Here is a 72,089-nt window from a genome sequence, read left to right on the forward strand (position 1 = left end):
TATGAGCTCTCTAGTGGGTAATATGGTACTATGAGCTCTCTAGTGGGGTAATATGGTACTATAAGCTCTCTAGTGGGGTAATATGGTACTATGAACTCTCTAGTGGGTAATATGGTACTATACGCTCTCTAGTGGGTAATATGGTACGATGAGCTCTCTAGTGGGTAATATGGTACTATGAGCTCTCTAGTGGGGTAATATGGTACTATAAGCTCTCTAGTGGGGTAATATGGTACTATGAACTCTCTAGTGGGTAATATGGTACTATACGCTCTCTAGTGGGTAATATGGTACGATGAGCTCTCTAGTGGGTAATATGGTACTATGAGCTCTCTAGTGGGGTAATATGGTACTATGAGCTCTCTAGTGGGGTAATATGGTACTATAAGCTCTCTAGTGGGGTAATATGGTACTATGAACTCTCTAGTGGGGTAATATGGTACTATAAGCTCTCTAGTGGGGTAATATGGTACTATGAACTCTCTAGTGGGTAATATGGTACTATACGCTCTCTAGTGGGTAATATGGTACGATGAGCTCTCTAGTGGGTAATATGGTACTATACGCTCTCTAGTGGGTAATATGGTACTATGAGCTCTCTAGTGGGTAATATGGTACTATGAGCTCTCTAGTGGGTAATATGGTACTATGAGCTCTCTAGTGGGTAATATGGTACTATGAGCTCTCTAGTGGGGTAATATGGTACTATAAGCTCTCTAGTGGGGTAATATGGTACTATGAACTCTCTAGTGGGGTAATATGGTACTATGAGCTCTCTATTGGGGTAATATGGTACTATAAGCTCTCTAGTGGGGTAATATGGTACTATGAACTCTCTAGTGGGTAATATGGTACTATGAGCTCTCTAGTGGGGTAATATGGTACTATGAACTCTCTAGTGGGTAATATGGTACTATACGCTCTCTAGTGGGTAATATGGTACTATGAGTTCTCTAGTGGGTAATATGGTACTATACGCTCTCTAGTGGGTAATATGGTACTATGAGCTCTCTAGTGGGTAATATGGTACTATGAGCTCTCTAGTGGGGTAATATGGTACTATAAGCTCTCTAGTGGGGTAATATGGTACTATGAACTCTCTAGTGGGTAATATGGTACTATACGCTCTCTAGTGGGTAATATGGTACGATGAGCTCTCTAGTGGGTAATATGGTACTATGAGCTCTCTAGTGGGGTAATATGGTACTATGAGCTCTCTAGTGGGGTAATATGGTACTATAAGCTCTCTAGTGGGGTAATATGGTACTATGAACTCTCTAGTGGGTAATATGGTACTATACGCTCTCTAGTGGGTAATATGGTACGATGAGCTCTCTAGTGGGTAATATGGTACTATGAGCTCTCTAGTGGGGTAATATGGTACTATGAGCTCTCTATTGGGGTAATATGGTACTATAAGCTCTCTAGTGGGGTAATATGGTACTATGAACTCTCTAGTGGGTAATATGGTACTATGAGCTCTCTAGTGGGGTAATATGGTACTATGAACTCTCTAGTGGGTAATATGGTACTATACGCTCTCTAGTGGGTAATATGGTACTATGAGCTATCTAGTGGGTAATATGGTACTATGAGTTCTCTAGTGGGTAATATGGTACTATACGCTCTCTAGTGGGTAATATGGTAGTATGAGCTCTCTAGTGGGTAATATGGTACTATGAGCTCTCTAGTGGGGTAATATGGTACTATAAGCTCTCTAGTGGGGTAATATGGTACTATGAACTCTCTAGTGGGTAATATGGTACTATACGCTCTCTAGTGGGTAATATGGTACGATGAGCTCTCTAGTGGGTAATATGGTACTATGAGCTCTCTAGTGGGGTAATATGGTACTATAAGCTCTCTAGTGGGGTAATATGGTACTATGAACTCTCTAGTGGGTAATATGGTACTATACGCTCTCTAGTGGGTAATATGGTACGATGAGCTCTCTAGTGGGTAATATGGTACTATGAGCTCTCTAGTGGGGTAATATGGTACTATGAGCTCTCTACTGGGGTAATATGGTACTATAAGCTCTCTAGTGGGGTAATATGGTACTATGAACTCTCTAGTGGGGTAATATGGTACTATAAGCTCTCTAGTGGGGTAATATGGTACTATGAACTCTCTAGTGGGTAATATGGTACTATACGCTCTCTAGTGGGTAATATGGTACGATGAGCTCTCTAGTGGGTAATATGGTACTATACGCTCTCTAGTGGGTAATATGGTACTATGAGCTCTCTAGTGGGTAATATGGTACTATGAGCTCTCTAGTGGGTAATATGGTACTATGAGCTCTCTAGTGGGTAATATGGTACTATGAGCTCTCTAGTGGGGTAATATGGTACTATAAGCTCTCTAGTGGGGTAATATGGTACTATGAAGTCTCTAGTGGGTAATATGGTACTATACGCTCTCTAGTGGGTAATATGGTACGATGAGCTCTCTAGTGGGTAATATGGTACTATGAGCTCTCTAGTGGGGTAATATGGTACTATGAGCTCTCTATTGGGGTAATATGGTACTATAAGCTCTCTAGTGGGGTAATATGGTACTATGAACTCTTTAGTGGGTAATATGGTACTATGAGCTCTCTAGTGGGGTAATATGGTACTATGAACTCTCTAGTGGGTAATATGGTACTATACGCTCTCTAGTGGGTAATATGGTACTATGAGTTCTCTAGTGGGTAATATGGTACTATACGCTCTCTAGTGGGTAATATGGTACTATGAGCTCTCTAGTGGGTAATATGGTACTATGAGCTCTCTAGTGGGGTAATATGGTACTATAAGCTCTCTAGTGGGGTAATATGGTACTATGAACTCTCTAGTGGGTAATATGGTACTATACGCTCTCTAGTGGGTAATATGGTACGATGAGCTCTCTAGTGGGTAATATGGTACTATGAGCTCTCTAGTGGGGTAATATGGTACTATGAGCTCTCTAGTGGGGTAATATGGTACTATAAGCTCTCTAGTGGGGTAATATGGTACTATGAAGTCTCTAGTGGGGTAATATGGTACTATGAGCTCTCTAGTGGGGTAATATGGTACTATGAACTCTGTAGTGGGGTAATATGGTACTATGAACTCTCTAGTGGGGTAATATGGTACTATGAGCTCTCTACTGCGGTAATATGGTACTATGAGTTCTCTAGTGGGTCATATGGTACTATACGCTCTCTAGTGGGTAATATGGTACTATACGCTCTCTAGTGGGTAATATGGTACGATGAGCTCTCTAGTGGGTAATATGGTACTATGAGCTCTCTAGTGGGTAATATGGTACGATGAGCTCTCTAGTGGGTAATATGGTACTATGAGTTCTCTAGTGGGTAATATGGTACTATACGCTCTCTAGTGGGTAATATGGTACTCTGAGCTCTCTAGTGGGTAATATGGTACTATGAGCTCTCTAGTGGGTAATATGGTACTATGAGCTCTGTAGTGGGGTAATATGGTACTATGAACTCTCTAGTGGGTAATATGGTACTATACGCTCTCTAGTGGGTAATATGGTACGATGAGCTCTCTAGTGGGTAATATGGTACTATGAGCTCTCTAGTGGGGTAATATGGTACTATGAGCTCTCTAGTGGGGTAATATGGTACTATAAGCTCTCTAGTGGGGTAATATGGTACTATGAACTCTGTAGTGGGGTAATATGGTACTATGAACTCTCTAGTGGGGTAATATGGTACTATGAGCTCTCTACTGCGGTAATATGGTACTATGAGCTCTCTAGTGCAGTAATATGGTACTATACACTCTCTAGTGGGTAATATGGTACTATACGCTCTCTAGTGGGTAATATGGTACGATGAGCTCTCTAGTGAGGTAATATGGTACTATGAACTCTCTAGTGGGGTAATATGGTACTATGAACTCTGTAGTGGGGTAATATGGTACTATGAACTCTCTAGTGGGGTAATATGGTACTATGAACTCTCTAGTGGGGTAATATGGTACGATGAACTCTCTAGTGGGGTGATATGGTACGATGAGCTCTCTAGTGGGGTAATATGGTACTATGAGCTCTCTAGTGGGGTAATATGGTACGATGAGCTCTCTAGTGGGTAATATGGTACTATGAGCTCTCTAGTGGGGTAATATGGTACTATGAGCTCTCTAGTGGGTAATATGGTACTATGAGCTCTCTAGTGGGGTAATATGGTACTATGAGCTCTCTAGTGGGGTAATATGGTACTATGAACTCTGTAGCGGGGTAATATGGTACTATGAACTCTCTAGTGGGGTAATATGGTACTATGAGCTCTTTACTGCGGTAATATGGTACTATGAGCTCTCTAGTGCAGTAATATGGTACTTTGAGCTCTCTAGTGGGTAATATGGTACTGTGAGTTCTCTAGTGGGGTAATATGGTACTATGAGCTCTCTACTGCGGTAATATGGTACTATGATCTCTCTAGTGCGTAATATGGTACTTTGAGCTCTCTAGTGGGGAATATGGTACTGTGAGTTCTCTAGTGGGGTAATATGGTACTATGAGCTCTCTACTGCGGTAATATGGTACTATGAGCTCTCTAGTGCAGTAATATGGTACTATACGCTCTCTAGTGGGTAATATGGTACTATGCGCTCTCTAGTGGGTAATATGGTACTATACGCTCTCTAGTGGGTAATATGGTACGATGAACTCTCTAGTGGGGTAATATGGTACTATACGCTCTTTAGTGGGTAATATGGTACGATGAGCTCTCTAGTGGGTAATATGGTACTATGAGCTCTCTAGTGGGGTAATATGGTACTATGAACTCTCTAGTGGGGTAATATGGTACTATGAACTCTCTAGTGGGGTAATATGGTACTATGAGCTCTCTAGTGGGGTAATATGGTACTATAAGCTCTCTAGTGGGGTAATATGGTACTATGAGCTCTCTAGTGGGTAATATGGTACTATGAACTCTCTAGTGGGGTAATATGGTACTATGAACTCTCTAGTGGGGTAATATGGTACTATGAACTCTCTACTGCGGTAATATGGTACTATGAGCTCTCTAGTGGGGTACTATGGTACTATGAACTGCAGTGGGGTAATATGGTACTATGAACTCTCTAGTGGGGTAATATGGTACTATGAGCTCTCTACTGCGGTAATATGGTACTATGAGCTCTCTAGTGCAGTAATATGGTACTTTGAGCTCTGTAGTGGGTAATATGGTACTGTGAGTTCTCTAGTGGGGTAATATGGTACTATGAGCTCTCTACTGCGGTAATATGGTACTATGAGCTCTCTAGTGCAGTAATCTGGTACTATGAGCTCTCTAGTGGGGTAATATGGTACTATGAACTCTCTAGTGAGGTAATATGGTACTATGAGCTCTTTAAGATATGATGGTGCATCATCAGTTAAGGCTTTGTAGGTAAGGAGAGGGACTTTAAACTTGGTTCTCGATCTTACAGGAAGCCAGTGGAGAGCAGCTAATACAGGAGTAATGTGATCTCTTCTCCTAGCCCTTGTTAGTACACGAGCTGCAGCATTCTGGATCAATTGGAGAGACCGAAGGGACAGCCGGATAATACGGAGTCACAGTAATCCAGTCTTGAAGTAACAAATGCGTGAATCAACTTTTCTGCATTGCTCTGAGACAAAATATGCCAGATTTTTTAAACTAACGAGAACTAGGAAGAGAGATCACATTACTCCTGTACTAGCTGCTCTCCACTGGCTTCCTGTAAGATCAAGAATCACATTTCAAATTATTCTCCTGTTTCAGGTTAGGGTTAGGACTGGTTCAGGTTTATAGTTAGGACTGGTTCAGGTCTATAGTTTGGACTGGTTCAGATTTATAGTTAGGACTGGCTCAGGTTTATAGTTAGGACTGTTTCAGGTTTATAGTTATGGCTGGCTCAGGTTTACCTGGTCCAGCCCCTAGATATGCTGCTATAGGCCTAGACTGCTGGGGGACATCTTAGGATACACTGAGCTCCTCTCTCCTTTTCTCTCTTTCCTTCTGTATGTATTCATGTCTCTTCAATGCACATTACCTGTCTCCTGCCTCCTACCTCCTTGTCTCCTACCTCCTTGTTTCCCACTTCCTGCCTCCTGTCTCCTGCCTCCTACCTCATTGTTTCCTACCTCCTGCCATGGCCCTGCTAATGCCCCTCCTCTCTACCTCCTTGTATCCTACCTTCTGTCTCCTACCTCCTGTCTCCTGTCATGGCCCTGCTGATGCCACTCCTCTCTGCCTCCTACCTCCTGCCTCTTACCTCCTGTCTCCTGCCATGGTCCTGCTGATGCCCCTCCTCTCTACCTCCTTCTGCTTCATGGATTGTGTCCATGCGTATACTACTCATCACACGAATAATTTCTGCCATATTCATGTAATGTGCTGTAACGCTGTTACGTTATTCATTCTGGTCACATGACATCTATTGCTTCTGTCCATCCAGGGAGAGGGATCCTCCTCTTTTGCTCTCCTGAAGGTTTTTCCTGTTTTCCCTGTGAAAGGGTTTTTGCTATCTTTATTTGGGGAGTTGTTCCTGATCCGATGTGAGGTCCTGTGACAGGATGTTATGTTACAGATTGAAAAACAAGATAAGAAAATCCTTTATTAGTCCCGCAGTGGGAACATTGCAGGATTACAGCAGCAGTGCACACAAGAGACACATAGTAAAAAATCAAGTAATATAAATAAACAGTAAAGAAGAAGAATACACTAGCAATTTTAAATTAAATATACAGACAGAATAAAATAGTATATAAAGTACTTAAATGCAGTGATTACAGTAAAACCCTCTGAGGGGAGTTTGTTATTTGTGAGCTATACAAAATAAACTGACTTGAATTGAAGGAGACGTTTATATACATTAGCCTCTTGCAGATACACACCTTTTTAAGCTTGACATGAACATAAACTCCTGTTTTTTCCTCAATGTATGTTTCCTGCAGACGTCCAGCAGCTGTTGGTGGTGGTTAAAGAAGAGGTTCCCCCTGAGCAGCAGGACTGGAGCTCTAGTCTGGACCAGGAGGACCCAGAGCCCCCACACATTAAAGAAGAACAGGAGGACCTAGATCCCCCACACATTAAAGAAGAACAGGAGGAACTCTGGACCATTCAGGAGGAACCAGTCCGGAACTCGGATCCTTCTGAGTCCTCAGAGTTTAAGACCGAAGTCAGTGGTGAAGATCGGACGGAGAACAGAGAACCTCAGTCGGGTTTAAAGTCCCTGAAGATCTTTGAAGTCCCTGTTGATGATCTGAGAAGTAAAACTGGCAGGAAAACATACAGCTGCTCTGAATGTGGCAAAGTATTTGGCCGCAGCCCACATTTGAAGATCCACTTGAGAACTCACACAGGAGAGAAACTGTTCAGCTGCTCGATCTGCGGTAAAGGTTTTACTCAAAAAGTGAATCTGACGTATCACATGTCTGTCCACACAGGAGAGAAACGCTTCAGCTGTCTTTTCTGTGAAGAAAGGTTCACCTGGTACACTCAGCTCAAGAGTCATCAGTGTGCCGCCGCGTCCGCTCAGAGACACACTGATGACACCGGAGACAAATCATTCAGCTGCTCCCAGTGTGGAAAGATATTCAGCCGCAAGGACAATCTGAACATACACAGGAGGATTCACACAGGAGAGAGACCGTTTGGCTGCTCCGTTTGTGGTAAAAGCTTTAAACACAGAGGACATCTGACACAACACATGTCCGTTCACACCAAGGAGAACCGGTTCAGCTGCAGAGTGTGTGACCAAAGATTCACCTGGCTTTATCAGCTCAAGAGACACAAGTGTGGCGGTGAATCTTCTCGGCGTCACAAACCCTGGACCAGTCAGGACCCAGAGCCCACACACATTGAAGAGGAACAGGAGGAACAAGACCCACCACACATTAAAGAGGAACAGGAGGAACTCTGGACCAGTCAGGAGGGAGAGCAGCTTCAAGGGCTGGAGGAGGCTGGTATCAAGTTCTCATTCACTCCTGTGAAGAGTGAAGATGATGAAGAGGAAGCTCAGTCCTCACAGCTTCATCAAAGACAAACTGAACACATGGAAACAGAAGCTGATGGAGAGGACTGTGGAGGACCAGAACCAGACAGGAACTCAGATCCCGATGAGTCTGGAGAGTTTGAATTTAAGGATGAATTCAGTGACGTTGACAGGACAAAGACCAGAGAACATCAGTCATGTTTAAACTCTGATGCAGGGCGTAACAGCGGCAAGAAAGCGTTCAGCTGCTCTGACTGCGGGAAAGTATTTGGCCGAAAGGAACATCTGCAGACTCACGTGAGAATTCACACCGGAGAGAGACCGTTCAGCTGCTCTGACTGTGGTAAAACATTTGGCTGTAAGAGGTCGCTGCTGGGTCACATGACGAGTCACACTGGAGAGAAACCATTCAGCTGCTCTCAGTGCGGGAAAAGATTCGGCCGGATGGTAAATCTGAAGACTCACGAGAGACTTCACACAGGAGAGAGACCGTTCAGCTGCCCGTTTTGTGCCAAAGGTTTTACACAGAAGGTCCACATGACTCAGCACACAGCCGTCCACACGGGAGAGAAACAGTTCAGCTGCAGCATCTGTGACAAAAAGTTCACGTGGCTTTCGGGTTTCAGACGACACAAGTGTTGCAGCGAGCACTCTGAGCTCGATGAGCGCCAAACAGAAGAGAACCCGCAGGTGGAACCGGGAGAGAAACCATTTCGCTGCCGTCAGTGTGGTAACAGATTTAATCACAAGCACAACTTGAAGGCTCACATGAGAATTCACACAGGAGAGAAACCGTTTAGTTGCTCTGTTTGCGCTAAAGGCTTCACTGCGAGTGGAGCTCTGAAGAAACACCTGAGGACGCATTCTGGAGAGAAACCCTTCAGCTGCTCCCATTGTGGCATCAGATTCACACAAGGAGGGAATCTGAAGCGGCACATGGCACAGCACACGGGGGAGACCCGAGAGAAACCCTTCAGCTGCTCCGTTTGTACTAAAACCTTCACGCAGGTCTCAAACATGAAGCGACACATGGCACAACACGTGGCGACTGAAACCGGAGGGGAAGCTGAGAGCGGTACAGAACTGACTCAGGACCAGCAGAAGGAAACCTCAAGTTCATATTGTCACTGACTACAAACAAGTGGAAGTAGAAAAGATATGTAGCACATTAGATTGCAAATATTGATATAGATCTTATCTCATTGTACATTAACAATAACAGGCCTCTATTTTCATTCATCGTTTGGTCTGTAAAATGTTCCGTCTTCGAGTCAGAAACACAAGATTCAGTTTAAGAATATTTTGTGAAGCCGAGTATTTGAACATCTCATCAATTATTAAAATAGTTGCTGTTTATTTGATTAATTTATTGATGAATTGTTGCAGCTCTAATTTCATGTTTCTATATGAAGACTTTTAGCATTCAGTTTGAGCTCTCCTGCCACAGCTGCTCGTCTCCTGGAGGTGTTGCACTACGGCAGGAGAAGACCAGCAGAGATCCATATTTCAGCAAATTCTCACATTTGATAAAAAAAAAAAATGTATTTTGCACAATATCTCACTGCATGTTTCAATAAATCTTCTTACTGAGAAGCCGTCACACACAGACGAGAGCAGCTGACCAACGACCGACATGAACAAGGGTTTGGAGCAGGAAAGGCTGATGGCCGATTAATCGTCCGTCCATATTCATTATGTAATATTTAGTAAAGACAATACGTAATTACCGTCTCAGGCATGGTCTGCTAGTAATGTTACTGTTAATATCAACTAGTAATGTTACTACTAACTAGTAATGTTGAGGACTTTCTTACCACGGTGAACAGGACTCACAAGCAGACCCTGAGGCACGGGAGTCAGGTGTAAAAAACAAAGTGTTTAATCCGCCCGGGGAGGCAGAGGTATCAAAATCGACGGGCAAACTCACGAGAGAACAAAAAAGGGTAAAACCACTGATCTGCTCACAAAGCATTTAGAGACAAACTGGCACAGAACCCGGGGTTGACACAGACCAAATACACAGGGGAACGAAGCACAGGTGGAAACAATGAGGGCGGGGCTTACAATCACACAGGAGGGCGGAGTCTGGAACGAGAGACAAGGTGACTGACAGACACAACAGAAACAGAAGTGGCCGTCTCTCAATAAGCGTTCTTCTCTGTACTCGTGTTCTCGTGAAACGTCGGGTTAGGGTTAAGTACGTACAAAAGTCCGTGAAAATGCCCGGATGTGACTTGATCCACCCATTTTACCCAGGATGCATCAGAGCAGACTTGAGCGTACTTGAGAGAACCAATATCCCAGAATGCATTTCGGACCAGCAAACGGAGAACAATGACGGATGAGAAAACTCATAACTGAAAGTTGACATTCTCTGAATACTACCGTTGTTGAGTCACACAATGTAACTTTAGGATGTTTTCAGGCGAGAAGTTAGTTGTTTAAGCATCAACTCTGTGGTCGCTTTCTCAAGAATCGGCCGACTTAAAAAGATACGCTGACGGGTTGAGGTCCTGCTCGCGGACCGTGAGCCCCGCAGCACCGGGCCGTCAGCGCTCTGCTGCCCGCCGAGAGCAGCCTGATCTCGGCTGGACTTTTTGAAATGATCCGCTGGTAGCAGTAGATCACAAACATACTTAGGCCCTAAACCATTCAGTGCTTTATAAACCAGCAGCAGGATTTTAAAGTCAATTCTTTGTTTGACAGGGAGCCAGTGCAAAGACCTCAGAACTGGAGTGATGTGATCCACTTTCCTGGTCTTAGTGAGGACTCCAGCTGCAGCGTTCTGAATCAGCTGCAGCTTTCTGATTGACTTTTTACAGAGGCCTGTGAACACACCGTTACAGTAGTCAAGTCTCCTGAAGATAAATGACCTGTGAACACACCGTTACAGTAGTCAAGTCTACTGAAGATAAATGACCTGTGAACACACCGTTACAGTAGTCAAGTCTACTGAAGATAAATGACCTGTGAACACACCGTTACAGTAGTCAAGTCTACTGAAGATAAATGACCTGTGAACACACCGTTACAGTAGTCTAGTCTACTGAAGATAAATGACCTGTGAACACACCGTTACAGTAGTCAAGTCTACTGAAGATAAATGACCTGTGAACACACCGTTACAGTAGTCAAGTCTGCTGAAGATAAATGACCTGTGAACACACCGTTACAGTAGTCAAGTCTACTGAAGATAAATGACCTGTGAACACACCGTTACAGTAGTCAAGTCTCCTGAAGATAAATGACCTGTGAACACACCGTTACAGTAGTCAAGTCTACTGAAGATAAATGACCTGTGAACACACCGTTACAGTAGTCCAGTCTACTGAAGATAAATGACCTGTGAACACACCGTTACAGTAGTCAAGTCTACTGAAGATAAATGACCTGTGAACACACCGTTACAGTAGTCTAGTCTACTGAAGATAAATGACCTGTGAACACACCGTTACAGTAGTCTAGTCTACTGAAGATAAATGACCTGTGAACACACCGTTACAGTAGTCAAGTCTACTGAAGATAAAGTCATGGACAAGTTTCTCTAAATCCTGTTGAGACATAAGTCCTCTAACCCTTGATATATTCTTCAGGTGATAGGAGGCTGATTTTGTAATTGTCTTGATATGGCTGTTCAGGTTGAGGTCTGAATCCATAACTACACCTAGATTTCTGGCTTGGTTTGAGGTTTTTAACATCAGTGATTGAAGCTGAGCGCTGACTTTCAATCGTTCGTCCTTGGGACCAAAAACAATTACTTCTGTTTTATCTTGACTTAATTGAAGCAGCACTGAGATCCAGTAATACTAAGACTGAGATTCTGCCACTGTCTGTGTTTAAGTGATGTCGTTGAAAACCTTAACAAGAGCAGTTTCAGTTCTGTAGTGCTGACGAAAGCCGGACTGGAAGACATCAAAACAGTTATTTTCGGCCAAGAAGTTGTTCAGCTGTTGAAAAACCGCTTTTTCCATTATTTTACTTAAGAATGGGAGGTTTGATATTGGTCTATAGTTTTTCAATATTTCGGGGTCTAAACTAGCCTTCTTTAGAAGTGATTTAATAACTGCAGTTTTTAGGGCTTGTGGGAAGACACCTGAGAGAAGGGATGTGTTTACAGTTTGTAAAAGATCAGCGGTCATGCAGTGTGAAATATTTTTGAAAAAGTGTGTTGGTAGAATATCCAAGCAGCAGGAGGATGTGTTCAGATGTTGTATAACGTCTTCTAGGCTTCTTTGGTTAATTGAGTGAAATTGTGTCATGATATTTGAATGGATGCTATTTAAAGATGGGGACAACACATATCCTGTGGTTGGTGTGGAGCCACCGACTGCTTGTCTAATTCTCTGAATTTTATCAGCAAAATAGGAGTCAAATTGATTGCATGCCCAGGTGGATTGGAGCGTAGCCGTTACCGACACCGGAGGGTTTGTTAGCCTGTCCACGGTAGCAAATAAGGCGCGTGTATTGTTTTTGCAAGCAGAAAAGCGTCTGCACAGCAAGAGAGCAGGAAGCTTAGGTCCTGCTTTCTGCATAAGGGTTTTTGCAGTTATGCAAGGTACGCCAATATTGTAAATATAAAGTATACTCGGTATATGTATACATTAATAATGCTCTCTCCTGTTCTACTACAACACAACGTCCATAGACCCTGAAGATGTCAATGCAATTTGACATCTTTTTTGTATTGTAATTGTGTAGTTTGTATGTTTTAATTTACTGATCAACAAAAAGGTCTCAATTTATTTTGCGACGCTGTCTGAAGCAACTTCTCAGCATTTCCTGTTTCTCTCCAAGTGACCCCCGAAAGGGAGCGCAGCCGGTCTGACGCCTGGGAGAAGGGGCGGGGCCTCAGTTATGATCCAGATTATAAACCTGCTGAGTGTGTGTGTCTGACTGTGTGTGTCTGACTGTGTGCATGTGTGTGAAGCTTCAAACAACCGACAGACAAACTGTAAGAAACTGTTCTTTCTGTATTATTATATGATATATGTCTTCTTGTTCTGTAAACATTACATATTGTTATCTTTGCGTTTTAATCTAAATGGATTATGTGTTTATTATTTGTTCCTTCAGTCATTTGATTGTTGATCATTTTGATTGATTATTATTCTGCAATTAACTGATTTTATGTAGTTAAGCAACTAAAAATATAAAAAATCTTTTGCTCATAGTTTACACCTTTCAAAATACATTTGTGTTGATTTACAAACAAACAACCAACAGATTTATCCAGAAAACTATCAGAGCCCAGAAATATGTAAGGTTCTATTCATTAATTTTACAGTTTTGTTTTATTTTGACTTCCTGTAGGTTTGTTATTTTCAAAAGCTTCTCAGGAAAAATAATAAATCCCTCACTGGAATTTAAATATTTTTTTTATTTAAACAGATTGAGTCTAAAATATCCACCATCAGCTGCAGCTCAGATCTGGGATCAGCTGGTGTTATTCCTGGAGTCCATTAGGAGACAGCTTTACAAAGACAGTGTAACCATCCACAAGTGAGGTCACTGCGCCATGAATAGTTCCAGCACGTTACTCATCATCAACCTATAACCACGCCCACCCAGTCACAGTGTCCATCAGTAGACCTGGACATAACTTCAGAGAGCGAGGTCTTTAAAGACTATATTTACAGTTTTTACAACAGCAAACTGTCTGATGGGATGGACTACCAACAGGGTAAAGAACCAGAACTAAGTTCTTATAGAAGCTGCTGTCTGAAGGGATGATAAAAGGTCCATTATGTGTGATTTACAGGAAGTCCAGCCCCTCTGGGTCGTATTATGATGGTAGAGGGGTCAAGATGCCTTGCTCACCGTCTGACCACGGTATAGACCCCCGTGCTAGGTCGCCACGTGGCTGCCGTGGTAACGAGGAGGAGGATCTGCGTGACTGGAGGCGAACAATCAGAGATGGGCGGGGCCGCTGGCATTCACAGGTGAGTTTGACACGGCAGGTATTTCATTAATTGAATGCATTGGTTATCATTTGATCCTCGTCTGGTTCAGGACCATCCGTTGGACCGGGTTCAGGACAAGCGGCGGCGGGGGGAGGAAGAGTTTCTGGCTCGTTACCGTAGTGACCCCAACCTGGAACGCTACCTGGTGAAGCCACAGCCGAGCGAAGAGGCCATGAGGATGTCGGCTCGGGTCGGCAGGGTCCGCCACCAACGGCGCCACAGCGACGTCTCCTTGGAAACTAGCGAGCCCAATCACCTGGCCCTGAGACCTCCAGGTAGAGACCCCCCCTACCTTGAGACCTCCAGCTAGACACACCCCCTACCTTGAGACCTCCAGCTAGAGACCCCCCCCCCCCCCAACTTGAGACCTCCAGCTAGAGACCCCCCCCCCCCCCAACTTGAGACCTCCAGGTAGACCCCGCCCCGCCGGTCTGTCAGCCAGAGGTCAGTTCGTCTGACTTGTGCTTTTCCACTTAGCCCTCCGTCAGAATCGGCTTCAGGGATTGGTTGGATCTGGAAGTCAGAGGTCGATCTCTGTAGACCGGGCTGTCAATCACAGCAGCCCCACTTCCCCCCGCTGTAGCCCGTTACCTCGGCAACAACTGGACCCAAGCTCTGCCCTCAAGAGGAAGAAAGCCAATGAGAGTGCAGCACAGACTGGGCAGGGCTTCAGCAGTTCAGAGGAGGAACTGGTGACCACGCCGGACTACACCAGCTGTGAGGAGCCCGACAGTGAGTGCTTGCATGTTTAGTGCTAGCTAAATTAGGCTAGGTGGATACATGCTACAGCTATTTTACAGATTCAATTTGACAGCAGACAAGAAAGACAGTCAGTATGAACACTTTTACAGCTCTCTTCATGGTTACGTCATAGTGTCAGCTGGAGAACATGAAGAAAGCTCTCAGAAGCTACACATCCAAATATAAATATAAATATATTATGTATTGTATTTACAGAGTTACAGCACATTACATGAATATGACATATAATGAGTAGTGTACGCATGGACTGCATCCAGATAACCGCGATCCATGAAGCAGAAGGAGGTAGAGCGGAGGGGCATTAGCAGGGCCATGGCAGTAGGTAGGAGGCAGGAGGCAGGGAGCAGGAGGTAGAGGGTAGGAGGCAGGAGACAGGGGGCAGGAGACAGGAGGCTGAAGGTAGGAGGCAGGAGGCAGGGCCCAGGAGGCAGGACCGGCTCCAGACAGCCACGATCCATGGAATCTTGAGGAGAGGAAGCACAGAGGCTCCCGGGAAGAAGTAGAGTTATAATGTGCATTGAAGAGACATGAATTCATCCAGAAGGAGAGAGAGAAGAAGAGAGAGGAGAGAGATTAGAGGAGAGAGGAGCTCAGTGTGTCCTAAGATGTCCCCCAGCAGTCTAGGTCTATAGCAGCATATCTAGGGGCTGGACCAGGTAAACCTGAGCTAAAGAGTGCTAAAAAGAAACCTGGGGTTGTTCTTGTTTTCTCTATTAGTGATGAGTTATAGACTCCTCTGGCATTACTCCTTTGCTTAATGATCCTCTTTTATAGAGGGGCTATCGAGTCCAGTGTCACTCTCAATGAGCCAGTAGCACCATCGACAAGATGATCAATCTGAGACGGACTAAAGTTAGTACAGAAGTCCTCTGTTATATTGAGACAGACTAAAGTTAGTACAGGAGTCCTCTGTTATATTGAGACAGACTAAAGTTAGTACAGTCCTCTGTTATATTGTTATACTAGTTGGTCCGCACCGACTATGTTAGGTGGGATGGCTAACGTAGCTAACGTAGCTAACGTAGCAAACGTCTAAGCTTCGATGGTGCGGAGCCGTGCATCTAACCCACTGAGACCTGCCTCCAACCTAGCAAATAAACTACACTTATTACATGTACCGTTATCTTTAAAGAAGGGGAATAGCTATACATGTGACACGCTGAGCAAGAGAGAGCAGGAGAGGTAGAGAAGGAAGACATTGCTAGCTGCTAAGCTAGCAATGTCTAGTAATGTAGCTAGTAAAGTAGCTAACATTAGCAGAACAAACAATGTGAAAATAAGATTTAAGCGATGGATTTAAGCGATGAATCGCTAAAAGAAGTGTTTAAATGTGAAGGATGTACAGCAGGTGATCAGCTGCTTGTACTAAAGAATATCACACAATTAGCTGGAGCTGAGACAGGTACGTATCAGATAACAGACGCAGTGTGGCAATCGGAAGTGAGGCAATACGCTTACAGCTGATGGTGCGTCTCCAAGCAGGCTTTGGCCTCTGCATGGCGTCAACATGTTCTGTGCAGCACCACAGGGACGTTGTATTCGCTCTCTAGTAATAATTAGCTCAGCAAGATAATCCTCTTAGAGCTGAGCTCTGGGTTTCCTGCACGTCTTCTTCAGCTGCCCAACAGGTTGCAGCTAGTTACAATTGCTAAACATGTTGCATATGCAGTTACAGTTGCTGCACATGTTAAAGTTGCTGGACATATTACAGTTACAGTTGCTGCACATGTTACAGTTGTTGGACATATTACAGTTACAGTTGCTGGACATGTTACAGTTGTTGGACATATTACAGTTACAGTTGCTGGACATGTTACAGTTGTTGGACATATTACAGTTACAGTTGCTGGACATGTTACAGTTGTTGGACATATTACAGTTACAGTTGCTGGGCATGTTACATTTGATGGGCATGTTACAGTTACAGTTGCTGAACATGTTACAGTTGCTGGACATGTTGGAGTTACAGTTGCTGGACATGTTGCAGTTACAGTTGCTGGACATGTTGGAGTTACAGTTGCTGGACATGTTGCAGTTGCTGGACATGTTGGAGTTACAGTTGCTGGACATGTTGGAGTTACAGTTGCTGGACATGTTGGAGTTACAGTTGCTGGACATGTTGCAGTTGCTGGACATGTTGCAGTTGCTGGACATGTTGGAGTTACAGTTGCTGGACATGTTGGAGTTACAGTTGCTGGACATGTTGCAGTTGCTGGACATGTTGGAGTTACAGTTGCTGAACATGTTGGAGTTACAGTTGCTGAACATGTTACAGTTGCTGAACTTGTTACATTTGATGGGCATGTTACAGTTACAGTTGCTGAACATGTTACAGTTGCTGGACATGTTGGAGTTACAGTTGCTGGACATGTTGCAGTTGCTGCATGTCGTCTATCAGGACATGAGGCATCATGTTAACAAGTTAATCTGCTGCCTTGCTGTCATTGGGCCAGAAGTCACCTGGTCAGAGATAATGAGCTCTGATTGGCTCAGATGGTTCTTTGCGCCTCCTCTCAGGTTGGGAGGTGACGAAGCAGCTCAGAGTTTTTGTTGCTGCCCTTAAGACACCCGGAGAGTAACAAGACCAGGAGGATATTCATCTCACCATCAGACCTGATCGGCCCAGGCCTGAAGAACCATGGAGGATCCTGGAGATCCTGTCTGATAATATGATCCAGACTTGAACTGAACACCACCGCCTCTATTGCTGTTCAATTGGATTAAAAGAAGAGAGTGTGGATTACCAAGCTTGCCTCAGGAGTCACTGTGAAAACAGAGACTGCTGGAAGCACACACCTATTGACCAACCAGATAACAATATGTCTGCACACCCGACGGACAACATCACAGCAACTGCAGGATCTTCCGTTGATTAGGAGGTCTGGAGATTTCATGATGATCTTCTGGATTTCTGTGGCTCAGATCTGGTAGTTATGCAGAAGGAGAGGGGCGGGATCAGCACTGCAATGTTGCCAACAACTAACCAACATCCACCAGCATCTAGCTTACTGTTTGACCAACCAGATCACTTTCAGATTGCCAACTACAGGCCAAGTCACAGTTCAAGCTAACAGACTAACAGCAGGCTAATAACAGGTTAACAACAAGCTAACAACCGGGTAAGAGCAGGGTAATATATCTGCAGTGAATGGGAAGCTAATAACAGGATAATAACATGTTAATAACAGGATAATAACAAGCTAACAACAGGGTAATATATCTGCAGTGAATGGGAAGCTAATAACAGGATAATAACATGTTAATAACAGGATTATAACAAGCTAACAACAGGGTAAGAGCAGGGTGATATATCTGCAGTAAATGGGAAGCTAATAACAGGATAATAACATGTTAATAACAGGATAATAACAAGCTAACAACAGGGTAATATATCTGCAGTGAATGGGAAGCTAATAACAGGATAATAACATGTTAATAACAGGATAATAACAAGCTAACAACAGGGTAAGAGCAGGGTGATATATCTGCAGTAAATGGGAAGCTAATAACAGGATAATAACATGTTAATAACAGGGTAAGAGCAGGGTAGTATATCTGCTGTGAATGGGAAGCAAGTCATAACCGGATCATAACAGGATAATAACAAGCTAACAACAGGGTAATATATCTGCAGTGAATGGAAAGCTAGCTGAGCACTATGCTAACAATAAAGGATAGACAGCAGAATGGGATCAACATTTAGTTATCAGTAAATGTCATTACACACAGGTATGAACCTGCAGCCAGAGCTCAGGACATAAACACCTACTGACACTGTGAGGAGGAGCTCCTCTTGATCCTCTTGATCTTAATAGTGCTCAGACAGACCTGTAAGTAGGCTACTGCAGTGTGTGTGTGTGCGTGCGTGTGTGTGTGTGTGTGTGTGTCTAAAGCTGCTCTGCACAGTGGAGTTGTGTGTGTAAAGACGGATTACAGACGACATGTTGAGTCCGTAGAAGCAGAATAAGAGCAGAAGGAACATTCAGATCAAAGCAGCAGGACGTCAGAGCGGCGCCATTTTTGTTTGTGCTGTTGCCGTAGCGACCGTTGTGTTAACTTCTCTAAAAGTCCTCTCTGGACTAAAAACCAGCAGCGGAGAGCATATGATGTCCAAAGAATATCGTGATCTTAGATCAACCCCACTAAAGGTTCAGGACCCAGCTAAAGGTCTCTTCATTCTCCTCATTCTCCTCATTCTCCTCATTCTCTTCATTCTCCTCATTCTCTTCATTCTCTTCATTCTCCTCATTCTCTTCATTCTCCTCATTCTCTTAATTCTCTTCATTCTCTTAATTCTCCTCATTCTCCTCATTCTCTTAATTCTCTTCATTCTCTTCATTCTCTTCATTCTCCTCATTCTCTTAATTCTCTTAATTCTCTTAATTCTCCTCATTCTCCTCATTCTCTTAATTCTCCTCATTCTCTTAATTCTCTTAATTCTCTTCATTCTCTTAATTCTCCTCATTCTCTTAATTCTCTTAATTCTCTTCATTCTCTTCATTCTCTTCATTCTCTTAATTCTCCTCATTCTCCTCATTCTCCTCATTCTCTTAATTCTCTTAATTCTCTTCATTCTCTTAATTCTCCTCATTCTCTTCATTCTCCTCATTCTCTTAATTCTCCTCATTCTCTTCATTCTCCTCATTCTCCTCATTCTCTTCATTCTCCTCATTCTCTTAATTCTCTTAATTCTCTTCATTCTCTTAATTCTCTTAATTCTCTTCATTCTCTTAATTCTCCTCATTCTCTTCATTCTCCTCATTCTCTTAATTCTCTTCATTCTCCTCATTCTCTTCATTCTCTTAATTCTCCTCATTCTCTTCATTCTCCTCATTCTCTTCATTCTCCTCATTCTCCTCATTCTCTTCATTCTCCTCATTCTCTTAATTCTCTTAATTCTCTTCATTCTCTTAATTCTCTTAATTCTCTTCATTCTCTTAATTCTCCTCATTCTCTTCATTCTCCTCATTCTCTTAATTCTCTTCATTCTCCTCATTCTCTTCATTCTCTTAATTCTCTTCATTCTCTTCATTCTCTTCATTCTCTTCATTCTCTTCATTCTCCTCATTCTCTTAATTCTCTTAATTCTCTTCATTCTCTTCATTCTCTTCATTCTCTTAATTCTCCTCATTCTCCTCATTCTCCTCATTCTCTTAATTCTCCTCATTCTCTTAATTCTCCTCATTCTCTTCATTCTCCTCATTCTCCTCATTCTCTTCATTCTCTTCATTCTCTTCATTCTCCTCATTCTCTTCATTCTCCTCATTCTCTTCATTCTCTTCATTCTCTTCATTCTCTTTATTCTTCTCATTTTCTTTATTCTCTTCATTCTCCTCATTCTACTCATTCTAGTTGCCCGGCGGGAATGTGTGTGTTTGGCAACCGTTGCCGTCTGTCGTTGCCGTTGATGTAATCTACTGGAATAATCTTTGGGTGTGAACGCAGCATGAGGGCGGAACCAGCTGTGTTTTAAATGTTTTCTAAATAAACAATTCCATGAAATAATCGACCAGAATCATGATTGTCCTTCACTGACCTCTGCTCTTTCCTGCTGGATGGTTGCTAGGAGACATGGACGGGCAATGGTGGGATCAGCCTGCGCCTCTAGTGGTAGGACGTGGTATTTATTGTTTAGTGTTTATTATCCCTTATTTATTATTCAATGTTTATTATTTATTATTCAATGTTTATTATTTAATGTTTATTATCTCTTATTGATTTATTATTTAACGCTGTTGCTAAGTGACCCCTTGTATTTATTGTTCATCAGCAACCGTTCACATGGCAACCGTCCAAAGATGGAGAGCGTCTGATTGGTCGAATTCTCCTGAACAAGAGGATGAAGGACGGGACGCTTCATGCTGACGTTGCATCGCTGCTGGGACTCAAGGTTCTTCTTCTTCTTCTTCTTCTTCTTCTTCTTCTTCTTCTTCTTCTTCTTCTTCTTCTTCTTCTTCTTCTTCATGTCCTCTCATGTTTCAGGTGGTTGGTGGTAAGATGACGTCTTCTGGTCGTCTCTGTGCGTTCATCACGAAGGTGAAGAGAGGAAGTCTAGCGGATACAGTGGGACACCTGAGACCAGGTACACACACACACACACACACACACACACACACACACACACACACACACACACACACACACAGGAGGAGGGGGGGTTTAAAGGAGGAGGAGTTTTAAAGGAGGAGGAGTGTTAGAGGAGGACGAGTATTAGAGAATATGATCTGTTGGTTTTGTCTCTTCCCAGGTGATCAGGTTCTGGAGTGGAATGGTCGGCTTCTCCAGGGAGCCACATTTAATGAGGTTTACAATATTATCCTGGACTCCAAACCAGAGCCGCAGGTGGAGCTGCTGGTGTCCCGACCAACCAGGTAGTCAGAGGTCACGGGGTCAACGGTCCATGTCTCTGCAGTTCCTCTGCGATACCAGCCTAAGAGTGGTCCTGCATTATATTCACTCTGTACACATGACATCCTCTGACCTTTGACCTCATATCAGAACAGGGAAGGACAGTGACCAGAAGGACAATAGATGTCATGTGACCAGACGGACAATAGATGTCATGTGACTAGAAGTACAACATAACTAGTGATAATGATCTGGCTCCTCCTTGATCCCAGTAACCCAGTATCCCAGTAGCCCATTATCCCGGTAACCCAGTAATCCAGTAACCCAGTAACCCAGTATCCCAGTAACCCAGTAACCCAGTATCCCACTAACCCAGTAACCCAGTATCCCAGTAACCCAGTAACCCACTAACCCAGTAACCCAGTATCCCACTAACCCAGTAACCCAGTATTCCACTAACCCAGTATCCCAGTAACCCCAGAATCAGAATCAGAAACCGTTTATTGCCAGGAATGTTTACACAAACAAGGATTTTTGCTAGGCGGAAGGTGCATACAATAGACAAGACAAACAACAACCAACAGTCAACGACAACAACAGTGCAATGCTATTAAATCAATGATGGATGGACTGTGAGGTCTTGGTCCTGATGGACTGTGAGGTCTTGGTCCTGATGGACTGTGAGGTCTTGGTCCTGATGGACTGTGAGGTCTTGGTCCTGATGGAGTGTGAGGTCTTGGTCCTGATGGAGCGTGAGGTCTTGGTCCTGATGGACTGTGAGGTCTTGGTCCTGATGGAGCGTGAGGTCTTGGTCCTGATGGACTGTGAGGTCTTGGTCCTGATGGAGCATGAGGTCTTGGTCCTGATGGAGCGTGAGGTCTTGGTCCTGATGGACTGTGAGGTCTTGGTCCTGATGGAGTGTGAGGTCTTGGTCCTGATGGAATGTGAGGTCTTGGTCTTGATGGAGTGTGAGGTCTTGGTCCTGATGGAGCGTGAGGTCTTGGTCCTGATGGACTGTGAGGTCTTGGTCCTGATGGAGCGTGAGGTCTTGGTCCTGATGGAGCGTGAGGTCTTGGTCCTGATGGAGTGTGAGGTCTTGGTCCTGATGGACTGTGAGGTCTTGGTCCTGATGGAGCGTGAGGTCTTGGTCCTGATGGAGCGTGAGGTCTTGGTCATGATGGAGTGTGAGGTCTTGGTCATGATGGAGTGTGAGGTCTTGGTCCTGATGGACTGTGAGGTATTGGTCCTGATAGACTGTGAGGTCTTGGTCCTGATGGAGCGTGAGGTCTTGGTCCTGATGGACTGTGAGGTCTTGGTCCTGATGGACTGTGAGGTCTTGGTCCTGATGGAGCGTGAGGTCTTGGTCCTGATGGAGCGTGAGGTCTTGGTCATGATGGAGTGTGAGGTCTTGGTCCTGATGGACTGTGAGGTCTTGGTCCTGATGGACTGTGAGGTCTTGGTCCTAATGGAGCGTGAGGTCTTGGTCCTGATGGAGTGTGAGGTCTTGGTCCTGATGGACTGTGAGGTCTTGGTCCTGATGGAGTGTGAGGTCTTGGTCCTGATGGAATGTGAGGTCTTGGTCCTGATGGAGTGTGAGGTCTTGGTCCTGATGGAATGTGAGGTCTTGGTCCTGATGGAGCGTGAGGTCTTGGTCCTGATGGACTGTGAGGTCTTGGCTACGATCTTTCTAGCTCGCTTCAGAGTCCTGGAAGCGAACAAGTCCTGGAGGGAAGGCAGATTGCAGCCAATCACCCTGTAAGCCAGTATCCCAGTAACCCAGTATCCCAGTAACCCAGTAACCCTGTATCCCAGTAACCCAGTATCCCAGTAACCCACTAACCCAGTATCTCGGTAACCCCAGTAGCCCAGTATCCCAGTAACCCCAGTAGCCCAGTAACCCCAGTAACCCACTAACCCAGTATCCCAGTAACCCCAGTAGCCCAGTAACCCAATAACCCACTAACCCAGTATCCCAGTAACCCCCGTAGCCCAGTAACCCACTAACCCACTAACCCAGTATCCCAGTAACCCCAGTAGCCCAGTAACCCAGTAACCCAGTATTCCATAGTGAAACCCTAACCAGTGACTGGTGGTCCTCCTAAGTTCTTCAATGAAGATGAACTAAATCACACAACGCCAACATACTTGTATTGTTTTACATGGTCAAGATAATTCTACATCTTATATCATGTCATGTGTATGGAGCTGTGTGTTTGTTCCATTTAAATGGAATGTCATTATCCATGTGGGATTTGATCCACAGAGAACCTGAAATCCTGTTCTGTTTTTAATCGATTATTGTTTGTGTTTCTATTTTTTTCAGAGATACTTCCAGAGTGGAGGAAACCTCCCATGTCCAGTTGGACTCCAGTGAGTTTATTACTCAACATGATCACTACAAAACCACCACAAAAAGACACAAAACCACTACAAAGAGACACAAAACCACCACAAAGAGACATAAAACCACCAAAGCCACCACAAAGAGACACAAAACCACCACAAAGAGACACACAACCACCACAAAGAGACTCAAAACCACCACAAAGAGACATAAAACCACTCCAAAGATACACAAAACCACTACAAAGAGACACAAAACCACCACAAAAAGACACACAACCACCACAAAGAGACTCAAAACCACCACAAAGAGACATAAAACCACTCCAAAGAGACACAAAACCACTACAAAGAGACACAAAACCACCACAAAAAGACACACAACCACCACAAAGAGACACACAACCACCACAAAGAGACTCAAAACCACCACAAAGAGACATAAAACCACTCCAAAGATACATCAAACCACTCCAGAGACATATAACCACTACAAAGAGACACAACTACTACAAAGAGACACACCACTACAAAGAGACAGGAAACCACTACAAAGAAACAGGAAACCACTAGAAAGAGACACAACCACTACAAAGAAACACAACCACTACAAATAAACAGGAAACCACTACAAAGAGACACAACCACTACAAAGAGACAGGAAACCACTACGAAGAGACACAATCACTACAAAGAGACACAACCACTACGAAGAGACACAACCACTACAAAGAGACACAACCACTCCAAAGAGACACAACCACTATAAAGAGACAGGAAACCACTACAAAGAGACACAACCACTACAAAGAAACAGGAAACCACTACGAAGAGACAAAATCACTACAAAGAGACACAACCACTAAAAAGAGACACAACCACTACGAAGAGACACAACCACTACAAAGAGACACAACCACTACGAAGAAACAGGAAACCACTACAAAGAGACACAACCACTACAAAGAGACAGGAAACCACTACAAAGAAACAGGAAACCACTACGAAGAGACACAACCACTACAAAGAAACAGGAAACCACTACGAAGAGACACAATCACTACAAAGAGACACAACCACTAAAAAGAGACACAACCACTACGAAGAGACACAACCACTACAAAGAGACACAACCACTACGAAGAAACAGGAAACCACTACAAAGAGACACAACCACTACAAAGAAACACAACCACTACAAATAAACAGGAAACCACTACAAAGAGACACAACCACTACAAAGAGACAGGAAACCACTACGAAGAGACACAATCACTACAAAGAGACACAACCACTACGAAGAGACACAACCACTACAAAGAGACACAACCACTCCAAAGAGACACAACCACTATAAAGAGACAGGAAACCACTACAAAGAGACACAACCACTACAAAGAAACAGGAAACCACAACGAAGAGACACAATCACTACAAAGAGACACAACCACTAAAAAGAGACACAACCACTACGAAGAGACACAACCACTACAAAGAGACACAACCACTACGAAGAAACAGGAAACCACTACAAAGAGACACAACCACTACAAAGAGACAGGAAACCACTACAAAGAAACAGGAAACCACTACGAAGAGACACAACCACTACAAAGAAACAGGAAACCACTACGAAGAGACACAATCACTACAAAGAGACACAACCACTAAAAAGAGACACAACCACTACGAAGAGACACAACCACTACAAAGAGACACAACCACTACGAAGAAACAGGAAACCACTACAAAGAGACACAACCACTACAAAGAGACAGGAAACCACTACAAAGAGACACAACCACTACAAAGAAACAGAAAACCACTACAAAGAGACACAACCACTACAAAGAGACAGGAAACCACTACAAAGAGACACAACCACTACAAAGAGACACAATCACTACAAAGAGACACAACCACTACAAAGAGACACAACCACTACAAAGAGACAGGAAACCACTACGAAGAGACACAATCACTACAAAGAGACACAACCACTCCAAAGAGACACAACCACTACGAAGAGACACAATCACTACAAAGAGACACAACCACTCCAAAGAGACACAACCACTACGAAGAGACACAATCACTACAAAGAGACACAACCACTACAAAGAGACACAACCACTCCAAAGAGACACAACCACTATAAAGAGACAGGAAACCACTACAAAGAGACACAACCACTACAAAGAAACAGGAAACCACTACGAAGAGACACAACCACTACAAAGAAACAGGAAACCACTACGAAGAGACACAATCACTACAAAGAGACACAACCACTAAAAAGAGACACAACCACTACGAAGAGACACAATCACTACAAAGAGACACAACCACTACAAAGAGACAGGAAAGCACTACAAAGAGACACAACCACTACAAAGAAACAGGAAACCACTACGAAGAGACACAATCACTACAAAGAGACACAACCACTACGAAGAGACACAATCACTACAAAGAGACACAACCACTACAAAGAGACACAACCACTACAAAGAGACAGGAAACCACTACAAAGAGACACAACCACTACAAAGAAACAGGAAACCACTACGAAGAGACACAATCACTACAAAGAGACACAACCACTCCAAAGAGACACAACCACTATAAAGAGACAGGAAACCACTATGAAGAGACACAATCACTACAAAGAGACACAACCACTATAAAGAAACAGGAAACCACTACGAAGAGACACAACCACTACAAAGAAACAGGAAACCACTACGAAGAGACACAATCACTATAAAGAGACACAACCACTAAAAAGAGACACAACCACTACGAAGAGACACAACCACTACAAAGAGACAGGAAACCACTACAAAGAGACACAACCACTACAAAGAAACAGGAAACCACTACGAAGAGACACAACCACTACAAAGAGACACAATCACTACAAAGAGACAGGAAACCACTACAAAGAGACACAACCACTACAAATAGACAGGGAACCACTACGAAGAGACACAACCACTACAAAGAGACACAACCACTACAAAGAGACACAACCACTACAAAGAAACAGGAAACCACTACAAAGAGACACAACCACTACAAAGAGACAGAAAAAGACTAAAAATATATATGTAATAATGTAATATGTAATAGTGCACAAAACACAAGATATTAAAAAGGTTTAAATAAGAATACATGGTATCTTCTCAATGTTCTGTGTTCAGGTTCCAGTTCCTTCGACTCTCAGAAAGTTGGTCCGTCCATCTCCGTCATGTCTCCCGTGAGCCCCAGCGTTCTTGCCGGGCAGGTGTCTGTATGTTTACCCAGCATGAACTGCAACACCACACGGCACAGCCCACAGCCAATCAGCTCTCAGTTAACAGATGTTTCCTTTTAATGTGTGTATGTTTCAGGGTGGTATCAGGCGTCCTCTGGTTCCTAGAATTCAGGTAACTGTAGATTTAGAGTCAGACATCACTCAAACGTGTTATAGTGTTAAACAGTCAGCAGTAACCAGTAGTCTCGAAGCCAGTAACCAGTCCAGTAACCAGTAGTCTCGAGCCAGTAACCAGTCCAGTAACCAGTAGTCTTCGGCCAGTGACCAGTAGCCGCTAATCATTACATTTCATTTAGCTGACGCTTTTATCCAAATAAACTTACAATAAGTGCATTCAACCATGAGTACAAACTCAGAACAACAAGAAGGTACAATTTCTTCAAGAAAAAACAAACTTCAAAGTGCTTTCAGTAAGTGCCCTTTAAGTGCTGCTATTTTATTTATGTTTTAATTCAAGGTATAGTCAGAAAAGATGTGTTTTTAGTTTGCGGCGGAAGATGTAAAGACTTTCTGCTGTCCTGGTGTCAATGAGGAGCTAATTATACCATTGAGGAGCTAGTTCTACCATTGAGGAGCTCATTCCACCATTGAGGACCTCATTCCACCATTGAGGACCTCATTCCACCATTGAGGAGCTAGTTCTACCATTGAGGAGCTCATTCTACCATTGAGGAGCTCATTCTATCATTGAGGACCTCATTCTACCATTGAGGAGCTCATTCTATCATTGAGGAGCTCATTCCACCATTGAGGACCTCATTCTACCATTGAGGAGCTCATTCTATCATTGAGGAGCTCATTCCACCATTGAGGACCTCATTCTACCATTGAGGAGCTCATTCTATCATTGAGGAGCTCATTCCACCATTGAGGAGCTCATTCTATCATTGAGGAGCTCATTCCACCATTGAGGACCTCATTCTACCATTGAGGAGCTCATTCTATCATTGAGGAGCTCATTCCACCATTGAGGAGCTCATTCTATCATTGAGGAGCTCATTCCACCATTGAGGACCTCATTCTACCATTGAGGAGCTCATTACACCATTGAGGAGCTCATTACACCATTGAGGCGCTCATTCTACCATTGAGGAGCTCATTCCACCATTGAGGAGCTCATTCCACCATTGAGGAGCTCATTGTTTAGCTCGCACTGATGGAGCTACGAGCCGATTGGAAGATCAGTGAAAATTGATACAAAATACAAATTATCCTCGGAGGGTGTAACGTATGCAGAGATCCTGACCCAGGAAGAGGAGAGGGGGGGGTCACTCCGTCAACTTGTTCAGGACAGGGGAAGAAGATTTACATTTCGAAAGAACTGGAGTCTTTAGTTGTTTAGTTCCAGCTTACCAAATGTGCTTTTATTTCAGTTTTATACTTTTTTTTTTTTTTTCCTCTATAAATCACCAACATGTTCAATTCAGTGTCACACACAAAAGGTTAGCAGTGATTAGGGATCTTCTACATGTGTAGTCCCCATGTCAAGCTTGACCCTTTGTATGTAAAGGAAACTTGTAAATCAAGTTTTTATCCTCTTTCGGTAAAGGCGCTTGTCAGTCAAGCCTTACTTTTTTCAATCTCCTAAGAAAACTGGCAGATTTCCTGTCTAGACTCCAAGAGCCGAGGAAAATCTGAAGTCTTCTGATGTCAGAAGTGTCATCCAGTCTTTAAAGTTGGGAGTCTTGTCTCAATGTGATTTTTATCCTCTTTTGGTAAAGAAGTTTATTAAGTCCAGTTCTCCAAAGAACTGGTGGATTCCTTATCCAGACACAGATATCTGGGGAAGTCCGCAGTCTCCAGTCAGGAGAGCTGTTAAATACACACAGAAGCAGTCTGTTCCTCCTCTTCTTCATGTGTCAGGATGACATCATGCATCATACAGCCATACAGACTACAGGAAGTTTGTTACCGTATAGGTGATTATAGAAAAGCATATCCTCTTACACAGAATCGGTTACATAATACCCCTTCTAGTATTTTATGCAGGTTATGTTGTACACAAGTATACGTTTCGACTTTTCATTCACCCTACGATCATGCAACAAGGGCTTTGCAATCTGTACACATACAACATCCCTGTCCCAGGACCTCACATCGGATCAGAAAACAACTTTCACAGGGAAAAAGGAAGAAACCTTCAGGAGAGCAACAGAGCAGGATCCCTCTCCCCGGATGGACAGAAGCAATAGATGTCATGTGACCAGAATGAATAGCGTAGCAGAGTTACAGCACATTACATGAATATGACAGAAATTAATCATATAATGAGTAATAAACGCATGGACCACAATCCAGATAATCACGATCCATGAAGCAAAAGGAGGTAGAGAGGAGAGGCATCAGCAGGGCCACCATGGCAGGAGGTAGGAGGCAGGACCGGCTCCAGACACAGCCACAATCCATGGAAACTTGAGGCGAGGAAGCACAGAGGCTCCCGGGAAGAAGTAGAGTTAATAATGTTACAGGTTAAAGACCAGTCGAGCTAACGGCCAGGGCGAACATGGAGTTGTTGAAGGTAATGGTGAGGTCGTGGGTGGGAGAGCCTTTCCCTGGAAGGAAAAGTAGTTCAGTCTTGTCAGGGTTAATTTTCAGGTGGTGTGCGGATATCCACTGAGAGATGTCAGTCAGACAGGCAGAGATCCCTGCTGCTACCTGTGTTTCCGATTGGGGAAACAAGAGGATCAGTTGGGTGTCATCAGCATAGCTATGGTAGGAAAGGCCATGCGAGCGAATGACAGAGCCGAGAGAGTTGGTGTACAGAGAGAAGAGGAGGGGACTCAGGTCAGAGCCCTGAGGGACTACAGTTGTGACCCCAGTAGCTGTGTTGATTTGAAACCTGTGTATTCCAGGTGAAGCTGTGGTACGATAAAGTGGGCAATCAACTGATGGTCACAGTTCTCGGAGCCAAAGCACTTCCTGTCACAGACGACGGCCGACCCAGGAATCCCTACGTGAAGATCTACTTCCTTCCTGACAGAAGGTAGAACTAGAACCCATCAGTGGTCCAGGTCATCGGTCCCAAACCTTTTTTGTGCCACGGACCGGTTTCGTCGAAGACAATATTTTCACGGACCGGCCTTCACGGTATGGCCGATAAATATGACGTAATAAATATGACGTAATAAAATGATACGACCGGCATAAAGACCATAATAAAGTGCATAAAAATACAACTCACCATTACGCTGAATTAGTGGGAGCCCTGAGCTGAGCTTGTTTCTCTGCTACGAGCCGGTGTGATGAGAGACACCCGACAACCGACCTGTGTTCTTTATGTCCAGTCTACTCTGTAACTTAAACCTTTATGTCCAGTCTACTTCTTAACTTAAACCTTTAGTCCAGTCTACTCTGTAACTTAAACCTTTATGTCCAGTCTACTCCTTAACTTAAACCTTTAGTCCAGTCTACTCCTTAACTTAAACCTTTAGTCCAGTCTACTCTGTAACTTAAACCTTTATGTCCAGTCTACTCCTTAACTTAAACCTTTAGTCCAGTCTACTCTGTAACTTAAACCTTTAGTCCAGTATACTCTGTAACTTAAACCTTCTAGTCCAGTCTACTCCTTAACTTAAACCTTCTAGTCCAGTCTACTCCTTAACTTAAACCTTTAGTCCAGTCTACTCTGTAACTTTAACCTTTATGTCCAGTCTACTCCTTAACTTAAACCTTTAGTCCAGTCTACTCCGTAACTTAAACCTTTAGTCCAGTCTACTCCGTAATTTAAACCTTTAGTCCAGTCTACTCTGTAACTTAAACCTTTATGTCCAGTCTACTCCTTAACTTAAACCTTTAGTCCAGTCTACTCTGTAACTTAAACCTTTAGTCCAGTCTACTCCTTAACTTAAACCTTTCATCCAGTCTACTCTGTAACTTAAACCTTTATGTCCAGTCTACTCCTTACCTTAAACCTTTAGTCCAGTCTACTCTGTAACTTAAACCATTAGTCCAGTCTACTCCGTAACTTAAATCTTTATGTCCAGTCTACTCCATAACTTAAACCTTTATATCCAGTCTACTCCTTAATTTTAACCTTTAGTCCAGTCTATATTTCTTAACTTAAACCTTGAGTCCAGTCTACTCCGTAACTTAAACCTTGAGTCCAGTCTACTCCGTAACTTAAACCTTTAGTCCAGTCTATTCCTTAATTTAAACCTTTAGTCCAGTCTACTCCGTAACTTAAACCTTTAGTCCAGTCTACTCCTTAATTTTAACCTTTAGTCCAGTCTATATTTCTTAATTTAAACCTTTAGTCCAGTCTACTCCGTAACTTAAACCTTTAGTCCAGTCTACTCCTTAACTTAAACCTTGAGTCCAGTCTACTCCGTAACTTAAACCTTGAGTCCAGTCTACTCCGTAGCTTAAACCTTTAGTCCAGTCTATTCCTTAATTTAAACCTTTAGTCCAGTCTACTCCGTAACTTAAACCTTTAGTCCAGTCTGTTCCTTAATTTAAACCTTTAGTCCAGTCTACTCCTTAACTCAAACCTTTAGCCCAGTCTACTCCGTAACTTAAACCTTTATGTCCAGTCTATTCCTTCATTTAAACCTTTAGTCCAGTCTACTCCTTAACTTAAACCTTTAGCCCAGTCTACTCCGTAACTTAAACCTTTATGTCCAGTCTACTCCGTAACTTAAACCTTTAGTCCAGTCTACTCCTTAACTTAAACCTTTAGCCCAGTCTACTCCGTAACTTAAACCTTTATGTCCAGTCTACTCCGTAACTTAAACCCACTTCACAAAGACAGGATGTTGGAAATGGAAGCAGGGTTTCAGAGCTTTTTTGGCAATCTCAGGATATTCTGCCTTGATTTTAATCCAGAACACCGAGTTGAAACAGACTTAAGTTTCGTTTTTGGGGTAACGTATCACGTAAGGTTCCATCTGCGTCTGGGGTTACGCACAGATGGATGTATATCATTTTTCAAAATAAAACATTTTTCCGATCATGATTTTATTTTATTTTTTTCCTTCATTATTTCTCTGCGGCCCAATACCAAGGGACCCACAGACCGGTCCTGGGCCACGGCCTGGTGGTTGGGGACCGCTAGTCTAGGTGACGATTAGAACATTCTTCAATACTAAATGACTAATTATATTTAAAATACATAATACATCCACACAACCTTTTGAAAGGTAAAAGGTAGAAGTGTACTTGTAGAGATCTTTGCTAGTCTTTCGGCCAATCAAAGCTTTTTGACACCCATTCATGGACTGATGGGAGGGGCTACCACGGTCATGTGATCAATAAGTCGTGTGCTGGTGGTTCTGATGAGTCTCTTCTGCAGCGTGATCATGTGATCCTGTGGTCATGTGATCCTGTGATCATGTGGTCATGTGATCCTGTGGTTATGTGATACTGTGATCATGTGGTCGTGTGATCCCGTGATCATGTCATCATGTGGTGTCATCATGATTGATATGCTGAACATCGCTGACTTTGTTCAGGACATTAAAAGGTAGATATTGGTCCAGATCTCCTGATCCTTGTGGTTCTGTGGTAGAACCTGCAGAACCTCCTGCTTGGTTCTCTGTAACCAGTGAGGACCGTCTGCTCTCCTTGCAGTAATAAGAGCAAGCGCAGAACAAAGACGGTGAAGAAGTCGGTGGAACCTCGGTGGAACCAGACCTTCATGTACTCTCCGGTCCACCGGCAGGAGGTCAGAGACCGGATGTTAGAGCTGACGGTCTGGGATCAGGCCGGAGCCCGGGAGGAGGAGAGCCAGTTCCTGGGAGAGGTCAGAGGACACAGAGAACATAGAACCCATAGAACCCGTTCCACCTGTCTCATAAGTAACAGTGTCCTATGTTTTAGCATCTGTATTCTTTCTACATCTAACAGCTACATCTCTCTCTATCTCTCTATCTCTCGCTCTCTCTCTCTCTCTCTCTCTCTCTCTCTCTCTCTCTCTCTCTCTCTCTCTCTCCAGGTCCTGATAGAGCTGGACTCTGCTCTGTTGGACGATCAGCCTCATTGGTACAAACTGCAGCTCCATGATGTTTCCTCCCCCAACCTGCAGAGGAGAGGACTGCAGCCGGGAGACGCTGCACCCAGCAGGAGGCTGCAGAGTGAGACACACACACACACACACAGACACACACACGCACACACACACACACACACACACATACTCTCACACACACACCTGTGGTTTGTCATCAGTTCGTCGCCTTTCTTCTGTTGTTGATGTTGTTTTTTCTTCCATGATGCTTTGCAGACAAAGGTCTTTACTATAACTCAGGTAATTATAGTGTGTGTGTGTGTGTGTGTGTGTGTGTGTGTGTGTGTGTGTGTGTGTGTGTGTGTGTGTGTGTGCCGAGCTAATACTGATTATTTACCTTTCCTTCATGTGTTTCTTCAGTGTTCAGTTTGAGCAAGAAATATACGAGTCCTCAAAAAGATCCAGGTGAACCCAGGTGTTCAAGACCACCCCAGTGCTCTTTGAAAGTCTGATGGGATTTCTGGTTCTTGATAAGGGCTCCAGTATTCCTTGTGGTTCCATTGGTTCTTGTCCTTGTCTAAGTGCTCGAGAATCCTCAAGACTGTTCTTGGTTTCTTCAAGGGGTTTTCAGTTGTTGTGTAGTTTTCAAGAGGGTCACACAGGGCTTTGAGAATATTCCAGCTGTACATGAGGGAGTTCTGAATGTCCTTCATAGTCTCATAGGTCCGTCTGGAAATCTTTGAGGTTTGTTGAAATGCTTCATGTTGTCACAAGGTTCTGCGGTTTCTGGCAATCCTCAAGGGTTGCAATTGTCTTTCACTTTTCGTCAGGGGACTGTTAAGGGCCGGTGGGATTTCAAGGTTATTTAAGAAGGCCTCAGTGGTCCTTCATATGGATTCCAGAAATCCTTGTAGTCGTTCTGTTGGTTCCTGGTGGTTCCTAAGTTTTTATATCTAAAAGACTTCAAGAAGGTTTCAGGATCCTCTCAGTGGTTTTACAAATCTATTAGAAACCCTTGTGGGGGTTCTGGAGATACTTTATTGCCAAACAGTTCTCCAGAAAGTTCTAAAAAGATTCTGTTGTTAAGGGGGTTCAGGAGTCCTTGAGGAGTTTCACAGGAGTTGTTTCTGATCTCCCTGAATGGGGTCTAAGTGTCAGACTAGTTGACCCCCGTGTGGAGGACTATGAGGAGCGTCTTACATACTTTAACACTCCTCTCTCTCTGCAGGGTCTCAGAGGATCAGTGACAGTGAGTTTTCAGATTACGACTGTGAAGACGGCATCGGGGTGATATCAGGTAAACGTCATGTCCTATCATGCACTGCAACACCTGCGGCTCAGAATTAAAGACCAAAGATGTCAAAGTGAAATTGATTCATACATCTTGGTGAAAGAGCGAATAGACAGTCTGTCAGGGTCGATGGTTCAACCCCAGCTCTGTTGGTCTGTGTCCAGACTACAGATTGAATGGACGGGACTCCGCCCTCTCAGTGACAGAGCCGGAGATGTCGTCCAATCACCTCTCTCGATCCGATGTGGTTAGGATAAGATCACGTTCGCCGAGCCAACCGCCTCCTCTCAGGTAACCAGCTGTGTGTATCAACCAATTAGAGGCTGAGCCTCCTGAAAGGCCTCACCTTAATGTCACTCCACTCACTTTCACTTTCTCCTCATCCCTCACCCTCTGACCATCACCACCCTCACTCCTGACCTCTGACTCTTTGACCTCCAACACCTTCACCACCTGCCATCTGGCCCTCTGACTTTCATCACCCTCACCCTCTGACTTCCAACACCTCCACCCACTGACCCCTGACCTTCACCACCCTCACTCCTGTCCTCTGATCGCCTTTCTTCTGAACTCTGACCCCCTGACCTCTGATACCCTGAACTCTGGTGGCCAGCGGTACCCCTCTGTACCCGTTGTACCGTGAGGACGCTGTTCGGTTGCTGCGAGGCTCCAAACTGAGCCGAGCATATTCTGATGCCGGCCAGTACAGCAGCCTAGAAAGGTAACTATGGCAAGCACCTGGGTCACCTGGACACTGACCAATCAGCTAACAGCCTTCTAACCAGCCAATCAGCTTACAGTCTGCTAACTAGCCAATCAGCTAACAGTCTTCAAATCAGCCAATCAGCTGACAGTCTTCAAACCAGCCAATCAGCTTACAGTCTGCTAACCAGCCAATCAGTTTACAGTCTTCAAACCAATTTGGGGTTCTGTGTGTTGCCCAATGAAAGCAACATGGACTAGAGGAGCTGGGGATTGATCCGCCGATCTTCTGATTGAGGGACGACCCGCTCAAATTTCTGAACCACAGGTGCCAGAATAGTCTGGTAGTACAGGAAATACTGTATTCATGGGTCACCAATAGTCTAGTAGTACAGGAAATACTGTATTCATGGTCATCAATAGTCTGGTAGTACGGGAACTACTGTATTCATGGTCATCAGTAGTTTGGTAGTACAGGAAATACTGTATTCATGGTCATCAAACGTTTGGTAGTACAGGAACTACTGTATTCATGGTCATCAACAGTCTGGTAGTACAGGAAATACTGTATTCATGGTCATCAACAGTTTGGTAGTACAGGAAATACTGTATTCATGGTCATCAACAGTCTGGTAGTACAGGAACTACTGTATTCATGGTCATCAGTAGTTTGGTAGTACAGGAACTACTGTATTCATGGTCATCAGTAGTTTGGTAGTACAGGAACTACTGTATTTATAGTCATCAGTAGTTAAAATACTATCATTCTACTACTATTATCAGTAGGAAATACTGTATTCATGTTCATCAATAGTCTAGTAGTACTAGTACGGGAACACCTTTATGATACTGCTGGACCAGTAAAACAAATACTGTTTGTCATACTAGTTGTAGTACTGGTTTAAATACTGGTTATAGTACTCGTTGGAATACTGGTTATACTGCTGGTTCAAATACTGGTTTGAATACTGGTTGTAGTACTGGTTTACATACTGGTTGTAGTACTGGTTTGAATACTGGTTATAGTACTGGTTTACATACTGGTTGTCATACTGGTTTTAATAATGGTTATAGTACTGGTTTACATACTGGTTGTCATACTGATTTTAATAATGGTTATAGTACTGGTTTACATACTGGTTTTAATAATGGTTATAGTACTGGTTAGTAGATTAGATTAAATTAGATTTTTTTTTTTAGTCCCGCACAAGAGACATAGTAAAAAATCAAAACAAGTAATATGAATAATAAATGGTAGAAAACATTCAAATCTACAATACTGAAGAATACAATATAACTATAATTATGAACAGTGTATTAATATTAGCCTGACAGCAGCGGGAAGGAAGGACTTTCGATACCTTTCCCTCAGACACCGGGGATGAATCAGCCGGTGGCTGAAGGAGCTGCCAGAGTGTCCTGCATGGGGTGGGAGGTGTGGTTCATCAAGGATGATAGCTTAGCATCATCCTCCTGTCCCCCACCACCTCCACCGTATAGTACTGGTTTAAATACTGGTTATAGTACTGATTTAAATACTGGTTATAGTACTTGTTTAAATACTGGTTTAAATACTGATTATAGTACTGGTTTAAATACTGTTTGTACTTCTGGCTTTAGTAATGTTTGGAATATTGGTTTTAGTATTTTTTTACTACTGGTTTATTTAGCACCAGTTATACTACTGGTTTTACATGATATAGAACAGGTAATAGTTTGTTTGGTTGTAGTATAGTTTGTAGTACTGGTTTGACTGGTTGTCTCCGTATATTCAGGAGATCTCTGAGGAGAGCGTCCGTTGCAGCCTCACTCGATTTTGACGACAGGTACTATAACTGTAGTAGGAATACTCACAGTAGTAGTACTTACATACATTATATATATATATATATATATATATATATATATATATATATATATATATATATATACATATATATATACTTATATATAGTATTAGTAGTTAAAATAGATACAGGATGAAAGTCATCACATTTTCATGTACATGTTTTTCTGAGCGTTAGATATTTAAACAGCCCAAACCAAACTCTCTGGACAAAACATGTGATGAATGGGAGCTGTGAGGAATACAGGTGAGAACCTTTATTCAGGTGTGTCCCTCTGAAGGACACACCTGTAGAGACCAGTAGGACCCACCTGAAGGTGCAGGTGGGTTTGGAGTTCTGATGTATTTCTGTTCTTCAGTCAGGACTTCATTCCTGACTTCCCCTATGAACCCGACGCCTACGATGAGGAAGCACTCAGGTAAACAGGCGGATAGTGGACAGGTGTGGAAGTAGAGGATGTTAGCATAGTGGACAAGTGTAGAAGTGAAGGATGTTAGCATAGTGGACAGGTGTAGATGTAGAGGACGTTAGCATAGTGGACAGGTGTAGATGTAGAGGATGTTAGCATAGTGGACAGGTGTAGAAGTAGAGGATGTTAGCATAGTGGACAGGTGTAGATGTAGAGGACGTTAGCATAGTGGACAGGTATAGATGTAGAGGATGTTAGCATAGTGGACATGTGTAGAAGTAGAGGATGTTAGCATAGTGGACAGGTGTAGAAGTAGAGGATGTTAGCATAGTGGACATGTGTAGAAGTAGAGGATGTTAGCATAGTGGACAGGTGTAGAAGTAGAGGATGTTAGCATTGTGGACAGATTAGTAGGACAGTAATTTGAGTCCCGTGGGTTTTCTTTCAACAGGGCAAACCCACAAGGTGGATCGAGCCAGACGAGTCCGTCAGGAACGCCGGTCTTCAGCCACCGAGTGCGCCAGCTGCCTGTTATCCCGCCTAAAGGAGCTCCAGACAGAGGTACGTGTGCTCGATACCTTTCAGGAAGTCTCTGAACCGCTCAGCTGTCGGTCTAACCATGATGTAGCAACGGGTACTCGTATCTGGGTACTTCCTGTTCGCCGGTCCTTGTTTACAGTTAATGGGTTCCAGTGATTAGCAACTTGAGATGTGAGAATGGAGTTAGAGTTGAGAGCCGACGTTTCAGAAGCAGCAAGATGAAACATTACTGAAATGAAAAGCTAAATCATCGTTCGTTGTTCCTCCTCTACTGTCACATGAGGAATCTGTTTGTCAGGCGACCCCTCCAACCGACCAGCAGGGTCACAGTGTAATTATATGAACACAGAGTCCCGGCCTCAGCTCAGCTCTTCGAAACGGGGTTTGCGAAGTAGAAGTAGAAATTTAGCCATGTGATTGGTTGGCTGTAGAAAGAGGTCATTTGATCATTCTTTGTCTCATGGTTTGTCTGTCATTCATCTGCCTGAACATCTTTTTTCTTTTCTCTAATCTCTTTTTCTGTCCATCAGTATTGACCACACTCACCACAGGATCACCAATTGGAACTGTTGCCCATCCCATTCCATATACTCAGGCCCCTCCCCCTGGCCATAAACAAGCTCCACCTTCTATCAATCACCCACCACCCCTGATACGAATACAAGCCCCACATTCTCCAGGAACCGCTCACCCCCACACACCAGCGTCAGTCCCGCCCCCAGCTCCGGGACCTCCACCTGTACCTGCTTCTACTCCAACACCTGTTCCAGCTCCGCCCCCAGCTGCGGTACCAGTCCAAGCCCCGCCACCAGCTCCTGTACCTCTACCTGTACTTGTTTCAACTCCAACATCTGTTCCAGCCCCGCCCCCTACCCTTGCACCTGTTCAAGCCCCGCCCCCAGCTCCTGGACCTCTACCTGTACCTGCTTTGACTCCAACACCTGTTCCAGCCGCGCCCCCTGCTCTTGCACCTGTCCAAGCCCCGCCCCCAGCTTCTGGACCTCTACCTGTACCTGCTTCGACTCCAACACCTGTTCCAGCCCCGCTCCCCTCCGATGCCCCTCCTGTGGTCCAATCACTGCCACCGCCTAACCCTCCCCCTCCCCCTGCCCCCTCACCTGCCCCTCCACAGACTCCAGGTGTGTACTTCACAGTTTTGATGTGTGTAAACCCGTCTGTCGAGTCAGTCTAGACCAGTAGAACCAGTAGCTGTGTCAGACATTAAATATTAATTCATTCATTGGTTCATTCATTCATTGATTAATTGCTCCAGTCGTTCTCTTATTCATTCATTCATAAATGCATGCATTCATTGGTTCATACATGCATTGGTTCAATCCTTCGTTCATTGGTTAATTCATGATCTCATTAATTCATTAATTATCTCATTCATTCATTCTCTCATCCTCTCATTCATTCATTCTCATACAATCATTCATTCGTTAGTTCCTGTGTTTGTCTTTGTTTCATCATGCTGATCCCATCACATCCCACCTGTCCGTATCAGAGCCCGACCGACGGCCAACGACTCCTGGAGGGACCAGAAAAGGTTAGAATCTCAGGTGGATCTGATCAGGTGTTGTAGTCCCAGTGTGTGTGTAGAGATGCTGGCTTAACTGGCTTAACTGGTTTGATATCAGAAAGTTGACTTAGTGAGTAGTTTGACCAATTGTCTTTCTCTTTACCATGATGCAGAGGTCACATGGGAGGACCAGCAGAACAAAACAGCCAATGGTATGCCACCACATGTTAGCCCCCACCTTCAAGCAGGTAGCATCTCCCCTGTAGTCATGTGACACATTAGTCACCTGAGTGTGTGACAAGATGGTGATCAGAGGGAGTGGAGGAATGAGTTATCCATTTATCCTCGTTGGGTTAATTCATCCTCTTTTCATCCACCATCTTGGCATTGTATTATAAACACCATGATGGAAATATGAAGAATGATAACAACAATAACTGCACTGACTTCAAAAACTGTTGGCTTCCTGATTCTCATCACCAGGCACTTACCTCGATGCACCTTTACGTTCAATTCAATTCAATTCAATGATACGCCAGTCAGCAGCTGACATTGAAAAGAAGGTAGAGCCTTCCATTCCTCGGCTGAGCTGCAACGTTAGCTCAGTGTGCTACGTGAGTTAGCTCAGTGGAACTACCCAAGCTAGCTCAATGTGTTACGCAAGCTATCTCAGTGTGCTACGTGAGCTAGCTCAGTGGAGCTCAGTGTTTCCCCTAGGTTTGCAGCTTGGGGGAGGGGTCTCATGGAAATCGGCTTTTGGCAAGACGCCAAGAATCAACGAGTCGCAAATGCTCAAGCGTAACCTGTTAACGGCGTATGTAAACATTTACCCAAAAGTATTATTATTAATGACTTAGTTTTATGTCCGTGTACTTTTAACTTTTGTAATATGTGATGTTCTCAATAATGTTCTTGAAATAAAAAGTATTTCCTCTTGCGCCCCACCTGTAATAGGCCCCAGTTTGAGAAATGCTGACTTAAAGGAAAAGAAAGAAAGAGGGTCTCTTTGCAGTCTATCAAGAGGATCTCCTTGCAGTCTATCAAGAGGATCTCCTTGCAGTCTATCAAGAGGATCTCTTTGCAGCCTATAAAGAGGGTCTCCTTGCAGCCTATCAAGAGGGTCTCCTTGCAGCCTATAAAGAGGGTCTCCTTGCAGCCTATAAAGAGGGTCTCCTTGCAGCCTATAAAGAGGGTCTCCTTGCAGCCTATCAAGAGGGTCTCCTTGCAGTCTATAAAGAGGGTCTCCTTGCAGCCTATAAAGAGGGTCTCCTTGCAGCCTATCAAGAGGGTCTCCTTGCAGCCTATCAAGAGGGTCTCCTTGCAGCCTATAAAGAGGGTCTCCTTGCAGCCTATAAAGAGGGTCTCCTTGCAGCCTATCAAGAGGGTCTCCTTGCAGCCTATAAAGAGGGTCTCCTTGCAGCCTATAAAGAGGGTCTCCTTGCAGCCTATCAAGAGGGTCTCCTTGCAGTCTATCAAGAGGGTCTCCTTGCAGTCTATAAAGAGGGTCTCCTTGCAGTCTATAAAGAGGGTCTCCTTGCAGCCTATCAAGAGGGTCTCCTTGCAGTCTATAAAGAGGGTCTCCTTGCAGCCTATAAAGAGGGTCTCCTTGCAGCCTATCAAGAGGGTCTCCTTGCAGCCTATAAAGAGGGTCTCCTTGCAGCCTATAAAGAGGGTCTCCTTGCAGCCTATCAAGAGGGTCTCCGTGCAGCCTGTCAAAAGGGTCTCCGTGCAGCCTGTCAAGAGGGTCTCATTGCAGCCTGTAAAGAGGGTCTGCATAGAAGTGAAAGGATGTATTATGTTTATTATGTGACCAAAGGAAAGCATTTAAAATGTAAAAATAGTTGGAATCAAACCCTGAGAGATGAAGCTGTCATTGTTTATAATGTTTTTGAACAATATTATTTTAAATGATCGTACATTATTGCAAAATACACTTTCTTTTCTATTCCATTCGTTCGTCATCTGCCATTGGATGTAATGTGAAGGGGAGGAGTTACCACCGAGCAGAGAAGGTAGAGACTCCGCCTTCATCTCTTTCAAATGTTAAAATGTGTTTAAACTTCATGCTAATAACAGAAAAGAGATGTTTGGCATGCTGATCTGAAAACATCAACCCTAATTATTCAGAAAGCTGATTCCACGTTGAATAGTTCAGATGTTGTGTGTTGAGAGTTGTGTGTCGCTTGCAGCTCATGGTGTGATGAAGTACTTTTAAATGTTCTGAACGTATAAAAGTCCTGAAATCTTTCTGTCGCTGAAAGTGTGCCGAAGAAACGCAGGAAGTGATAACAGCTATCAGTGATGATGTGGTCTGTGATGTCAGCTGAACATTTAAATACGGTGACATCACTCTGCTCATCCAGAGCTATGATGTCATCAGTGTGATGTCATAAACAAACTCTCCTCTTCTGTCACTGCAGCTGGGATGAAGGACCCATCAAAGGTGAGTGAAAGAAAAATCACACTGATGATGTCATACACGCATCACTGATGATGTCATACACCATGTAACTGATGATGTCACACACGCATCACTGACAATGTCATACACGCATCACTGATGATGTCATACACCATGTCACTGACAATGTCATACACGCATCACTGACGATGTCATACACGCATCACTGACGATGTCATACACGCATCACTGACGATGTCATACACACATCACTGACGATGTCATACACACATCACTGACGATGTCATACACCATGTCACTGATGATGTCATACACCATGTCAATGATGATGTCATACACACATCACTGATGATGTCATCCACCATGTCACTGATGTCATCCACCTGCTCACCTGTTCTGTCCTCCGCCTGTCTCCAGATGAAATCATCAGACGACAATGTCAGCGATGTGTCGGTCATGTCCAGCGACACGAGGATCAGGTGAGACCAGCAGCCCAATCACAACGCTTTAAAATATGTTCATTAAATATAACGTACAGCACACACTGTTAACTCATGCCTTACATCCCATAATGCATTAGTCATCCCCAGCATGTTTTTAGCATGTTTCTTGTTATTCAATTCAATTCATATTGTATAGCCCAAACTCTCCTCAGAGAGCTTTACAATCTGTACACAAACTATAAACCTGAACCAGTCCTAACTATAGACCTGAACCAGCCCTAACTATAAACCTGAACCAGTCCTAACTACAGACCTGAACCAGTCCTAACTATAGACCTGAACCAGTCCTAACTACAGACCTGAACCAGTCCTAACTACATACCTGAACCAGTCCTAACTATAGACCTGAATTAGGCTAACTATAAACCTGAACCAGTCCTAACTATAAACCTGAACCAGTCCTAACTATAGACCTGAACCAGTCCTAACTATAGACCTGAACCAGCCCTAACTATAGACCTGAACCAGTCCTAACTATAGACCTGAACCAGTCCTAACTATAGACCTGAACCAGTCCTAACTACATACCTGAACCAGCCCTAACTATAGACCTGAACCAGTCCTAACTATAGACCTGAACCAGTCCTAACTATAAACCTGAACCAGTCCTAACTATAGACCTGAACCAGTCCTAACTATAGACCTGAACCAGTCCTAACTATATACCTGAACCAGTCCTAACTATAGACCTGAATTAGGCTAACTATAGACCTGAACCAGTCCTAACTATAGACCTGAACCAGTCCTAACTATAAACCTGAAACAGCCCTAACTATAGACCTGAATTAGGCTAACTATAGACCTGAACCAGTCCTAACTATAGACCTGAACCAGTCCTAACTATATACCTGAACCAGTCCTAACTATAGACCTGAACCAGTCCTAACTATAGACCTGAACCAGTCCTAACTATAAACCTGAACCAGTCCTAACTATAGACCTGAACCAGTCCTAACTATATACCTGAACCAGTCCTAACTATAGACCTGAACCAGTCCTAACTATAGACCTGAACCAGTCCTAACTATATACCTGAACCAGTCCTAACTATATACCTGAACCAGTCCTAACTATAGACCTGAACCAGTCCTAACTATAGTCCTGAGCCAGCCCTAACTATAGTCCTGACCCAGACTGAAAGTGGAAGCTGGTTCCACAGAATAGAGGCTTGATAACTTGATGACTTGATGACTTGATGACTTGATAGCTTGATAGTATTTGTTGACCTTCATCGTTCTGTTTCTTAATGCATGTTTCGTCTGCATGCTGCTGTTCTCTGCTTTCATTTGCTACAGCAGTCGGGCAGAGGGCCTGGAGGGCCAATCAGTGGAGTTGGGGGCAGGGTCAGAGGTAACACAGGAAGTACCAGTGGCAGAAGAGGGCGGAGCCACGCTGCAGAAGAGCGAATCAGTGGAGGAAGCAGAGGAAGTGGTGCCTGAGCCTTCAAAGTAAGGCTCCAAACCAACAGAAGTGACCCTCCCCCATCTCCTCCTCACGTGTTACACAGGTGTGTTTGCTCCTCCCCCTCCTGCAGGGCGGCGCCGGCACCTGGGGCTCCTCTCACAAAGTCATCGAGCGTCGGAGGTGAAATTTGTTCTTTGGGGAGAAATGACGACGACGATGATGACAAGAAGCGACGCTCGAGCTTCGGAGCAAAGATGATGGGAATGGTGGGACTGGGAAAGAAGAGTCAGAGCGCCTCCCAGCTCAACCCTGAGGGTGAGTCCCTCTGACGAGCCCCAGGCCTCTCGATTCAGAGTCTCTGATGCTCCTGCTGCCATCCACCAATATGTCCACTCCAAAACTAAAGATCTGCATTTGATTCTAGTGTCTCCTCTAAAAACACACTAAAAACATTTTTCAATCCACTTCAGTCAACGTCATCGGACAAATGACTTATTAACATCGTACATATATTATAATGTATAACTAAATAAATGTATGGGAGACATTTGCCTCCAGGAATCAATGTCAGAAATGTATTTAGGTTTAGTTTAGACAACAAGATACTAGTTTAAGTTTAGACAACAAGCTACTAGTTTAAGTTTAGACAACAAAGCTACTAGTTTAAGTTTAGACAACAAGATACTAGTTTAAGTTTAGACAACAAAGCTACTAGTTTAAGTTTAGACAACAAGATACTAGTTTAAGTTTAGACAACAAAACTACTAGTTTAAGTTTAGACAACAAGATACTAGTTTAAGTTTAGACAACAAAGCTACTAGTTTAAGTTTAGACAACAAGATACTAGTTTAAGTTTAGACAACAAAACTACTAGTTTAAGTTTAGACAACAAAACTACTAGTTTAAGTTTAGACAACAAGATACTAGTTTAAGTTTAGACAAGAAAGCTACTAGTTTAAGTTTAGACAACACAACTACTAGTTTAAGTTTAGACAACAAGATACTAGTTTAAGTTTAGACAACAAAACTACTAGTTTAAGTTTAGACAACAAGATACTAGTTTAAGTTTAGACAACAAAACTACTAGTTTAAGTTTAGACAACAAGATACTAGTTTAAGTTTAGACAACAAGATACTAGTTTAAGTTTAGACAACACAACTACTAGTTTAAGTTTAGACAACAAGATACTAGTTTACGTTTAGACAACACAACTACTAGTTTAAGTTTAGACAGCAAAACTACTAGTTTAAGTTTAGACAACAAGATACTAGTTTAGGTTTAGATAACAAAACTACTAGTTTAAGTTTAGACAACAAGCTACTAGTTTAAGTTTAGACAACAAAGCTACTAGTTTAAGTTTAGACAACAAGATACTAGTTTAAGTTTAGACAACACAACTACTAGTTTAAGTTTAGACAACAAGATACTAGTTTAAGTTTAGACAACAAGCTACTAGTTTAAGTTTAGACAACAAAGCTACTAGTTTAAGTTTAGACAACAAGATACTAGTTTAAGTTTAGACAACACAACTACTAGTTTAAGTTTAGACAACAAGCTACTAGTTTAAGTTTAGACAACAAAGCTACTAGTTTAAGTTTAGACAACAAGATACTAGTTTAAGTTTAGACAACAAGCTACTAGTTTAAGTTTAGACAACAAGATACTAGTTTAAGTTTAGACAACAAAGCTACTAGTTTAAGTTTAGACAACAAGATACTAGTTTAAGTTTAGACAACACAACTACTAGTTTAAGTTTAGACAACAAGATACTAGTTTAAGTTTAGACAACACAACTACTAGTTTAAGTTTAGACAACAAAACTACTAGTTTAAGTTTAGACAACAAGATACTAGTTTAAGTTTAGACAACAAAGCTACTAGTTTAAGTTTAGACAACAAGATACTAGTTTAAGTTTAGACAACAAAACTACTAGTTTAAGTTTAGACAACACAACTACTAGTTTAAGTTTAGACAACAAAACTACTAGTTTAAGTTTAGACAACAAGATACTAGTTTAAGTTTAGACAACAAAGCTACTAGTTTAAGTTTAGACAACAAGATACTAGTTTAAGTTTAGACAACAAAACTACTAGTTTAAGTTTAGACAACAAAACTACTAGTTTAAGTTTAGACAACAAGATACTAGTTTAAGTTTAAAAAAGAAAGCTACTAGTTTAAGTTTAGACAACACAACTACTAGTTTAAGTTTAGACAACAAAACTACTAGTTTAAGTTTAGACAACAAGATACTAGTTTAAGTTTAGACAACAAAACTACTAGTTTAAGTTTAGACAACAAGATACTAGTTTAAGTTTAGACAACAAAACTACTAGTTTAAGTTTAGACAACAAGATACTAGTTTAAGTTTAGACAACAAGATACTAGTTTAAGTTTAGACAACACAACTACTAGTTTAAGTTTAGACAACAAGATACTAGTTTACGTTTAGACAACACAACTACTAGTTTAAGTTTAGACAACAAAACTACTAGTTTAAGTTTAGACAACAAGATACTAGTTTAGGTTTAGATAACAAAACTACTAGTTTAAGTTTAGACAACAAAGCGACTAGTTTAAGTTTCATGTTTAGAAAAGATTGTGGTTCAGGTTAAAACAAACACTTTGACAGGAAGCAACAAAGCAGCTGAGATGTGAAAACATGGAGGAAGCATGCATATTCACTTCTTCTTCTTCTTCTTCTTCTTCTTCTTCTTCTTCTTCTTCTTCTTCTTCTTCTTCTTCTCTCTTTCTCTCTGACCCCGCCCCCTTAAAATATGTAGAGGAAGAGAAGAAGAAGAAGGTTGTGAGACTTCCTGTCCAGAGGAGTGTGGAAACAGGTTTAGCCGTCGAGTTTAAATCACGTTTTACTCGACAGCCGAGCCGCGACCCCGACGCCGAGGACCCCAAACCTGGAGCGTAAGATTCTCCTGATTCCCTGATTCTCCTGACTCACTCCACCACCACTCTCTCACTCTCTCACAATGGGTCACTCCTCTTTGTAATGTCTCACTCCTCCCTTTATCCTCTCACTCCTCCCTTTATCATCTCACTCCTCTCTTTATCCTCTCACTCCTCTCTTTATCCTCTCACTCCTCCCTTTATCATCTCACTCCTCTCTTTATCCTCTCACTCCTCCCTTTATCATCTCACTCCTTTCTTTAACCTCTCACTACTCTTTATCATCTCACTCCTTTCTTTAACCTCTCACTACTCTTTATCCTCTCACTCCTCTCTTTAACTTCTCACTCCTTTCTTTATCATCTCACTCCTTTCTTTAACCTCTCACTACTCTTTATCATCTCACTCCTCTCTTTATCCTCTCACTCCTCCCTTTATCATCTCACTCCTCTCTTTATCCTCTCACTCCTCCCTTTATCATCTCACTCCTTTCTTTAACCTCTCACTACTCTTTATCATCTCACTCCTTTCTTTAACCTCTCACTACTCTTTATCCTCTCACTCCTCTCTTTAACTTCTCACTCCTTTCTTTATCATCTCACTCCTTTCTTTAACCTCTCACTACTCTTTATCATCTCACTCCTCTCTTTAACCTCTCACTACTCTTTATCATCTCACTCCTCTCTTTATCCTCTCACTCCTCTCTTTATCCTCACACTCCTCTCTTTATCCTCTCACTCCTCTCTTTAGCCTCTCACTCCTTTCTTTATCATCTCACTCCTCTCTTTATCCTCACACTCCTCTCTTTAACTTCTCACTCCTCTCTTTATCCTCTCACTCCTCTCTTTATCCTCTCACTCCTCTCTTTAACTTCTCACTCCTTTCTTTATCATCTCACTCCTTTCTTTAACCTCTCACTACTCTTTATCCTCTCACTCCTCTCTTTATCCTCTCACTCCTCTCTTTGTCCTCTCACTCCTCTCTTTAACCTCTCACTACTCTTTATCATCTCACTCCTCTCTTTATCCTCTCACTACTCTTTATCATCTCACTCCTCTCTTTATCCTCTCACTCCTCTCTTTATCCTCTCACTCCTCTCTTTAACTTCTCACTCCTTTCTTTAACCTCTCACTACTCTTTATCCTCTCACTCCTCTCTTTATCCTCTCACTCCTCTCTTTATCCCCTCACTCCTCTCTTTATCCTCTCACTCCTCTCTTTGTCCTCTCACTCCTCTCTTTAACCTCTCACTACTCTTTATCATCTCACTCCTTTCTTTAACCTCTCACTACTCTTTATCCTCTCACTCCTCTCTTTATCCTCTCACTCCTCTCTTTATCCTCTCACTCCTCTCTTTATCCTCTCACTCCTCTCTTTGTCCTCTCACTCCTCTCTTTATCCTCTCACTCCTTTCTTTAACCTCTCACTACTCTTTATCCTCTCACTACTCTTTATCCTCTCACTCCTCTCTTTATCCTCTCACTCCTCTCTTTATCCTCTCACTCCTCTCTTTATCCTCTCACTCCTCTCTTTATCCTCTCACTCCTCTCTTTAACTTCTCACTCCTTTCTTTATCATGTCACTCCTCTCTTTAGCCTCTCACTCCTTTCTTTATCCTCTCACTCCTCTCTTTATCCTCTCACTCCTCTCTTTAACTTCTCACTCCTTTCTTTATCCTCTCACTCCTCTCTTTAACATCCCACTCCTCTCTTTAACCGCACTCTTTTTTTTAACCTCTCACTCCTCTCTTTATCATCTCACTCCTCTTCTGTCTCTTCAGTCTGATATTTCCAGGAGTGAAGTTGGCGTCTGACAAACAGTTCACCGGCTTCCTGGACGGATTAGGCCCCGCCCAGCTGGCTGGCCGGCAGACTCTGGCCACACCCCCAATGGGTAAATGACCAATCAAAACTTGATTTACACTTTATATTTTTACTGTAGTGAATAACACGATATAATGGTCTGTTATCTTTAAATGAACGTAACATGAGCCCCTCTGATTGGCTGGCGGTGGTCAGGTGACATCCAGATCGGGATGGTGTACAGGAAGGAGCGCCTGGACGTGGAGGTGATCCGAGCCCGAGGGCTTGTGGGTAAACAGGGCAACAAGAACACCCCAGGTGACAATACTCTATACTACACATTACTATTGTCATGGTGTACTACTGCTGTCATGGTGTACTACTGCTGTCATGGTGTACTACTACTGCTGTCATGGTGTACTACTACTGCTGTCATGGTGTACTACTACTGCTGTCATGGTGTACCACTACTGTCATGGTGTACTACTACTAATGTCATGGTGTACCACTACTGTCATTGTGTACTACTACTGTCATGGTGTACTACTACTGTCATGGTGTACTACTACTAATGTCATGGTGTACTACTACTGTCATGGTGTACTTCTGCTGTCATGGTGTACTACTACTAATGTCATGGTGTACTACTACTGCTGTCATGGTGTACTACTACTGTCATGGTGTACTACTACTGTCATGGTGTACTGTCATGGTGTACTACTACTGCTGTCATGGTGTACTACTGCTGTCATGGTGTACTGTCATGGTGTACTACTGCTGCTGTCATGGTGTACTACTACTGCTGTCATGGTGTACTACTACTGCTGTCATGGTGTACTACTGCTGTCATGGTGTACTACTACTGCTGTCATGGTGTACTACTACTGCTGTCATGGTGTACTACTACTGCTGTCATGGTGTACTACTGCTGCTGTCATGGTGTACTACTACTGCTGTCATGGTGTACTACTACTGCTGTCATGGTGTACTACTGCTGTCATGGTGTACTACTGCTGCTGTCATGGTGTACTACTACTGCTGTCATGGTGTACTACTGCTGTCATGGTGTACTGTCATGGTGTACTACTACTGCTGTCATGGTGTACTACTGCTGTCATGGTGTACTGTCATGGTGTACTACTACTGCTGTCATGGTGTACTACTACTGCTGTCATGGTGTACTACTACTGTCATGGTGTACTACTACTGCTGTCATGGTGTACTTCTGCTGTCATGGTGTACTACTGCTGTCATGGTGTACTACTACTACTGTCATGGTGTACTACTGCTGTCATGGTGTACTACTACTGTCATGGTGTACTACTGCTGTCATGGTGTACTACTACTGTCATGGTGTACTACTGCTGTCATGGTGTACTACTACTGTCATGGTGTACTACTGCTGTCATGGTGTACTGTCATGGTGTACTACTACTGTCATGGTGTACTACTACTGCTGTCATGGTGTACTTCTGCTGTCATGGTGTACTACTGCTGTCATGGTGTACTACTACTACTACTGTCATGGTGTACTACTACTGCTGTCATGGTGTACTACTACTGTCATGGTGTACTACTGCTGTCATGGTGTACTACTACTACTGTCATGGTGTACTACTACTGTCATGGTGTACTACTGCTGTCATGGTGTACTACTACTGTCATGGTGTATTACTGCTGTCATGGTGTACTGTCATGGTGTACTACTGCTGTCATGGTGTACTACTACTGTCATGGTGTACTACTGCTGTCATGGTGTACTGTCATGGTGTACTACTACTGTCATGGTGTACTACTGCTGTCATGGTGTACTGTCATGGTGTACTACTGCTGCTGTCATGGTGTACTACTACTGCTGTCATGGTGTACTACTGCTGTCATGGTGTACTACTACTGCTGTCATGGTGTACTACTGCTGTCATGGTGTACTGTCATGGTGTACTACTACTGCTGTCATGGTGTACTACTACTGCTGTCATGGTGTACTACTACTGTCATGGTGTACTGTCATGGTGTACTACTACTGCTGTCATGGTGTACTACTGCTGTCATGGTGTACTGTCATGGTGTACTACTACTGCTGTCATGGTGTACTACTACTGCTGTCATGGTGTACTACTACTGTCATGGTGTACTACTACTGCTGTCATGGTGTACTTCTGCTGTCATGGTGTACTACTGCTGTCATGGTGTACTGCTACTACTGTCATGGTGTACTACTACTGCTGTCATGGTGTACTACTACTGTCATGGTGTACTACTGCTGTCATGGTGTACTACTACTACTGTCATGGTGTACTACTGCTGTCATGGTGTACTACTACTGTCATGGTGTACCACTACTGTCATTGTGTACTACTACTGTCATGGTGTACTACTACTGTCATGGTGTACCACTACTGTCATGGTGTACCACTGCTGTCATGGTGTACTACTACTGTCATGGTGTACTACTGCTGTCATGGTGTACTACTACTGTCATGGTGTACTACTGCTGTCATGGTGTACTACTGCTGTCATGGTGTACTACTACTGCTGTCATGGTGTACTACTACTGTCATGGTGTACTACTGCTGTCATGGTGTACTACTACTGCTGTCATGGTGTACTACTGCTGTCATGGTGTACTACTGCTGTCATGGTGTACTACTACTGCTGTCATGGTGTACTACTACTGCTGTCATGGTGTACTACTGCTGTCATGGTGTACTGTCATGGTGTACTACTACTGCTGTCATGGTGTACTATTACTGCTGTCATGGTGTACTACTGCTGTCATGGTGTACTACTACTGCTGTCATGTTGTGTCTGTAGCTTCCTATGTGAAGGTGTACCTCATGGATAATGGTGTGTGTCTCTCTCTTTGTGTGTGTGCGTGTGTGTGTGTGTCTGTAGCTCCCTATGTGAAGGTGTACCTCATGGATAACGGGAAGTGTGTCTTGAAGAGGAGAACCCGTTTGGCCAGGAAGTCTCCAGATCCTCTTTACCAGCAGCAGCTGCAGTTTGAAGAGAACCCCGAGGGGAAAGTACTGCAGGTAATGTACTTTATACACTCACCTAAAGGATTATTAGGAACACCTGTTCAATTCCTCATTAATGCAATTATCTAATCAACTAATCACATGGCAGTTGCTTCGAAGCATTTAGGGGTGTGGTCCTGGTCAAGACAATCTCCTGAACTCCAAACTGAATGTCAGAATGGGAAAGAAAGGTGATTTAAGCAATTTTGAGCGTGGCATGGTTGTTGGTGCCAGACGGGCCGGTCTGAGTATTTCACAATCTGCTCAGTTACTGGCATTTTCACGCACAAACATTTCTAGGATTTACAAAGAATGGTGTGAAAAGGGAAAAACATCCAGTATGCGGCAGTCCTGTGGGCGAAAATGCCTTGTTGATGCTAGAGGTCAGAGGAGAATGGGCCGACTGATTCAGAGCAACTTTGACTGAAATAACCACTCGTTACAACCGAGGTATGCAGCAAAGCATTTGTGAAGCCGCAACACGCACAACCTTGAGGCGGATGGGCTACAACAGCAGAAGACCCCACCGGGTACCACTCATCTCCACTACAAATAGGAACAAGAGGCTACAATTTGCAAGAGCTCACCAAAATTGGACAGTTGAAGACGGGAAAAATGTTGCCTGGTCTGATGAGTCTCGATTTCTGTTGAGACATTCAGATGGTAGAGTCAGAATTTGGCGTAAACAGAAAGAGAACATGGATCCATCATGCCTTGTTACCACTGTGCAGGCTGGTGGTGGTGTAATGGTGTGGGGATGTTTTCTTGGCACACTTTAGGCCCTTTAGTGCCAATTGGGCATCGTTTAAATGCCACGGCCTACCTGAGCATTGTTTCTGACCATGTCCATCCCTTTATGGCCACCATGTACCCATCCTCTGATGGCTACTTCCAGCAGGATAATGCACCATGTCACAAAGCTCCAATCATTTCTAATTGGTTTCTTGAACATGACAATGTGGGGGCCATTTTAGTACAGGGAACTCAGTCACCAGATCTCAACCCAATAGAGCATCTTTGGGATGTGGTGGAACGGGAGCTTCGTGCCCTGGATGTGCATCCCACAAATCTCCATCAACTGCAAGATGCTATCCTATCAGTATGGGCCAACATTTCTAAAGAATGCTTTCAGCACCTTGTTGAATCAATGCCACGTAGAATTAAGGCAGTTCTGAAGGCGAAAGGGGGTCAAACACAGTATTAGTATGGCGTTCCTAATAATCCTTTAGGTGAGTGTATGTGTGTGTGTATTTATACATATATATGTGTATACATGTACAACATGTGAACAATGACTGCCTGTCTGCAGATCATCGTGTGGGGCGACTACGGCCGGATGGACCACAAGTCCTTCATGGGAGCTGCTCAGATCCTATTGGACGACCTGGACCTGTCCAACATGGTGATTGGCTGGTTTAAACTCTTTCCTGCCATCTCATTGGTCGACGCCGCTCTGGCCCCGCTGACCAATAAGGAGGTAGAGGGCTTAAAGTCGTAGGAGGAGCGGCCAGGGAGGAGGCAGGAGGGGCAGAGCCTGGAAAAAGTCCCACAATCCCCCTCTGCTGCTGCGTGATGACATCACAGTGATTACGTAACAGCGTCACAATGATGTCACCGGAAGAAGGAAGGAGGCTCCGCCCATTGACCCTCAAACAGTGAGGGCGGGGCCACACAGCAAAGGATGCTGGGAAGAGAAGACGGTAGAGGCCATGTGACCTCCAGCTGTCAGCCAATCACAGCAGCTCCTCAGAACATTAGATCACAACGTCAACTGTGAAACACGTTCAATAAAGTTTCTCTCTGAAAGATTGTTCTGTAAGAACGACAAGACGGTTCTTCACGGTTCTACATGAATCACTGACGGGATTAAGGTTCTGTGATGAGTATTTACGCTCAAACGGTTAATAAATAGTTTAATTCTCTGGGGTTATTTTCTTGATTTTACATCATTTTTAAATTTCTCTTTTTAAAGTCACTTGCATATGATACATACATACAAAAATTACAGAAGAATCTCAGCTATCTATATATTGAGGCACCATTGTCCCAAGGCACAAGTGTAAAGAGAAAATATGACTAAAGCTGAAAATTTGAATCTTGATTTTGGAAATTGTTCATATTTGTTGTGAAAACATAACTTTATGTGGTATAGCGGTTTTGGTGATGGAAATTGGTTTACCAAAGGTCTTAGGTTCACAAAAGCGGTGGAATATATGAATAAAATGGTAGACACATGTAGATAAATGTCAAAAACCAAATGTATTATTATATGGTGGGGGATGATGAGGTGTGGCTGGCTTTGAGGCCTGCTATGTGATGTGTTGGCAGGCAGACGGACTGGAGACTGCTGCAGCTGCATGTTGTCCTCTGGACCCTCGCAGCTCTGAATCCACTCTGTAAAATACATTAATACAAGTCAGTATGAGTTCACTGAAATGAAGTTAACGATGATAGAGACAACAGTTGATTACCCACCGTTCATAGCTGTAGTCAACTATCTCCGTTAGCTCTCGTTAGCGCGCGCCGTATTAGCAGCATCTAACGTGACATAAACACTACTGTAGTAACGATTAACGGAGATCCAACGCTACTAGGCTTACTAAGTTCACTGTAAGAAAGTTAACGGTGATCGGTACAACAGTTGAGTATGCACCGTTCAGTCGTAGACACGGAAGAGACATCCAAAACGGGGCTATCTAGTGACGCGCTAACGCCAAGCTATCGTCAACAAACCGTTAGTTACGGTCTTACAAACACATAATGGAGGTCCAACACTACTGGTCGTACTAAGTTCACTGCAAGAAAGTTAACGGTGATAGGGGCAACAATTGATTACTCACCGTTCAGTCTCACAGAAACGCTGTAGCCAGCTATCTGGCCCTTTAGCTCCGGCTAGCTCCTTGTTAGCCGTCTGTCCCCGCCAATATATTTGCTCAGGACTCTTTGCTTGGCATCTTCTGAGTCACACTGAAGCTTTGCACACGTCGTAAGACACGTCAATGTTTACATGCTCAGACGCGGAAGTGGAAACCATATCCGCCAGATTTGAAACCATATCTCTGTGACGTATTATTGTGATGATATAATTTTTATTAAAAACTTAAACACCTGCCCGGCCACGTCGACGCGGGCCCCGCCCCCAAAGGGTTAATACTCTTCATCAAGTAAATAAACATTTTTTTCTCGAGAACACTGTAGTCAAGATAAAGCTCATATTTATAAATATGAATATTTGTCATATTTCTGCCGTTCAGTTAAAGCGTGAGAAAAGATTCAAGTTTAGTTTAATTTCTAACAACAAAACGTGCCGTTGCTTATATTATATATATATATATATATATATATATATATATATATATATATATATATATATATATATATATATATAATATACATTATTATATTATATATTTGTATATATAAGAAGCGGCAGAAGCGAACAGCGACCTCTGCTGGAGCGGAGGACGAACAACAATTATTATTATTATTATTATTATATATATATTATTATTTATTTTATATATATATATATTATATACACAAAATATAATACATATATACACAATATAATAATGATATATTATAATTAATATATAAATAATAATATAATAATATATACACAAAATATAATATATATATATACGCAATATAATAATAATATTCTAAATAATTAATATATATATATGTAATATATATATATATATAATAAACATGTATATTATTATATATACAGTATATATTCTAATAATAATAATAATAATAATAATTGTCGTTCGTCCTCCGCTCCAGCAGAGGTCGCTGTTCGCTTCCGCCGCTTCGCCCCCCAAAGCGAACTGTTGACTCGGCGGAACGCCTCCATATGCGCGTGCGCGGCCCCGCGTCTCTCTTTCCCGCACCAGAGGAGCGCAATGTGCGCCGTGCGGCTGCTGCGGGTGTCGGTACGCGAGCGGCTCGGCGCCGCCGCCGAAGACGTCCTGCTGCGGGTGCAGACCGGAGCAGAAGCGGCGCGGCTCCCGGCGCTGAGAGCGCTGCTCACCGAGCGGCTCGCGGCGGCTGCGGACGACATCGTTGGTCTGCTGGAGGAAACCGTGCTGGAGTACGAGGCCCGAGCGGAGCGGGCCGAGCGGGAGCTGAGCCTCCAGAGGCGGGAGCTGGAGCTGCTGCAGCCCGCCGTGACGCTGCAGCGAGCCGGTACGTGCCGCTTCCGCTGCCCTTCACAATAAGACCGGAAGTGTGTTTTATTCTGAATAAGTTTGATTGAAGATTGAAATATTAAAATCATATCTGTTGAATAACCAAATACTTAACAGCAGATATTTAAATAATCATTAAACATTGTAAAGCAAACATTTAAATAAATGAACAACATTTATTTACCTAAAGGTTATTGAGACATCTGTTGTTGTGTCTCTTCAGAGTGGCTGCAGGACCTACAGCCTTCAGGGGGCCCTGCAGACCTCCAGCCTTCAGGGGGCCCTGCAGACCTCCAGCCTTCAGGGGGCCCTGCAGACCTCCAGCCTTCAGGGGGCCCTGCAGACCTCCAGCCTTCAGGGGGCCCTGCAGACCTCCAGCCTTCAGGGGGCTCTGCAGACCTCCAGCCTTCAGGGGGCCCTGCAGGCTGGACTGAGCCTGTGGACAGCGACGCTTCCGGCCCGTCGGTGCGTGGCAGTCCTTCGCCTCCCGGCAGTCCTTCGCCTCCCGTGGACTGTGTTTCAGACCAGACCCGGACCAAGCGCAGTCGGGCACTGAGGTCCTCGTGGAAGAAGAAGAAGAAGAAGAGAGGCCGGCCGCCGCTCGGCACCAGGAACAAGCGGAAGAGGTCGCCTACGGCGCAGACCTTCAGCTGCCATGCGTGTGGCCGTGCTCTGCGGGGGCGGGGCTTCCTGCTCCAACACGCGCTGCAGGTCTGCGCCCAGGACCCGGACCGCTGCTGCGGCTTCTGCGGCGTGCGGTCGGACTCCACCGCTGACCTGGCGGCTCACCTGCAGATACACCGGGCGGAGAGCAAGACCTGCTCCTCCTGCGGGAAGACCTTCCGGACCATGCTGGCGCGGGAGCTGCATGCGCGCCTGCACACTGGAGAGAAACCGTTTGGCTGCGACGTCTGCGGCAAGAAGTTCAGCCAGAAGGGGAACCTGTCGTCGCACGCGCGTGTCCATGCCGCGGAGAAACCCTTCAAGTGTAACGCGTGCAGCCGGGCTTTCTACCACATGGCGTCTTTGGAGCGGCACATGCAGGGTCACGGCGAGGTGCACGCGTGCAGCGTCTGCGGTCAGGAGTTCACTGAGCGGCCCGGCCTGCGGCGACACATGGCGACTCACCAGAAGGACGCCGCCGCCGACAAACCGAAGCGCCGCCGCCGCAGCTCCTTCCGCTGCAAAGTGTGCGGCGACGCCTTCGGCAAGAGGACCTTGTTGGTGGAGCACGTGGAGGCTCATCTGCAGAACCCGGACTGCCGCTGCGGGCTCTGCGGACACCAGTACGAGTCTGTCTCCAGACTCGCCGCGCACCTGAGCTCCCACCGCGAGGTCGACAACACCTGCGACGTCTGCGGGAAGTGCTTCGGCGCTCAGGCGGCGCTGTTGATGCACGCGAGGATCCACACGGGAGAGAAACCGTACTCCTGCGGCTCCTGCGGGAAGAGCTTCAACCAGAGCGGCAACTTAAAGACGCACCTGAAGACCCACACCGGGGAGAAGGCCTTCACCTGCGGACTCTGTGGCAAGGGCTTCACCCAGAAGCAGACTCTGGACACGCACGTCCGCTTCCACAACAAAGAGCGACGCTTCCTGTGCCAGGTGTGCGGCAAGGGCTTCATGCAGGAAGTGGACCTGAAGAGACACATGCTGATCCACACCGGGGAGAAACCCTATGGCTGCAGGGTCTGCGGGAAGAGCTTCCAGGCCAAGCGGTCGCTCAACGGACACCTCAAAGTCCACGCTGTTGAAGGGGTGGAGTCGGGCCCGGAGCTGGACCAGACCAAGGACCAGCAGGGGACGGACGGTCTCTGCTCGGTCTTCATCCAGCTGTAGAGGACCAGCTGCTGGCTCTGCTTGTTGGAGACCAGGTCCAGAACCAACCCAGTTCACTACGTTACGGTCGCACTACCACAGAAGTACTAGTCTGTTCTGCACTTTGGTACTCAGTTATGTACTGTGTGGTACTTAGTTATGTACTGTGTGGTACTCAGTTATGTACTGTGTGGTACTTAGTTATGTACTGTGCGTACTCAGTTATGTACTGTGCGTACTCAGTTATGTACTGTGTGGTACTCAGTGATGTACTGTGTGGTACTCAGTAATGTACTGTGTGTACTCAGCACTGTCTTCGCAGAACTGAGTATTAAAACCTGAAAGTAAATGTCACACATTCAGTCTCAGGATCTTCAAGTCTGATATAAATAACGACATGAATCCATAAAGCTGTAGTTCAGCGGGCCTATAGGGGGCGGGGCCTCTTAATGGGGACTGTGGGCGGGGCCTCTTTATGGGGACTGTGGGTGTAGAGGGGGCGGGGCCTCTTTATGGGTTGGGCGTAGAGAGGGAGGGGCTTCTATACGCATATATATGTGAATAAAATTGGTCCAAGCACAGAACCTTGTGGAACTCCGTGACTAACGTTGATGCTCATCGAGGCGTCACCGTTTACATACACATCCATATTAGTATCAGTAGTTTGAATATTTAATATCAATACTGGTAGTATCCAGTGGCGGCCGGCCAATAGAGGGCCCACCCACCTTGAGACACCAAAAAGAAGAAAATATTAATGAAATGATTAATAATAAAAACTCACGTGCATGTCTCTGCTGCTCACGTGCACGTCTCTGCTGCTAGTGCACGTCTCTGCTGCTCACGTGCATTTGCATACTCTGCATACTCTCCTCTACACAGTTGGAATATGAAACCGCACGTAACATTATCAACATTATTACTAACTTTAAAATGGCACACATACACATCTACACACACACACACACCTCCACACACACACACTTGTCTCTCGGTCGTCTTTAGGTCGTCTCTCGGATCTTTGTCGACTCTTGGTCCTCCTTAGGTCGTCTTTAGGTCATCTTTAGGTCGTATCTTGGTCGTCTTTAGGTCGTATCTTGGTCATCTTTAGGTCGTATCTTGTTCGTCTTTAGGTCGTCCTTAGGTTGTCTTTAGGTCGTCCTTAGGTCGTCCTTAGGTTGTCCTTAGGTCGTCTTTAGGTCGTCCTTAGGTCGTCTTTAGGTCGTCCTTAGGTCGTCTTTAGGTCGTCCTTAGGTCGTCCTTAGGTTATCCTTAGGTCGTCTTTAGGTCGTCCTTAGGTCGTCTTTAGGTCGTCCTTAGGTCGTCTTTAGGTCGTCCTTAGGTCGTCCTTAGGTTGTCCTTAGGTCGTCTTTAGGTCGTCCTTAGGTCGTCCTTAGGTTGTCCTTAGGTCGACTTTAGGTCGTCCTTAGGTCGTCCTTAGGTCGTCCTTAGGTCGTCTTTAGGTCGTCCTTAGGTCGTCCTTAGGTCGTCTTTGGGTCGTCTTTAGGTCGTCCTTAGGTCGTATCTTGGTCGACTCTTGGTCGTCCTTAGGTCATCCTTAGGTCGTCCTTAGGTCGTCCTTAGGTCGTCTTTAGGTCGTCCTTAGGTCGTCCTTAGGTCGTCTTTAGGTCGTCCTTAGGTCGTCTTTAGGTCGTCCTTAGGTCGTCTTTAGGTCGTCCTTAGGTCGTATCTTGGTCGACTCTTGGTCGTCCTTAGGTCATCCTTAGGTCGTCCTTAGGTCGTCCTTAGGTCGTCTTTAGGTCGTCCTTAGGTCGTCCTTAGGTCGTCCTTAGGTCGTCTTTAGGTCGTCCTTAGGTCGTCTTTAGGTCGTCCTTAGGTCGTCTTTAGGTCGTCCTTAGGTCGTATCTTGGTCGACTCTTGGTCGTCCTTAGGTCGTCCTTAGGTCGTCTTTAGGTCGTCTTTAGGTCGTCTTTAGGTCGTCTTTAGGTCGTCCTTAGGTCGTATCTTGGTCGACTCTTGGTCGTCTTTAGGTCGTCTTTAGGTCGTCTTTAGGTCGTCCTTAGGTTGTCCTTAGGTCGTCCTTAGGTCGTCCTTAGGTCGTCTTTAGGTCGTCCTTAGGTCGTCCTTAGGTCGTCTTTTGGTCGTCCTTAGGTCGTCTTTAGGTCGTCTTTAGGTCGTCTTTAGGTCGTCCTTAGGTCGTATCTTGGTCGACTCTTGGTCGTCCTTAGGTCGTCCTTAGGTCGTCTTTAGGTCGTCTTTAGGTCGTCCTTAGGTCGTCTTTAGGTCGTCTTTAGGTCGTCCTTAGGTCGTATCTTGGTCGACTCTTGGTCGTCCTTAGGTCGTTCTTAGGTCGTCTTTAGGTCGTCTTTAGATCGTCCTTAGGTCGTCCTTAGGTCGTCCTTTGGTCGTCCTTTGGTCGTCCTTAGGTCGTCTTTAGGTCGTCTTTAGGTCGTCCTTAGGTCGTCCTTTGGTCGTCCTTTGGTCGTCCTTAGGTCGTCTTTAGATCGTCCTTTGGTCGTCCTTTGGTCGTCCTTTGGTCGTCCTTAGGTCGTCTTTAGGTCGTCTTTAGGTCGTCTCTTGGTCGTCTCTTGGTCGTCTTTAGGTCGTCCTTAGGTCGTCTTTAGATCGTCTTTAGGTCGTCCTTAGGTCGTATCTTGGTCGACTCTTGGTCGTCCTTAGGTCGTCCTTAGGTCGTCTTTAGGTCGTCTTTAGGTCGTCCTTAGGTCGTCTTTAGGTCGTCTTTAGGTCGTCTCTTGGTCGTCTCTTGGTCGTCTTTTGGTCGTCTTTAGGTCGTCTTTAGGTCGTCTCTTGGTCGTCTCTTGGTCGTCTTTAGGTCGTCTTTAGGTCGTCTCTTGGTCGTCTCTTGGTCGTCTTTAAGTCGTCCTTAGGTCGTCTTTAGATCGTCTTTAGGTCGTCCTTAGGTCGTATCTTGGTCGACTCTTGGTCGTCCTTAGGTCGTCCTTAGGTCGTCTTTAGGTCGTCTTTAGATCGTCCTTAGGTCGTCCTTAGGTCGTCCTTAGGTCGTCCTTTGGTCGTCCTTAGGTCGTCTTTAGGTCGTCTTTAGGTCGTCTTTAGGTCGTCTCTTGGTCGTCTCTTGGTCGTCTTTAGGTCGTCCTTAGGTCGTCTTTAGATCGTCTTTAGGTCGTCCTTAGGTCGTCCTTAGGTCGTCTTTAGATCGTCTTTAGGTCGTCCTTAGGTCGTCCTTTGGTCGTCTTTAGGTCGTCTTTCGGTCGTCTCTCGTGGTCCTTCAGCTGGAAACTTCATGGTGCGTTCAAGTGGAACATTTTATGGTTGACGAGGAACACTCCAACACTTTTTTTTATTAACAGGAGAGTGTGGGAGGAAAAGAGAGTGTGTGTGTGTGGGTGGATGTGTGTGTGTGGGTGTGGGTGTGGGTGTGGGTGGGTGTGTGTGTGTGTTCCCCGTCTGTGATCATTTCCAGGAAGAGGTACAGAGAGGGGACCTGTGTGTGTGTGTGTGTGTGTGTGTGTGTGTGTGTGTGTGTGTGTGTGTGTGTGTGTGTGTGTGTGTGTGTGTGTGTGTGTGTGATAGACTTCCTGGTCCACCGGGTGTATCCTGTTCAAACACACTCAGTGGATTGTGTTCATTAACTTTATTAACCACACGCATCACGACAAACGTTCTATTTATATATTATTATATATTTATAGTTATAAAAGGCATTAATACCACAGAGTAAAAAATACTCTCCTCTACACAGTAATAGGGAATATGAAACCGCACGCAACATTATCAACATTATTACTAACTTTAAAATGGCACACACATCTACACACACACACACACACACCTCCACGCACACACCTCCACACAAACACACCTCCACACAAAGACACACGAATATATAAACAGAACATTGAATAATTTGAATGTTACACCCCTCATGGTAATTGAATTGTCCCTCCGAAGACTCGGACACACACACACACACACACACACACACGCCCACATGCCCCCCCCCTCATTGTGTCCGCCACTTCCTCGTAGGGTTGGATGCACAGAGCTGCAGAGCCGGAACACTTCAGCTCGGTTTCTCCTGGTCCTCCTCTGGTGATCCTTCTCTGGTGATCCTCCTCTGATGATCCTCTTCTGATAATCCTCCTCTAGTGATCCTCCTCTGGTGATCCTCCTCTGATGATCCTCCTCTGATGATCCTCCTCTAGTGATCCTCCTCTGGTGATCCTCCTCTGGTGATCCTCCTCTAGTGGTCCTCTAGTGATCCTCCTCTGGTGGTCCTCCTCTGGTGATCCTCCTCTAGTGGTCCTCTAGTGATCCTCCTCTGGTGGTCCTCCTCTAGTGGTCCTCCTCTAGTGATCCTCCTCTGGTGATCCTCCTCTGGTGATCCTCCTCTGGTAGTCCTCCTCTGGTGATCCTCATCTAGTGGTCCTCCTCTAGTGATCTTCCTCTAGTGATCCTCCTCTGGTGGTCCTCCTCTAATGGTCCTCCTCTAGTGATCCTCCTCTGGTGATCCTCCTCTGGTGATCCTCCTCTAGTGATCCTTCTCTAGTGATCCTCCTCTAGTGATCCTCCTCTAGTGATCCTCCTCTGGTGATCCTCCTCTGGTGGTCCTCCTTCTCTCCGGTTTGTTGCCGTGGAAACGTCTTCTCCGTGAAGCAGGAAGCAGGTAAACAAGCTTTTACTGCAGTACAAATACTAGTACTGCTAGTTAACTAGTAGTACACACTGTGGAAGTACTACACAGTCAAAGTATTGATCGATGATTAACATGCTTAGTTGATGTTTTGATGATGGTTATTTATATGCAATTGTGATTATTATAATAATGTGTATGTTATTATTATTTATATGATATTATTACATGATTTTATTATTATTAATTATATATTATGATTACGATCATGTATTCATATTATTATCACTAAAATTCATGAGAACAACACAGATTTTAATCACCAACCAAAGTTTTGTTTTTTTCAATTAAAGCAGCAGGTCTGTGAGAGTCTTCAGGTCTGTGAGGGTCTTCAGGTCTGTGAGAACCTTCAGGTCTGTGAGAGTCTTCAGGTCTGTGAGGGTCTTCAGGTCTGTGAGGGTCTTCAGGTCTGTGAGGATCTTCAGGTCTGTGAGAACCTTCAGGTCTGTGAGAGTCTTCAGGTCTGTGAGGGTCTTCAGGTCTGTGAGAACCTTCAGGTCTGTGAGAGTCTTCAGGTCTGTGAGGGTCTTCAGGTCTGTGAGAACCTTCAGGTCTGTGAGGGTCTTCAGGTCTATGAGAACCTTCAGGTCTGTGAGGACCGTTAGGTCTATGAGAACCTTCAGGTCTGTGAGGGTCTCCAGGTCTGTGAGGATCTTCAGGTATATGAGGGTATTCAGGTCTGTGAGGGTCTTCAGGTCTGTGAGGGTCTTCAGGTCTGTGAGAACCTTCAGGTCTGTGAGAACCTTCAGGTCTGTGAGAGTCTTCAGGTCTGTGAGGGTCTTCAGGTCTGTGAGAACCTTCAGGTCTGTGAGAACCTTCAGGTCTGTGAGAGTCTTCAGGTCTGTGAGGGTCTTCAGGTCTGTGAGAACCTTCAGGTCTGTGAGGGTCTTCAGGTCTGTGAGAACCTTCAGGTCTGTGAGGGTCTTCAGGTCTGTGAGAACCTTCAGGTATGTGAGAGTCTTCAGGTCTGTGAGGGTCTTCAGGTCTGTGAGAACCTTCAGGTCTGTGAGAACCTTCAGGTCTGTGAGAGTCTTCAGGTCTGTGAGGGTCTTCAGGTCTGTGAGAACCTTCAGGTCTGTGAGGGTCTTCAGGTCTATGAGAACCTTCAGGTCTGTGAGGACCGTTAGGTCTATGAGAACCTTCAGGTCTGTGAGGGTCTTCAGGTCTGTGAGGATCTTCAGGTCTATGAGGGTATTCAGGTCTGTGAGGGTCTTCAGGTCTGTGAGGGTCTTCAGGTCTGTGAGGGTCTTCAGGTCTGTGAGAACCTTCAGGTCTGTGAGAACCTTCAGGTCTGTGAGAGTCTTCAGGTCTGTGAGGGTCTTCAGGTCTGTGAGAACCTTCAGGTCTGTGAGAACCTTCAGGTCTGTGAGAGTCTTCAGGTCTGTGAGGGTCTTCAGGTCTATGAGAACCTTCAGGTCTGTGAGGACCGTTAGGTCTATGAGAACCTTCAGGTCTGTGAGGGTCTTCAGGTCTGTGAGGATCTTCAGGTCTATGAGGGTCTTCAGGTCTGTGAGGATCTTCAGGTCTATGAGGGTATTCAGGTCTGTCAGGGTCTTCAGGTCTGTGAGGGTCTTCAGGTCTGTGAGGGTCTTCAGGTCTGTGAGAACCTTCAGGTCTGTGAGAACCTTCAGGTCTGTGAGAGTCTTCAGGTCTGTGAGGGTCTTCAGGTCTGTGAGAACCTTCAGGTCTGTGAGGGTCTTCAGGTCTATGAGAACCTTCAGGTCTGTGAGGACCGTTAGGTCTATGAGAACCTTCAGGTCTGTGAGGGTCTTCAGGTCTGTGAGGATCTTCAGGTCTATGAGGGTATTCAGGTCTGTGAGGGTCTTCAGGTCTGTGAGGGTCTTCAGGTCTGTGAGGGTCTTCAGGTCTGTGAGAACCTTCAGGTCTGTGAGAACCTTCAGGTCTGTGAGAGTCTTCAGGTCTGTGAGGGTCTTCAGGTCTGTGAGAACCTTCAGGTCTGTGAGAACCTTCAGGTCTGTGAGAGTCTTCAGGTCTGTGAGGGTCTTCAGGTCTATGAGAACCTTCAGGTCTGTGAGGACCGTTAGGTCTATGAGAACCTTCAGGTCTGTGAGGGTCTTCAGGTCTGTGAGGATCTTCAGGTCTATGAGGGTATTCAGGTCTGTGAGGGTCTTCAGGTCTGTGAGAACCTGCAGGTCTGTGAGGACCTTCAGGTCTATGAGGGTCTTCAAGTCTGTGAGGGTCTTCAGGTCTGTGAGGGTCTTCAGGTCCTTTGGTCAACTCCCAAGACAACTCTGATTGGCTGGTTCAGCAACAGGGCAATGCCCCTCAAACAGCCTTTAGAGGCTGTGAGTTGCGATTGATGAATCGTTGCTGATTTTTCGGATGTGGCACCATACTTGTTAGCTGTTCTTTGTCATATCAGTTGTCTCCAGCAGGTGTTTCCACTTCAACTGGCAGCAATCATGGCTGGGGTCATTGCAGCGTTGACTGTGAGGCTGATGGCACGCCGTTGGGTCCTTGGCAGCGGCTCCAAGACCAGCTTTTTGCTTAATCCAGCAATATTGTTGCTGACAAACACAATATCAGGGTTGCAACCTGCGCTCTGGGGTCCGCTGTTAAAGGACTTTGGTTGTTTCGCGTCGGGGATCATGTTCAGCTGGCATCTTTTTTTGTGAAAGGGTTTAGTTTCCTTAATGTGTGGTCTTTGTTCCCTGCAACTCGTCTGACAGGCTCATCATGCTGTCCAGGTGGCCCCGCCCCTCACTGCTCCTTCTCTTCCTCCTCGTCCAATCCGCTGCTTCCTCCCCATCAGCTGACAACACCACTGAGGCCCTTCAGGAGGTGACTCTGGCCGCCATCTTGCCTCGGAACAACACGGACTACGCGTGGGCGTGGCCTCGCGTGGCCCCGGCCCTCTTCCAGGCGGTGCGGCGGGTGAACTCTGACCCCCGGCTGCTGCCGGGCCTGAAGCTCCAGCTGATCTACGGCAACTCGGAGAACCACGCCGGCTTCTGCTCGGACTCCATCGCGCCGCTGGTCGCCGTGGACCTGAAGCTGTCCCACGACCCCTGGGCCTTCGTGGGCCCCGGCTGCGACTACTCCTCATCGCCCGTCGCCCGCTTCACCACCCACTGGGAGGTGCCGATGGTGACTGCCGGCGCCCGCGCCATCGGCTTCGAGCACTACGCGGCGGTCACCAACACGGGCCCCACCCACCAGAAGCTGGGCGAGTTGGGCGTGAAGATCCAGGAGGCGTTCGGCTGGCGCCGGCACGCCATGCTCATCTACAACGACAAGAAGGACGCCAAGGACGCCAACGACGACAGGCCGTGCTACTTCGCCGTGGAGGGTCTTTACACGCTGCTGGGGAAGCGCAACGTCACCACACGGGAACTCGCCATCGAGCCCCACGCCGTCAACTACGGGGACGTGGTCCAGCAGATCCAGGACCACGGCCGAGGTCTTCTGTCCTTTGTTTTGACTCCTTATTCTACGTCCTCCTGTCCTTTGTTTGACTCCTTATTCTACGTCCTTCTGTCCTTTGCTTTGACTCCTTATTCTACGTCCTCCTGTCCTTTGCTTTGACTCCTTATTCTACGTCCTTCTGTCCTTTGTTTTGACTCCTTATTCCACGTCCTTCTGTCCTTTGTTTTGACTCCTCACTCCACTTCCTTCTGTCCTTTGTTTTGACTCCTTATATTACGTCCTGCTGTCTTAGATGTATTAGATGTGTTATAGATGTGTTATAGATGTAGTATTAGATGTGTTATAGATGTAGTATTAGATGTGTTATAGATGTGGTAACAGATGTGTTATTGATGGTGTATTAGATGTGTTATAGATGTAGTATTAGATGTGTTATAGATGTAGTATTAGATGTGTTATAGTTGTAGTAACAGATGTGTTATAGTTGTAGTAACAGATGTGTTATAGATGTTGCATTAGATAAGTTATAGATGTAGTATTAGATGTGTTATGCATGGTGTATTAGATTTGTTATAGATGTAGTATTAGATGTGTTATAGATGGTGTATTAGATGTGTAATAGATGTAGTAACAGATGTGTTATAGTTGTAGTAACAGATGTGTTATAAATGTTGTATTAGATGTGTTATAGATGTAGTATTAGATGTGTTATAGATGTAGTAACAGATGTGTTATAGATGTAGTATTAGATGTAGTATTAGATGTGTTATAGATGGTGTATTAGATGTGCTACAGATGTAGTATTAGATGTGTTATAGATGTAGTAACAGATGTGTTATAGATGTTGTATTAGATGTGTTATAGATGTTGTATTAGATGTGTTATAGATATAGTATTAGATGTGTTATAGATGTAGTAACAGATGTGTTATAGATGTAGTAACAGATGTGTTATAGATGTAGTATTAGATGTGTTATAGATGTTGTATTAGATGTGTTATAGATGTTGTATTAGATGTGTTATAGATGGTGTATTAGATGTGTTATAGATGTAGTATTAGATTTGTTATAGATGTAGTATTAGATGTAGTATTAGATGTGTTATAGATGTAGTAACAGACGTGTTATAGATGTTGTATTAGATTTGTTATAGATGTAGTAACAGATGTGTTATAGATGGTGTATTAGATGTGTTATAGATGTAGTAACAGATGTGTTATAGATGTTGTATTAGATGTGTTATAGATGGTGTATTAGATGTGTTATAGATGTAGTAACAGATGGTGTGGTTCTGGTTCTTCAGTGGTCTACCTCTGCTGCTCCTGGGACTTCCTCCGGTCTCTGATGGTCCAGTTCTGTAACGACGGGGTGGAGTTGGAGGACTACGTATTCTTCTTCATTGATCTCTTTGCTGAGGGTCTGGGGGGGCGGGGCCCCGTCCGGCCGTGGTTCAGAGGAGACCAGGACGACGAGGCGGCCCGCCGGGCCTTCAGGGTGAGGCTTTATTGATTATCATTGGAGGTCTGGACTGTAGCAGTGAAATGATGGATACAAGAAAATATGTCACAATGTTTGATGTCATCATGAAGGTGAGTTCCTTAAAGGGGAACATTCATTCATTTCACAATAGATGATCACATGTTGAAGGGATCTGGATACTGATTGTTCTGTCTGTGTCTCTCTCTCTCTCTCTCTCCCTCCCTCCCTGTCCCCCACTCTCTCTCTCTCTCTCTCTCTCTCTCTATCTCTCTCTCTCTCTCTCTCTCTCTCTCTCAGAGTGTGAAGGTTCTAACCTACCTGGAGCCTCAGAATCCAGAATATTTTCAATTTGTTGAAAATCTAAAGAACGACGCAAAGGAAATGTTCAACTTCACAATCGAAGACTCTCTGGTACAAAACACATCATATATATACATATATATTATACATACACACATTATATATTATATATGTGTAATATAAATATAATGTATATATATACATTATATATATAATGTATATATACACAATATATATTATATATGATGTATGTATATATACATTATATATAATTTATATATACTATATATATGTATATATATACATTATATATATATTATATATTAAATATATATATTATATATTAAATATATATATACATATATTATATATGATGTATGTATATATACATTATATATAATGTATATATACTATATATATGTATATATATACATTATATATATTATATATTAAATATATATATATTATATATTAAATATATATATATATATTGTATATTATATATAATGTGTGTATATATATATATATATATATATATATATATATATATATATATATACACACACACACACACACACATGACCTGATGCCTCTCTCTCTGTCAGTATAACCTAATCGCTGCAGGTTTCCATGATGGAGTCATGATGTACTCTCAGGCTCTGACCGAGACACTGAGTGAGCAGAGACCAGGACCGGGACCAGGACCGGGACAGGAACCAAGAGAAGGACCAGGACCGGGACCAAGACAAGGACCAGGACCGGGACCGGAACCAAGACAAGGACCAGGACCGGGACCGGAACCAAGACAAGGACCAGGACCAGGACCAGGACCAGGACCGGGACCGGTGCGGAGGCCCAGCGGAGACGTGGTGACCAGGAGGATGTGGAACAGAACCTTCTCAGGTGAGGACAGGTGTTTCCTCATCAGGAGTCTGAATCATATAGATATAGATAGATATGAACACAGAACATCCCATAATAACCCTCTCTGTAGGAGTGATGGGTCAGGTGGAGATGGACGAGTTCGGGGACAGACAGGTGGACTTTGCTGTGTGGGACACGATCGACATCGAGTCCGGAGAGTTCCAGGTAACAACCTCAACCAGGACACACCTGAGAGGCTGGAGCGTCAGCTGAGAGTGTGTGTGTGTGTGTGTGTGTGTGTGTGTGTGTGTGTGTGTGTGTGCGTGTGCGTGCGTGCGTGCGTGCGTGTGTGTATGTGTAGGTCGTGTGTGTGTACAATAGCAGCATGAAACAGCTGATCATGCAGAGTGGGCGGAGCTTCCAGTGGCCAGGTGGCTCTCCACCTCCAGATGTCCCAGAGTGTGGCTTCAAGAACGACAAACCAGCCTGCCTCTCACGTATGTACACACACACACATGTACATACACACTCACACACATAAACATATGGATATACACACACACACATAAACATATGCATATACACACACATAAACATATGTATATATGTAGCGGCAATCTTGTCTCCGTCCGGTAATCCCTATTACCACTACTGTTGCAGTCTGTGTGTGGGCAGTGAGCTTGACGCGTAATGAATCTTCAGAGGCAGTTACTTCATTTTAAAAGGTTTACTTAACAAAATAAAGATACAAGAGTCATTCAGTGCTCAACTTGGCACAACGGTCAAAAACCTGTCTTACTCCGCAGACTGATTAACCTCAACTGAGGGATATAGGCTCTGACGTAGTCAGTAACGTAACTTAAAGGAGCATTTCAACACACTTCTATAAATCACTAAACACATCCTATTAAAGTCTATTATGGCTCTTACAATATACACATAAACACATAAACATATGGATATACACACACACACATAAACATATGGATATACACACACATAAACAAATGGATATACACACACATAAACAAATGGATATACACACACATAAACAAATGGATATACACACACATAAACATATGGATATACACACATGAACATATGGATATACTCACACACATGAACATATGGATATACTCACACACACACACACATAAACATATGTATATACTCACACACATGAACATATGGATATACTCACACACACACACACATAAACATATGTATATACTCACACACATGAACATATGGATATACTCACACACACACACACATAAACATATGGATATACACACACACACATAAACATATGGATATACACACACATAAACATATGGATGTACTCACACACATAAACATATGGATATACTCACACACACACATAAACATATGTATATACACACACATAAACATATGTATATACACACACATAAACATATGGATATACACACACATAAACATATGTATATACACACACATAAACATATGGATATACACACACACACATAAACATATGGATATACACACACATAAACATATGGATATACTCACACACATAAACATATGGATATACTCACACACACACATAAACATATGGATATACTCACACACATAAACATATGGATATACTCACACACACACATAAACATATGTATATACACACACATAAACATATGTATATACACACACATAAACATATGTATATACACACACATAAACATATATACACACACACATAAACATATGGATATACTCACACACACACACACACATAAACATATGGATATACACACACACATAAACATATGGATATACACACACTCACATAAACATATGGATATACACACACACATAAACATGTATATACTAACACACATAAACATATGGATATACACACACATAAACATATGGATATACACACACATAAACATATGGATATACACACACACATAAACATATGGATATACACACACACATAAACACATGGATATACACACACACACATAAACATATGGATATACAGATATGGATATACACACACACATAAACATATGTATATACTCACACACATAAATATATGTATATACTCACACACATAAACATATGGATATACACACACACATAAACATATGGATATACACACACATAAACATATGTATATGCTCACACACATAAACATATGGATATACACACACATAAACATATGGATATACACACACATAAACATATGTATATACTCACACACATAAACATATGTATATACTCACACACATAAACATATGGATATACACACACACATAAACATATGGATATACACACACACATAAACATATGTATATACACACACATAAACATATGTATATACTCACACACATAAACATATGTATATACTCACACACATAAACATATGGATATACACACACACATAAACATATGGATATACACACACATAAACATATGGATATACACACACACATAAACATATGTATATACTCACACACATAAACATATGGATATACACACACACACATAAACATATGGATATACACACACACATAAACATATGGATATACACACACATAAACATATGGATATACACACACATAAACATATGGATATACACACACATAAACATATGGATATACACACACATAAACATATGGATATACACACACACACATAAACATATGGATATACACACACATAAACATATGGATATACACACACACACATAAACATATGGATATACACACACATAAACATATGGATATACACACACATAAACATATGTATATACTCACACACATAAACATATGTATATACTCACACACATAAACATATGGATATACACACACACATAAACATATGGATATACACACACACATAAACATATGTATATACACACACATAAACATATGTATATACTCACACACATAAACATATGTATATACTCACACACATAAACATATGGATATACACACACACATAAACATATGGATATACACACACATAAACATATGGATATACACACACACATAAACATATGTATATACTCACACACATAAACATATGGATATACACACACACACATAAACATATGGATATACACACACACACATAAACATATGGATATACACACACATAAACATATGTATATACTCACACACATAAACATATGGATATACTCACACACACACACATAAACATATGGATATACTCACACACACACACACATAAACATATGGATATATACACACACACATAAACATATGGATATACACACACACACATAAACATATGGATATACACACACATAAACATATGTATATACTCATACACATAAACATATGGATATACACACACATAAACATATGGATATACACACACACACATAAACATATGGATATACACACACACACATAAACATGTGGATATACACACACACACATAAACATATGGATATACACACACATAAACATATGGATATACACACACACACATAAACATATGGATATACACACACACACATAAACATATGGATATACACACACACACATAAACATATGGATATACACACACATAAACATATGGATATACACACACACACATAAACATATGGATATACACACACACACACATGAACATATGGATATACACACACATAAACATATGTATATACTCACACACATAAACATATGGATATACACACACATAAACATATGTATATACTCACACACATAAACATATGGATATACTCACACACACACACATAAACATATGTATATACACACACATAAACATATATACACACACATAAACATATGGATATACACACACATAAACATATGGATATACACACACACACATAAACATATGGATATACACACACACACACATGAACATATGGATATACACACACATAAACATATGTATATACTCACACACATAAACATATGGATATACACACACATAAACATATGTATATACTCACACACATAAACATATGGATATACTCACACACACACACACATAAACATATGTATATACACACACATAAACATATATACACACACACACATAAACATATGGATATACACACACATAAACATATGGATATACACACACACATAAACATATGGATATACACACACATAAACATATGGATATACACACACACATAAACATATGGATATACACACACACATAAACATATGGATATACACACACACATAAACATATGGATATACACACACATAAACATATGGATATACACACACACATAAACATATGGATATACACACACACATAAACATATGGATATACTCACACACATAAACATATGGATATACTCACACACATAAATATATGGATATACTCACACACACACACATAAACATATGGATATACTCACACACACACACATAA

General features: G+C 43.6%; 3 protein-coding genes across 3 annotated transcripts in view; all 3 read left to right on the forward strand.

Moving 5' to 3' along the window:
• Positions 1 to 8,498: 8,498 nt before the first annotated feature.
• rims2b (regulating synaptic membrane exocytosis 2b) lies at positions 8,499 to 52,595 on the forward strand (the record flags this gene model as incomplete). Its single annotated transcript, XM_079231967.1, has 35 exons — positions 8,499 to 8,691; positions 8,782 to 9,036; positions 13,376 to 13,460; positions 13,720 to 13,900; positions 13,971 to 14,196; positions 14,399 to 14,653; positions 17,201 to 17,208; positions 20,454 to 20,573; positions 20,666 to 20,765; positions 20,931 to 21,054; positions 23,355 to 23,401; positions 26,578 to 26,666; positions 26,767 to 26,802; positions 29,543 to 29,673; positions 32,256 to 32,427; positions 32,620 to 32,758; positions 32,908 to 32,931; positions 33,860 to 33,928; positions 34,087 to 34,213; positions 34,536 to 34,643; positions 36,400 to 36,450; positions 36,649 to 36,717; positions 36,830 to 36,889; positions 37,332 to 37,441; positions 37,951 to 38,559; positions 38,928 to 38,969; positions 41,363 to 41,385; positions 41,782 to 41,843; positions 43,163 to 43,315; positions 43,402 to 43,586; positions 46,053 to 46,188; positions 47,950 to 48,062; positions 48,188 to 48,289; positions 50,867 to 51,006; positions 52,301 to 52,595. 35 exons carry the CDS (start codon positions 8,499 to 8,501, stop codon positions 52,487 to 52,489), a joined length of 4,533 nt encoding a protein of 1,510 aa, XP_079088093.1. The 3' UTR covers positions 52,490 to 52,595.
• Positions 52,596 to 56,177: 3,582 nt separating this feature from the next.
• On the forward strand, positions 56,178 to 57,425 carry LOC306748497 (uncharacterized protein). The gene has a single exon (XM_079231673.1). The coding sequence runs from the start codon at positions 56,202 to 56,204 to the stop codon at positions 57,021 to 57,023; it is 822 nt and encodes a 273-aa protein (XP_079087799.1). The 5' UTR covers positions 56,178 to 56,201; the 3' UTR covers positions 57,024 to 57,425.
• Positions 57,426 to 64,320: 6,895 nt separating this feature from the next.
• The window catches only part of LOC306748758 (atrial natriuretic peptide receptor 1-like), a gene marked incomplete at its 3' end in the record, with an annotated part of 53,398 nt that continues 45,629 nt past the window's right edge, over positions 64,321 to 72,089 (forward strand). Inside the window, exons 1-6 of the mRNA XM_079231968.1 lie at positions 64,321 to 65,056; positions 66,325 to 66,515; positions 66,798 to 66,911; positions 67,406 to 67,703; positions 67,795 to 67,889; positions 68,026 to 68,161. Coding sequence (XP_079088094.1) covers positions 64,333 to 65,056; positions 66,325 to 66,515; positions 66,798 to 66,911; positions 67,406 to 67,703; positions 67,795 to 67,889; positions 68,026 to 68,161 — 1,558 coding nt within the window. The 5' untranslated portion in view covers positions 64,321 to 64,332. The remainder of the gene's footprint in view (positions 65,057 to 66,324; positions 66,516 to 66,797; positions 66,912 to 67,405; positions 67,704 to 67,794; positions 67,890 to 68,025; positions 68,162 to 72,089) is intronic.

This window comes from Taurulus bubalis, assembly GCF_910589615.1.
Source record: "Taurulus bubalis genome assembly, chromosome: 16".
Taxonomy (NCBI): Eukaryota; Metazoa; Chordata; class Actinopteri; order Perciformes; family Cottidae; genus Taurulus; species Taurulus bubalis.

Bases quoted from the DNA above. Each gene is read 5' to 3' on its own strand.
- LOC306748497 (XM_079231673.1), top strand. From the start codon at position 56,202: ATGGCGTCTTTGGAGCGGCACATGCAGGGTCACGGCGAGGTGCACGCG.